At 32.2% G+C, this 72,089-nt stretch overlaps 4 protein-coding genes and 2 long non-coding RNA genes across 7 annotated transcripts in view; 4 read left to right on the forward strand and 2 right to left on the reverse strand.

Moving 5' to 3' along the window:
• The first annotated feature begins 4,215 nt into the window (after window positions 1–4,215).
• Window positions 4,216–30,101, forward strand: LOC132743801 (uncharacterized). Of its 2 annotated transcripts, none has more exons than XM_060732368.1 (3): window positions 4,216–4,374; window positions 6,569–6,688; window positions 7,826–8,269. In XM_060732368.1, exons 1-3 carry the CDS (start codon window positions 4,323–4,325, stop codon window positions 7,993–7,995), a joined length of 342 nt encoding a protein of 113 aa, XP_060588351.1. In that variant the 5' UTR covers window positions 4,216–4,322; the 3' UTR covers window positions 7,996–8,269. The 2 variants fall into 2 exon arrangements, with proteins under 2 accessions (XP_060588351.1, XP_060588350.1); XM_060732367.1 differs by lacking the exon at window positions 7,826–8,269 and adding an exon at window positions 29,654–30,101 and having other exon boundaries at window positions 4,219–4,374.
• Window positions 30,102–37,135: 7,034 nt separating this feature from the next.
• LOC132743802 (uncharacterized) lies at window positions 37,136–38,451 on the forward strand. The gene is made up of 2 exons (XR_009627620.1): window positions 37,136–37,415; window positions 38,292–38,451. It is a non-coding gene; the product is annotated as an uncharacterized LOC132743802 (long non-coding RNA).
• A 4,152-nt stretch (window positions 38,452–42,603) lies between these two features.
• Window positions 42,604–45,765, forward strand: LOC132743803 (uncharacterized). The gene is made up of 3 exons (XR_009627621.1): window positions 42,604–42,741; window positions 43,903–44,022; window positions 44,919–45,765. It is a non-coding gene; the product is annotated as an uncharacterized LOC132743803 (long non-coding RNA).
• Window positions 45,766–49,637: 3,872 nt separating this feature from the next.
• LOC132743809 (uncharacterized) lies at window positions 49,638–52,777 on the forward strand. The gene is made up of 3 exons (XM_060732375.1): window positions 49,638–49,795; window positions 50,741–50,866; window positions 52,367–52,777. Exons 1-3 carry the CDS (start codon window positions 49,744–49,746, stop codon window positions 52,534–52,536), a joined length of 348 nt encoding a protein of 115 aa, XP_060588358.1. The 5' UTR covers window positions 49,638–49,743; the 3' UTR covers window positions 52,537–52,777.
• Window positions 52,778–57,170: 4,393 nt separating this feature from the next.
• LOC132743804 (uncharacterized) lies at window positions 57,171–60,983 on the reverse strand. The gene is made up of 3 exons (XM_060732369.1): window positions 60,877–60,983; window positions 59,343–59,519; window positions 57,171–57,788 (listed from the first exon to the last, which is right to left on the reverse strand). Exons 1-3 carry the CDS (start codon window positions 60,926–60,928, stop codon window positions 57,583–57,585), a joined length of 435 nt encoding a protein of 144 aa, XP_060588352.1. The 5' UTR covers window positions 60,929–60,983; the 3' UTR covers window positions 57,171–57,582.
• Window positions 60,984–69,808: 8,825 nt separating this feature from the next.
• LOC132743811 (uncharacterized) overlaps window positions 69,809–72,089 on the reverse strand; it is a 7,386-nt gene continuing 5,105 nt past the window's right edge. Inside the window, exon 3 of the mRNA XM_060732377.1 lies at window positions 69,809–70,356. Within this exon, the coding sequence (XP_060588360.1) occupies window positions 70,181–70,356 (176 nt within the window). The 3' untranslated portion in view covers window positions 69,809–70,180. The remainder of the gene's footprint in view (window positions 70,357–72,089) is intronic.

A 72,089-nucleotide genomic window follows, 5' to 3' on the forward strand; every position in this document is an offset into this window, starting at 1 on the left:
TTAGAAGAAAACAATGGTTTATAATTGAATCATATCATATTAATAAACAGATATTTTTGAGATTTTCTTTACTTTCATTTATTTACAATAAACTATCTTTCTTTTTTTCTCATCCTGTCATCCAAACCTAAACCAGAAGGGTATACGAAAAACAGATTAGGTATTATATGAATTTCAAAGTATTATGTTATGTGTAGTTCATATATATGGTAGGTAGACTTATTAACACCATGGAGAAGGATTATCTGTATTAAAATAGACCGTTGATCGATCACAGGATCTTTACATGTATTATTGCAGTAGCTTAAATTTGTGTATAAATGCAAAAGAAAGAAAATGATAAAATTTCGCGAAAGTAAGCTATGCTTCTAAAAAGTCGTGTCTTATAATGTAGGATAACCACCATAATTTATATAACATATGTAAACGTAAACTCATTTACTTCCCTTTATTAGAAGAACTTCAAATTTTCTTCTTGAATTAAGGTAGTTTTTCAAAGTACCCAATCACATTATATACTTAAGGACAATGAAAACGCACGGTCGGAATAATTGCATTTTAACAAGGAAAATATATTTCTCTTAAGTATTTTTTCACAGTTTCATAAAACCGAATGCATTCCGGTCATTTAGATACCAAAGTAATGAGAAATGATTGCATTTTAATGAAGTTATTGCATGATAAAGACAGTACCCGAAAAATCAAAAGTAACACTTTTAGCTAATTGTGATCAGTTCACAACAGAAAACAGATTTAATCAATTCATGGTTACTTTATGAAATGAAATTTTTTATTTTTTTTAAACTGTTAATTATTAACTTGTTTTCACACCTTTCTAGAAATGTTAGACACAAATGAGCAATTAGAATTTTTATGAAAATGAATATTAAACTATGCCAATGGTCAGTTTTAGAAATCGTAAAAGCTCACATTGAAATTACATATACATACTTTTCCTCTATAAAAGGTGCTTAATTTCAAACACTACTGAAGACTTGCTAGCAAATTGTATGCAATGATTCTACAAAGAATTAACCGCTGGGTAGATTTAGGACTGATTCAGTCTGGTCTATCTTACAATCAAATTTTGTATTATCAAAGCGCCAAGCGTTTTGGTGTCCATCGGTCAACAATTGCTCGGCTTCACCAGCGTTTTCGCACTTCACTACAGGCTGAATGGCATCAGTTTCCACAGGCGTCTATCCGCACACTAAGGTCTATGAGGCAACGATGTCAACTGTAAGAGACGCTGATGGAGGATATTGTCGTTTCTAAAGATCCCGACGGTGACATTACGAATAGACATTTATTATGAGTGACTTTGTTTTGGGTTTTTCATTTTGGTTTTTGCCTTTGTTAAGTTTGCATTACTGTGACGAAAATGTGTGATTTTGGAATTTTCACCTAAGGTTCTTCGATTTATTGTTGTACATTTGATTTTAAACTTTTTGAATTATTTTCAGTTGTTAAGTTTGCGTTTTGTATTAAAGTTATGATATATATCTAATGGAGTTGTTAGAGTTTTGTTTTCATGTAATAAAATGCATATAGTGCGGGCGTGCGTTTTCATTGTCCTTAAGTATAAGATTCAAATAATATTAAAATAAGCCGGAACTGATAGTCTCTGCTCATTCTATCATGGACCTGAACTCAACCAGAGCACGACCTGTGGCCTACAGTCTCCAAAACGGTCTTACTGCGACAACACGCGCCCTAGGCCGTGTCATTTGCACTCCCGACTCTCGATGAGTGATGGTCGGGAGTACCCCCGACTTCACGATGAGCCAACATACAGGTTGCACATGCCACAGTTCCAGCAATCTTAATACAATTATCTATTTTTATGGTATCAGCATTAGAAATGTAAAATATGTATGTATGATATACTGGTGGCCCGAAGCTTTTTTGTGGTGTGTCACCAAAAATATATTTATTATATTATACTTGAAATAAGACTACGAAAATATGTATCATAGTTTTGGGACCTTTCTGTTGAAAATGTGTCAGAGTTTAATCGTATACATATACATGCACAGTGCGTAAACTGGAGTGCATGTTTTAGTCACCCGCATTCCAGAGCATGCCAATTGATTAGCTCATTTTGGTTTACATATTGTGACGACAAAGAAAGTGATAGCGATAGAAATATCATATTCAAGTGCTCGTTTATTGGTTACTTTTATCTGGGGTTTCATATTTTGACAACAGAGAACGTGTTTTTATTTTTGCCAAAGAGAAAGAAAATCAAAACACTCGTCAATCTAAATAACACTTGGGGGGGGGGGGTACCCTCTCCCTTCGTAGAAATCAGATAGCCTCTTGTTTTGATGCCTTTCTTCTTATGACTCTTAGATCATGCAGTATCTTACGATATATACCAGTATCTCTTATCCAATTCGTCAAATTAAATGTTACGTTCATCAAGGATGTGCTAACAATATCTCCAAGTGAATTAAAAAATGAAATACAAAACATAAAATTATAAGCTTTATTAGCCGAGATAAAGTCGAAATGCTGAGTGGACATTAAGCTTAAATATTAATCGGTAATGTAAAATATAGCGTTCAATTACTACTCATTTGCCGAATATTATATGATATATATTTCACAAGACAAAATATATCGTCTTTCAATCAATCTACAATATTATTTGATTTTATGATTCAACACATCTTTAAATTTTAAGTGTTATCAATCTGTATATATCTACGTCCTCTAGCAGCAGGTGTCTTACTCCAAAAGTATAAATTTAAGGTAGATTAAAAATGATTTTATGAAAATGTCACAGATTTCTTGTATTCACCGCTATCATATCCCATGATAAAACTGTAGATATGTTCTGTACGTTGTGTTACGGCTAGAGGTACGTTGGCGTTACTCATCCTTGTTGATCTTTAACCTAATATTGTATCAACTCTCATGTGATTGACGAAATAGGTAAGGTCAGGTGAACGGACTGTTGATAATCAAGATACATGGGAATGTGTAATCAAGGTCTGTATATATTAAGGTATTAAATGCCTAATGCTGTATCTCCTGCAAAACGAAACAGAAATAAATTAAAATTGTCAATATTTTTCAAACAAGATGTAAACTTTAATATATAATGTTTTGTATTCATGTCCAGAATATAGTAAAGTTTAATACTAAAATGTTTTAAATGCCTTTTGAAAAAGTGTGAATTATACATACAATACCTTAAACGGACGCTTTTTCTGTGTGTACATCGACTTTGCTTTTTCCAATTATTATATTTGTTTAATTTTTAGGGATCGCCCATTTACTTTTTTCAGATCTGCTGGGAGCAGAAAACCATAACAGTATTAACCATACTTGAAATAAACAAAAATGGCTTCCCTTTATACTCTCAAAACGACAAACTTTTAACAAAAAATGATGAAAAACATTGGAATCACCCAAAAACTAGTTTTTTCCAAGTTAAAATGTGGTCTTTCACCTAATTTTGATGAAACATTGTTGTTTGTAACATTTATAATTTTTTTAGTTAACCCTTTCCCTCATGAGCATATTGTAAATGGCCGTTTTCACTGAAAAGCCTCCTGTTACAAGTTCAAACCGCTATGAAACAATATTTATACAGTTGACGATGCTGTCAATTTATTAATAAAAAGAAGAGTTAAGCATCATGAACTTAACTGAAACTCCTCTGTTCTAAATAAACATGAAAATAAAAACACTTCAACTTTACTATTAAGTACAGCTTAAAGATTATTAGTACGTATTTACAAAATTAAATTGGTCAGGTGATTTAATTTGGTAAATACGTACTAATAAACTTCAACCTACTAAGTGTTTTAAATTATTTTGATAAACAATTGGTTTACTAGACTGATTAACAGTTTCCCGATTTACCAAAGTAAATGTGTTACGATTCATTTGAAAAACGGCAATCCTATTGAACAAAAATAATTTTAAACAGGAAAGTATTATGTATCTTACTATCATGATATAAATTACACTTCTATAATAATTATCAAGACTGATTGATTGATTGATTGATTGATTGATTGATTGATTGTAATCATGGTATAGGCCTATTTACAACGGACAAGTCGTCTTCATGATCATGTATGATTTATAAATTGGTTTATAAAATGGATAAAGAAAACAGTTTAATCTGTTTCAAAAAATCACATATAATATCCGCGAAGAAGTTTAAAGGTTAAAGAAAAGGGTTGGACTACCGCCCACTTGAATAAAAGTAGTTCGGTGAGGTTGAGCACAAAGTTCAGTTCAGGTCTGGACAGCGTTTAAGAAAGTTTATTCTTCGATTTATTTATAATAACTTATTTTCTTTTACAATGAACACTACAAACACATTTCTGTTTGGTCTTTTGATATTATTTGTGACTGGTGAGTAAAAATGTTTATATTACAAAAAAATCTTTTTTTTTTAAAAAAAATATGAAAAGACATTGTATTATAACAAGATAATCATACATTACAGTTTATTCGTTGAAAATGAATTTACATTATTGTTAGTGGGAACATTTTTCTGGTCGATCAGAATCGTTGAGTCCAGCACTTTTAAGTGTTCAAAATTGAGTACCGCTCAAGCCGGTGATACGGTCCATGAGGGATGTTGTTCTTTTTCATTGTCCCTCATGTACAAACTGAAACCGAGTTTGCAATTTTAATGTAATTTTGTCGTGATAAATGCTTCCGAAGGATCACAGTTTCTCAAGATTTTTTGTTAAATCCAATACTCAATATATATTTATTTTTTTGCTGAAGCATCTGTTTGTTTCATTTATTAAAGCAACTGATTAAAACATTATAATTTGATTGAAATTTGAAACACTTATTTTATTACCCAGAAACTTTGATCATGATAGCCATCGTCCTCACCGTTTATTTCAGTTTCTGTTTTTTGAATAACCTATTAAATCGGTGCAAATAAAAAAAACCCTTATCTAATTATCTTTATCTAAAATTTTGGCAAATGTTTGACAATTTCTTTTTTTTTTTCGTTAAAGGAAACAATCAAACAGCATTATTTTGCGAATCACGTTCTGATAATGAATACAGAGTTTTGCAAGTTACTTTTTGTTAATTTGATCTTATTCATCTTATTCATTATTCTTTTTATTAATTTTCTAGAAAGTTTTGTTTCAGAATTTATCACCTAAATTTTAATTTGCAATCATTGTCTATTCATAGAAAAATGGCCATGTGGGATTAAATTGCTTTATGTAAATTGTATAAACCTTTTTCGAACGAAGTCCGTCTAAGATCGGTTTGACTTCATATAAAATTAAAAGGGAAGGACTGAATATTAGAATGATTTTCATTTAAAGATTAAAAACAGAAATCCAGGAATCTCTTTGCTATTTTAAAATTAGTATGATAATCTACCTGAAACATATGCACGTCCGAGTAATAAAATAATCGAAACTTGTATTTAAAACAAACTTTCTAGTAAAATTGCACGGATATTTGAAATCTGTGAACTTCCCCCAATAAATATTTTACATCAGTCTCTTTTTAAATTTTTCATTAATTCTCTTATGAATATCCTATTCAACACAAGAAGTATCCGAGATTTAAATGACACTCTAAAATGACGAGACTACCAATAACGGCCTACGATTCCGGATAAACATGTGCATACCAAAGACACCATGCAAGTAAAAGAAGTTTTTCTTCGTCCGAGTATCTATTTAAAGATAATTCTTGTTTATTTATACTCGTATAACAGACTCGTGCATTGTCCCAATACAATAGCTTTTACGGCGTGGTCAGCAACAGTCTAGATTTTCAGCGTGTGCGTGTAAATTGAATAATTGGTTTGACGGAAGAGTACTGTAACTTGATATCTATTTATATGACGATATGACGAATATTAAAATGAAGTAAGTTTTGTTTGTATTTTAGTGAAAACACAAAGAAAGTGATAGATACGACTTTATATGCTGATTTTATAAATTGCATACTTTTTAAGGTGGAAATATATCTTATCTCTCTGTATAAGTTTATTGAACATAAAATAGAGATTGTGGTAGGAACGAAAACTTGCCTTTATGACATCAGTTCATAATTCCTTATAGCTAGCTATATTTGAGGTCAATCATTTATTTGAGTTGAAACGTTTTCAGGAACAAGTCAATGTTTTGACATTTCTTATTATTGCTAATATTCCTGATTCGAATTTTATTTATATTGAACTAAGAAAATATTCAGTGACGTTTAAACAAGGTTAAAGCAGTTGTCGTTTTCGTGGTGTTCCCTCCGGAGCGCGACCACACTGAATTATCCAGAGCGTAGTTCAGAGTAGTTCAGCCACTGCATCGCTCCATTGCAGGTGGTCAAGCAGTAAACTAGTACTAGTTGGCTTAACTTTCGCATGGAGCAGACAACTTTTGTACATGCCAGAGCAGAGGTACAGTGTAAATAACCGTATAAAGGATTTCACAACAATCACAACGAAAGGGACCTGCACCGACCGGGAAACGAATCCGGGTCGCCGGATTCACAGTCAAACGCTCTACCTATCATGCTCTAAATCAACAAGGTAACTTTCATAAAGAATTTTCTTGTTTATTTTCAGTGACAAGCGAACAGTCAATAAAATGTTACGATTGTCTTGCTTGCAACGACCCTTTCAACAATAATGGAATTGCAACAAAAACATGCACAGGGTCGTGTAAAAAGGCCAAAGTTAACGGTGGTAAGTGTTGACTGAAATATGTATAATTCTAAAATAAATATTTGAATATTTATAAATACATGTAAAAATATATGCATGAATGTGACAGTAAACATCATTAGACAACGGGCTCCACTGAGATCAAAACAAAGTTTGAAAATTAATATAGATCAATTTGTGCCAACCGGGGCGCTTAAAAATAATAAAGAAATATACTTATATTGAAAAGGAAATTAGTCCAATTCTTAGCACGATTTATGCTAACAACGTTAATACGCTTTTCATTTCTGATCATTTTGTTCATTAAAAATTATTCTTCTGGAAAATCGGAATGAGCGAATGATCTGATTTTTTGCACAAAAGTTAATGTTCAAACGTAAATAAAATTTATGACTTTGTCGAAAACATATAATAAGTCCCTAAAGAATCCCTTTTTTGCAATGAGCAATAATACCAAAATGTACCAAAAGTAAGATTATTTTATAAAAGCATATTACAAAGGTTGGATATTATCGATAGTTCTTTCCGTTCTTTAATTTTAGTTGTTAGTTTAGAATTATAATAAAGAGGACGACAGAAAAACATCACACTTGTTGTATTTATAGAAAATGTTGTTGCCCATGTGGCGCAAACATACTCATTTAAAATTCAGAAAAAACATAATCCCACCTATAGAAGGCACAAAAACATAAAATGATGCAGGCTCTGATTGTTTAACCCTGGTCATGGTCGGATCTGGAAAGTGCAAGCTACCGTCAAATCCCACTACAAGTTTAATCTTGCCTAAGCAAATGTCATTCCTAGGGTTGATTTAGACATTAAGTGACAGTTTTACTTTTAGTTATGTTTTAAGTAGGTTTAAGTAGGTTTTCTACCGTGCCAGAGCAGTACCTTAGACGTTTGCAGAAATAATGATCACAAAGTAAAAATATCTATCTTTCGCCGATTTTTACATTTTTCATTAATGATTGTATATGAATCGGTGTGAACCGATAAATTAGACACCTTAAAATGCATTTCGGCAGATGAAAAGGCGAGATTTTAGCATGTATTCATTCAAGCGCTTCGTCCAATATAATACGGAATTCAGTATTAAGTTAGGTGCTCCAATACTATCGTTTAGTTTTACTCATATATGTAACCTTTTTAAATTAACAGTTGTGATCAGAAGCTGTTCAGATGTAAATGGAGGCGACAAGTGTGAAGAAAAAGACGATATTCATGCATGTTCTTGTACGTCTGACTTGTGTAACAGTGCGTCTGGATTCAGCGTCTCATTTCCTGTCGTCTGCATATCCGCTATAATCTTGTTTCTAGGGGTATTCTAAACAAACAAACGATTTAATATATGAAAAAATATGCCTTTAGTATTGTTGACGAAGTTTCCTATCACATGTGTGTTATTAATTTTTCTGTCATTTACAGGTATTTTCTAAGCATTACATCTTTAGTGTTACAACTAGGAATTTGTTGCATTTCGTGCTGAACTTCAAGTTTAATTTACCCAGTTCGAATATCAAAATTTAAAATCTTTCAAACAGTGTAAGTCAAAGACAGGCATAGTACCAATATTCAAATATATAAAAGATATACAATTTTTTTTTAAGTTCTAGTTGTTGGTTTTTTGGGTTTTTTTTGGGGGGTTGTTGTTGGTTTTTTTGTTACCTATAAAACTTCAATTTAATCAAATTTTAATTTCAAATGTTTGTTTCAATCATTAAAAGAGAGAAACGGAATTCATAAAGAATAGTTATAATGGCGAAATTTAAAATGTTGAAGAGCTTTAATCCCACATGAGTTTAAATAAAATTAAAAAAAAATTCCATTACCAACAAGACTTAGCGTGGTCAAACAAACCCGAGTTAAGCGTTGGTCTCACGAGTCTACACAATCATGTTCTTCAGCACTACTCCGAAGGAATATCCATTTACGCCATTGGTAAGTACGAAGTGACCTATGTGATCTATATCACTCCATTTGTGTTTTTAAGAGAACACAAAGCTGCTAATAATGTGAACTTTCGTCAAACGTTGTGAATAACATCTCTTGACAAAAAAGCTATATCAGTGATACATTTATTTTATTGGCTCTAGCTGAAAATACATGACTGACACCCTACCCTATACAAACATACGAAGGATATATTGTCGCAAAAGTTAAAATATGATAAAGTAGATCAACAAGGAAAGGCGGCGTTCAGTGAACTTTAAGTTTATAATAAAGGGTTTTTGTCACTTGATCAATTTTAATGATATTTACTCTGATTTTAAGTGCAAATCAATAGCTGAATCTTTATAACTTAGTAGCGAACTTTAGGCGTTAGATAAGTATAATCAAAACGAAATGACGCAGACAAGTGTGATGTTTTAGTAAATGCTATGAATCTGTGCATGTGTGAGCATGATGACGCCGTATGTAATCAAGACACTTTATCATTTACAATTTCATATTTTAGTGTGCGGATGAATTTTAAGTCAGTCGTTGGCATCATCAACCACCTTTGAAAAACATATCATGTCCCCTTCATAAATTGTGGAGGAATAACAAAATTTAATGAACGATGCACCAGAAAAACACCAATAGATGTGAGTACGAGGTCAACAAGGACATACAACGTTCAATGAACGCAGCTACAAGCATCAAGCCTCACAGAAACATCCCGACCATATCCAGGAGGGCACCGAACAAAAAGAGAAAATGGACATTTAGCATCAATTTTTTGTTCAAAACGACATTTTGGTGTTATTACAAAAACGTCTTTGAAAATGTCCACGTCATGCAGCGTTCTTTAGTTCAATGTCATGTTATCTTTGAACCGCAAATGAATCAACTTTATTTTGTTCAGATGCTTTCGATTTGAACTTGAATGTATATATAGGTTACTTTGCGTACAATCTCGACTGATAGTAACAGATAACAGTGTTTTTGGGGCAGATATTTTCGAATATACGTGTACATGTATTTATTTCGATACCCGTTCACGTTGTTAAAGTTGGTTCAATTGAAAAAAATACATTCACTTAATATGTGAGTCTGTTACTAAAGCGATACTCATGAAACTATTCTCAATTCCGTAAAAGGCGGAATACATTTGCTCAAGTGCAAAATACCTTTCCTGAAACGAACAAAACAATGACTGAGCTAATAAACTTCGACTTCAAACTTACTTCCTGTAACCAATATCAGTGAATAAATGAGGGTACCATGTGTTAGCAATGTAGATTTAGATGTTCTCTATAGAAATCATCAAGTTGTCTGCTACTGGAGATTCTCACATCTTTTCTTCATATATGATTTAGGTAAAGTATAATAAAGAAGACACGGTCAAAAGCCTCGACAACATACAATGATAAAGCGCTTAGTATGGACCTACATTTACATATCAAATACTGCTTCTTCGACTTTCGACTAGCCACTTGAAGGCATCGGCCGGGAAAATAATTTTTGCAGCCCTTCCTTAATAAAGCATAGACATATTTAATGGACGTGGCTAAATGGCCGACCACACGGTCAAAGACCACTAACACCGGTCAAAAGATATTCGCCCAATAACACAAATGTTGAGATATCCGCCGAAAAAGGTAATCTAGAATTAGTGAGCAGAAAGATACCGCTGCGGTATCGTTATCTATTTTTGTTAAACAAGAGTAGGTCAAAATGATGTTTCACAATCTTTTATTCACAATATTTTGCTCATGATCCAGGGCCTTAAATGTTATGTAATCGAGTTGAAACTCACATACTTGTCCCGCTTTTCCTTCAATACAGATCTACATTTTAAAACGTGATAAAGTCACGACTGTTCAGTGAATTTGCATACGATTTAAAGTTACATGTACAATCGAATCTAATAAAGGATGTTTTATTCATTTACATTAAACAGTTTTTGTGTTTGACAATATGCGAAAAAGCAAAATATAAATAAATAAAAAGAACACATCAACTAAAACATATAAATAACAAGAAAAGCATTGATGCAAAGCATCAAAGGCGACGCCAAAAAAAAGTTTGATCAAGTTTTGTACCTTAATACTTAACAACAGATGTGATGATGTGACCTGAAGGCTAGGCCCAATTTAATTTGAAACTTAAACCAAAAAAAATAGACTGTCTTGCCAAGATGCAAAGACAATTTATAGTCAATTAACTAATCTTATAAGACTCATGCCATAAGAGAGAATTTCTTCAGATTTATTTTACCAGATACAGGGATACCTGAGTCATCAGCAAATAATAAAAGCTTATTGCTTAGGGTTGCAGACATGTCATTGACATATTTTAAACATAAAAGAGGACATAAAATGAACCTCAGGGGGACACCACAGGTACTCGGAGCAGTAGTAGAATGAGTTCCCGCCACATCCACCAGCTGCTGTCTATCAGAGATAAGACTTGAACCCTGTAAAATGTCATTATCTATGGCAAATGCTTGAAGTTTCATGAAGAGGAAGAAGAACTTCTTCATGTGCAGTATAGTGTGATCAACTGTATCAAATGCCTTTTGTAGATCTAAAGTATCATGCAATACTGCCTTTGTCAATTTTAAATTTAATACAATCTGTTAAATGAATCAAACATGTGTCAGTTGAAAAACCACTTCTAAGCCCTGACTGAAACTGCCTGTCCATGACTCGAACACATGATGTCAGAAGACCAACTGAGCTATCCGGCCAGCTACACATTTTCTCTTTAATAATGAAACAGTTCTAAACCACAACATATTTACCCACTATATTGATTTGTGTCCTTGAATTTCTGATGTTTACAGAGCATAGTGAATTAAACTCAGGGTTTTATGCAGTCACAGGATGAGAAAAACTTTCAGCTTGTCCAGAACTCGAACCTGTGATCCACATAATAATGTATCGTGGCTGTAGCGATTAAGCTATCTGGCCGCTTACACATTTTCTCCCATAAATAGTGAACAGTTCTAAACCGTGACAGATACTTTTAGATTTTTAAATTAACAGGTAGATTAATTCTTAATTTAACAAGTAAGAAAAAAAACCTTTCATACATAGTCTTAATCAAATTTACAATTTATATATTGTATAATTATTTAGTTCATCAGTAAAATCTCATGTTATCTTTGAACCGCAAATGAATCAACGTATTTTGTTCAAGTGCTTTCAATTTGAACTTTTCCCTGCAAGAAATGTTTAAATGAACTACTTTCGGTATGATCTCGACTGATAACATCAGATAAAAGCGTGTTAAGGGTAGTTATTTTCGAATATACATGTATGTATTATGATACCCTTTTACGTTTTGAAAAACTATTCAATTGAATGATTAATAGTTTTGAATTAAAATATGTTACCGTGTTAATAAAGCGATGCTCGTGTAACTTTGTTTCACAATTTCCTAAAAGACGGGCTGTATTTGGTCAAGCACAATACATTTTCTGCAAACGAAAAAAACAGTGACAGAGCTAACAAACTTAAGAATTTGCTTGAACTGACAATGTAGTTGGCATAACTCGCCAATGTCATTTTAGGAATGAGAGAATCTAATCAATGAAACATAGATTTAGATAAATTATTATCTCTAGAAATCATCACAATTTCACCAACCAGGTGTTTTCTTTGTATAAAATAGGTAAAGTTTGTTAACAAATGTCAACAATAAACTTTAAGATCTTTTTTTCAAGGACCAAAGCCTCCATAACATGCGGATAAAATACGATAAGTATAGACATACAAATACAAATCAAGTACTGCTTCTTCAACTTTCGACGGGCGGCTAGTTGTTTTTTGCAACCCTGTCTTAATAAGACAAAATCAATTTTAATTGTTACCGGTTAAATAACGTTAGCTTAATAACACGTATATAACAACGCAAACCGCTGGTATTGGCAGCACAGCTGACACTGCCGGATGAAATTACTTGTTGATCAACTGATTGGTGTTATAAATGCGCTGTACTATTTAAAAAGATAAGCTAATTGAATTTTTAAAAAGATATTGAATAAAAAAATTCTAAAACCAGGTGTAGTATAAGATTTCAAATAAATTAATGCTAGTGAATTAAAAGATGTTATCATGTGGTATTAAATGTAACATTTTGATTGGCTGAGGGAGAGGCGGCGGTGCACGGATAGAAATAGTCATATTGCGACAACAAAAGACAAATGGCATGACAATTGGAAAAGATCGGCAAAGAAGGAACCACGTCGTGGTAGGTAACATGTGAATGTCTTAGTAACGCTGAAAATATAAATTATAGGCGACAATTATCTGTACCAAAATGGGAGGGAGGGAGCGTTAATGTGTTCATCACGGATGTTAGCTAACAAATAGACCAAGTTATGCCTTGAGCGCTTAGTTAAGACCTACATTTCTAAATTAAGATTAATACATTTGAAAGACCAACTTTGTCCTCGTATTGTTGTCTGCTAAAAAAACGTAAAAACAATAAGAATCCCTAAAGAAAGTCCAAAACAACAAAATTGGAAATGTTGCAGGCTTAGTTTGACTGAGCCTGTTCATGGACGGTACTGTCAAATTCCTTAAGACTCATAGGGCATGCAATATCATAGATAAATATCTATTGTCCAATTAGTAAAATTAAATGTTTCTTTCTTTAAGGTTGAGCTAAAATAAATTAACAAACGTTTTAGATAAAAATAAATTACAACATACACAAAACGTTATAAGCTAAGATAAAGTCGAAGTGGTGAGTGACCTTTAAATTAAGTTTAAGCATTAATCAGTGATGTTATATATAGCAAATGAAACCTTTAAGTTCTACACGTTCGCAAGAAATTAATTTGTATGTATTTCACACAAACAAACTAGAATAAAGATCAACAAGGTAATGGCATTGTTCACAGGACGCAGCCCCCGACACACCTAAGCAGGGCACCCAGAAGACACCCAACAAAAACCTGGAGTGAACATAAGGGCAGCGAATGGAAAGGGACATGTATTGTGTGCAAGACAGGATTTATCTACATACTTTTATTAAAATGATTCTAGATAATCAATCTGCATTGTTGTTTTCATATAAAGATTCAGCATTACATACGATTTTAAAGATTTTAAGTGTTATCAATTGTTATCCCCCGACAGGTGCTTCACTCCAAAGGTAGGGTAGATAGGTAGGTAGATTAAAAGTGATTTTAGGAAAACATTATCATCGGATTTATCGCCCTTGTCTGTTCACCACAAATATATAAGACTATAAGACTGTAGATGAGCCCTTAACATAGTAATACATCTTGAGATTCGTGGACAATGCACAACCTTGTTGAACTTACGCCTCATTAACTTTACTGGAGTGATTAACGAGAAATGTAAGGTTCGATGAAATGACTGTTGATAATCAAGATACATGTATATGTATTATAAGCTAGGTCTATATACTTTCAACACACGCAATGCAATTTTTGTGTGCAAAAGTATACACATTTCCACAGGAGACAAGAAACTAGGAATCTTCAAAATGCAATTAATTCAACATCATACAGGAAGTTCAGGACCACCTCAAAATATCGAAATGAAAATCGTTGAAGCTCGCCAAACAAGTCTCACATGTTAATGATGCAGATTCGTTTTCATGAGCGATAGAGGCAATGCAAGCGAGTGTCAACGACACTCAGCAGCCTTGTGCAGAACTCAACATTTTAATATAGGAAATCATGCACTAATTTCTCGAAAGAATTATAGGAGTTCATTTAGCTTGACACTTGCACAGACAAACTTGGAACATAAATCAGTTTCAAATTGTCTCTCTTATATCAATGCATGTAGATTTGTTAAAAAAATCCATTACATTACGATATCCTTAATATATTTTCTATTGAAATTGCGAGCAAACTAATGGGCCTTAGGCTGTTTGAATGACTCTCTTTCAAATTGAATTACAATCAAACTCGAACTTCGAACTCAATCACACCTACTTTGCTATTTCCAATTATTATGTATCTTTACTGCTTTTGAGGGATTGCCCGTTACCTTTTTTCAAATAATACAAATTTGAAAAATATTGCTTCTCCAGCATAATTTGTCAAATAGACTGCTTTATTTATACTTCACACGAAGCCTATCCCACGTCTAAGTGGAGCAATATAAACCGTACCGTAGAGAAAATAAAACGGAATCCCTAAATAACGCCCAAAACTCTAATATTGTGACACTGATGATCCAGTCACTATCTATTTCAACTATTCAAGAAACCATTTACATGCCATTTATTAACAATGACTGATTTTTCAGTATTAATCACCATATTTCTACTGCGTGAATATCGCAGTAAGGGCTATTTTTGCATATTTTAACATTTATTAATACAATTGGGGCAAAGGTTTTAAAAATGGTTAGATTTTTTGTTTTGATACACCAAATATAAGAAATATAATATTTTACTACGCGTCTAAAAATTGAGCAGATATAAAGTAATCATACTTATGAGATAATACAATGGTGTTATCAGTTCTTAAGGAGATGCTCCGAGATTTGTTTATATAGTTAAGCTGTATGTAAAAATAAATCCCTCTGTTCTAATAAATATGACAAAAAAGGGCCATTTGACTTAACTTATGGGTACTTATTCTTTAAAAAAATGTACAATCTTGTCATAATTTTGTTTGATTGATTGACTGACTGACTGACGGACCGACCGACCGACCGATTAATTTAGTGATTATCATATTATAAGCCTATGTATAATGACACGTCGTGTTCATGGTCATATAGGAATTATAAATTGTTTAAAATAACGAAAACCAGTTTAATCTTTTTTATTATATTACATGTAACGTGAAGAAGTTTAAAGGTAAATCTTTCAAAAAGAAAACGGTCGGGCTATCGCACACTTCAATAAAAGTAGTTCGATGAGCTTGCGCACGACGGTTTGTACAGCTGAGGTCTGGACAGCGTTTAAGAAGGTTTAATCAACGAGTGATTTATAATAACCTATTTTCTTTCAAACTATACAGCACAAACAAATTGTTATTCGGCCTTTTGATATACTTGTGACTGGTGAGTAATAATGTGTATATTAAAAAGTTTGTTTAAAAATATGATACAACATTGCATGTTAATACAATATACAATATAATTATTCATTATGTTTATTCATTATTAATTGATTTACATATTTATCTAGTGGGAACATTGTTCACAAAGGCATGTTTTCCTTGTACAATAAATTTAACAATTGAGTCTAATGTCACTTTTAATACTACAAATGTCATTCTTTGCTGAAGCATTTGGTTAGTTTATTTGTTGAAAGCAATTGATAAAAACAGTGTTATTGTATTGAATTTTGAAACACTTTTTTACTATAAGAAGTTTCAATCACTATAACCATCGTCGACATCGTTTAATTGACTAGCTAGCGGAGCAAATGAAATCATACCAGAAACATTTGAAATTATTTTTCTAAATTTTGTCATGTTTTGCCATCTTATATTTCGTTAAGAGAAGTATTAAACAGACCAAGTTATGCCATTAAATGCCATCATTTTTCAAAATAATTTTTGCTAATTAAAATCTTATTTATTTATTATTATCATTTGTAAATTAGATATACTATGCTCAAATTTGATTTTTAAAAATATTAAGAATTGCTACACCGTCTCTTTGTATGTATAAAATAAACATATTTCGACTTCATTTAAAGTAGGTATGTTATATTTTGAACTCTTCACACTATAGGTGGTCACAATATGAATATATAGTGTCATTAAAAAACTGGCAGTTTGTGTTAAGAAAAGACCAACTTTACTTGACCAGTAATAGGGAATGCAGCTTCCCCATACATAGTTTATTCATTATTTTATTCAAATAAAATATATTCAGTAAGAATTTCATGGATTTCAATACCTTTCTAAGATAAAAAATAGTTTCCTCAAAGATGAGCATAGTATATCTTTATTTTATTTTTTGTTTGGGGTATTTTTTCCTGAATGCAATAATAACTCTACTCGTAAAAAAACTATGTGGGATTAAATTGCTTTATTTAAACTGCAGCCTTTTTTATATATAACTGACACGTGCATTTTCCTACAAAAAAAACTTTTACTGTATGTCCAGCAACAGTTCTTTAGATTTTCAGCGTGTCTGTGTTAATCGAGAATTGGTTTGAGGGACGGGAAATTTAATTTGATATTGATAAATATGACGGATATTAAATATGAAATTAGTTTGTTTCTTTGTTTTGTTTTCTGTTTGTTTTCTTGCGTTTTTGTGGTGGTGGGGTTAAGAACATAATTTATAAAGGAAAAGATATATACTGCTTGATACGCTAGTTTTATAAAGTGCATACTTCTTTAAATTAAGGTGGACGTTTATATTTATATCCCATTGTTTAAAAGTCTGGACATCGTGTGATCCCTTGGAAGCATTAATCACATCAAAACTATCATGAACACTACAGACCTTGTTTGATTTAGCTTGTACATAAAGGATAATGACAAGTGCAACATCCCCCATGGCCCCTATCACCAGCTTTAAGAGCGGTACTCAAGAGCGGTACTCGATTTTTAACACATAAAGGTGCTGAAATCAATGATTCCCTAGGACCAGAAAAATATAATAACACTGAAATATGGTAAACAAGATCAACAGGAGAAGGTAGCGTTCAACGAACGCAACCCAACACGACCCAGCAACAAGAGCCAGCGGCAAGGAGCCCAGGGGGACCCCAAACAACAACAAAACAGGGCGCAAGGTAGAGCACGGACAGGCTATTCACTTAAATACTTGTTATACTTAAAAAGAAATAATAGCAACCGACAAGAAAATAAAAGAAAACAATTAATTGGTTGATAACAGACCCACAAAGTAAAGGGGTATGAGGCAACATTTTACAGCTGCACAGCAGTTGACACCAGCTGTTGTTAAGTATAAAAATCTGGACAAAGTCTGATACCTCGGAAGCATCGATCACAACAAAATTACATGACAATTTACTTGTTTGTTAAATATAATATAGGGATATATTTTGCAATTAAGTATGAATGACATTTCAGGTAATGCATGACAATGTCTTACACTACAGTTTAGCTGTGCCTTTTTATTATTATGAAAACAGAACCTGGGCAGGTTGTCAAGCAGTTTACTGAGACTAGTTGCTTTCACTTTCTCGAGGACTTGATAACTTCTGAAAAAGCCAAAGCAGATGTACAGTGCGAACAACAGTAGAAAGGATTTCATGATCAATCACAACAAGAGTGATCTGCGTCGTCCAAAAATGAATCCGGGCCTCCCTATTTACAGTCCAACGCTCTACCTGTTGAGCTAACCGGACTGTTTTCAAACCATGTTTTGTTGATGGGTCATATGGGGATTGCGTTCATTGAACGCCGCCTTTCCTTGTTGGTCTTGTTTATCTTTTTCTATTTCAACTAGGTACATTTCATGTTTACTTTCAGTGATAAGTTGCAGTGTATGGGTTGCAACGACCCTTCCAACGATGATGGACTTTCCCCAAAAACATGAAATGTTGAATTTAAACACATCCGCAGATATGCTCATATGGCGGTAATCATTGAACCTTATCATTATCGCTATAATTGGCTGTAACTTGGTAATTAATCAATGGAATATTTTCATACCCGCACAAAATAACCTTTGGAAGAGACCTTCTACAAGTTGAATCTGACCTTATCCTTGAGCTTTAAATGACCTTGACCATCAAGGTCAAAGTACTGAATTTTGGTTAAGTTATCATAATTTTGTTGTTAGTGTTTGGATTTTTTTATTCATACGTGGACAAAACAACACTTAACAGACATGTGGACTTATTTGGACATGACCTTGACCAGTAAATGACTTTGACAGTCAAATGATTGAATTTTGATTATATATCCCTAACTTTGTCATTTATTCATGGAAATGATTCATACTTGGCCAAAAAACAAGTGTGACTTGACAGACGGAAAAACCTTTTTTCTTTAATTTTCTTTTTAAAGATTTGTTTAAACCGTTTATTTGTTTTAGAAAAAAGTAAAACGTCGATCAGATGTTTATTTAGAATTGCAACAAAAACCAATGATAGAAAAACTTCTTGCATAAATAGAATATGTTTTTTGTGACGGAAACATACTCATGAACTTGAGAAAAACAGACTGAATCACTATTGAACGCCCTAAAGTTAGAATTTAAATTGTTTCAGGCTCTCTTCGTTTGAGCTTGTTCATGGACGGTACAGGAAAAGGGAAGCTACCATCAACGCCCCCTATAAATATATCTTGGCTAAGTTAATTTCATCCCTAGGGCGATCGTAAAATTTTTGACCGTTTTAACTCACTATCCTGCTGGAGTAGCACCTGTAGACGCTGCAGATATCAAAGAATAAAATGTCTCTTTTTTCGCCGATTATTACATTTTTCATTCATGAGTGTACATAGATAAATAAGACATCTTTAAGTGCATTTCGGAGGAAGAAATAGCGAGATATTAGCATTTAATAATTCAAGCACGTTGTCCAGTACATGTACATGCCGAAATACGGTATTGAATGTGGTGCTCCAACACTATTTTTAGTCTTACTCATATATTATATCGTTGTGGTCAGAAGCTGTTCAGCTATCAATGCAGGCGACCAGTGTGACGATGATAACGATAATCATGCCTGTTCATGTACGTCTGATTTGTGTAACAGTGCGTCTGGATTCAACGTCTCATTTCCTGTCTTCTGCATATCCGCTCTCATCTTGTTCCTAGGGTTGTTCTAAACGTAAGGAAAAGAATATGCCTTTAGTATTTTTGACGGAATTTATTCCTATCACACGTGTGTCTTCTGTTCAGTATCTTCTGAGCATTAAATCTTTAGTGTTTCAAGGAAGAAAGTGTTGCTATGTAAAATACCTATGCTGTTATATTTCATTTCATAAATGTTCAAGCCAGACCGTTTTAGACATAATAGTATACATTAACACAAAAATGATTTTGTACTTTGTATTTTGTTTGTTACTCCGCTTGTTGCCTATGGATGGATGTTGATTGGTCTGTGTAATTCTTTCCTTCCATTAATTTAGTGTGCACGATTTTCATAATCATAATTTGCAGGCAGTAGAAATATAGCTTTATAAAGCTTTATGATACATTGTGAATATTTTCACATTGAATTTAAAGTATAAATTTTAGAATTGATGTGGTAGTATGAAAATACGTAAGAAGAAAACAATTGTTTATAATTGCATTGAATCATATTAATAAACAGATATTTTTGAGATGTTCATGCAAAGAAAATCTTGTAAAAGAAAGAAAATGAAAATAAATTCCCCAAAGGTGGTCCGGAGTACCCCGACTTCACGATTAGCCAACATACAGGTGACACAGGCTAGCAATTTTAATATAATTATGTTTATTGATCATAAAAGCATTTGGAAGTGTAAAATATGTATGTATAATTAGCACATTTTTGCTGAGGTTAACTTGTGACGACAGAGAATGGGAAAGCGACAGAAATTTTATATTCAGGTGCTCGTTCATTGGTAACTTTTTCTAGAGTTTCGTATTATGACAACAGGGAATGTTTTTTTTATGTTAGACTGTGATACAAAGAGAAAGAACATCAAAACACTCGGCAATCTGAATAATACACGGGGGGGGGGGGGGCTACGCCCCCTCGTACAAATCAGATAGCCTAGTGGTTCGATGCTCTTTCTATTACATGGCATCTCTCCGACTTTGGATGCTAATATAGGTTTTCCTTGTGCTTTAATGCGAGGTGAAAGTATGTTCAGATACTTTTCCATTAGGAACTTTTATGTCGACAAGAGTTTCATAGGGAGACCATATATAATTATTATTCAATTTAAAGAATATTGGATATACTTTTCTACATTATAATGAAAAACTAACATAATTATCATAAGTTTGTATATTAAAATTTTGATTATTATACCTTCACGTGTAAATATATCTTTTTGCAACAATAAAAATAAAATTCAATGTCTCATCCGTTTTCTTAGGATCAGTTATCCCAAAATGAACTTCTTTTGAGAATTCATAATCTGTAATATTAGGGCTTTAAGTCAGCACACCGACATTCATAAAACAAATGTAAAAGTGTTTCCTTATTTTCCCTACAAAAAGTGCATGTATTGTCATCTTTTGTTAAAGATCCTGTATGTTGTAATTGAGGTTGCATACCACACTTAAATGAAATTATATAAATATGTATATAATTATGCTTATGAAGCAATTTTTGAAACATCGAAGAATATGTAAAATATGTACTGCAAATATTTGTACACATTATATGTAATCATTAAAATATATGAATTCATTTCTTATTGAAAACTTTGACTTAGTCTTGATAAAAAAAAATTTATTACCTCCCTTTTTTACATGAAATGTTAAATTCGGTAATATCTTTATTAATAATGGTTTTTGGAACTTACAAAATTGATAAATCTTCATTTGAGCATCATAATTATGATATAAAACCAAAATAAATTGTGTTATAGGATCTTTAAAAAGTTTTTGTTGCTATGATTCTTTTTAACAATTTGTATTAATTTCAAGTTTAACACTTAAAAGTCCTTCATATTGTAAGAAATTTATGTTAATGTGTTAAATATTTTTTAAAGATTGTTAAGTATAGAATTGACCATTATTGTCAATCAGCGACAAAACTGATACCATCTTGAATAGGTTATTGTAAAAAAATGGTTGTACCTCCGACCGTCAGTAATTGGTTGCCTGAGATATGAATTCCGATTTATTATTTGCACTTTTGAATACAACGTTAGCCATGATGCAAAGACTTCGTTCCAGAATGGGTTGTCGATCCTTGATAACTGTTTTTTTTTTTATAAAATCTGGTCCGAAATAGGAAAAAATACATTAAAGAAAAAGACTTTTGAAACATATTTTTAATTTTTTAGTTTTCATGATCCAACATAAGGATGAATACAAACTTGTTCTTTCGTATTCAATCCTCTTTATACTTAAACACTTTAAAGCGGAATTTTGAATGAGCCTGATCGTAGTATTCAAATTTTACACCAGTTGAATTTTGCACTTAAGTTGAATTTCCAGACAGACGAAACATCAATAATTAAAATATTTTAAAATATCTTAAATCAAAATTGACATATGTTGCTATTCGTGCTGAAGTTAAATTTTGCCACCTCAAATATCGAAATTTAAAATCTTTCAAAAAGTTTTAGTCACATATAAATTACCAATGTACAAAATAAAAAAGACCTACATTTTCTTAAGTTCTGCTTGTTATTGTTGAGTTATAATTATTAAGTTTTGTTTATAAGCTGAAAATCCATGACTGGCACCCTACCCGATTAATGCAAACAAAGTCATATTTTTCAGTTAAAAACTATAAGATAGGTAAGGAGTTTAACTCTCATTCTATTTGTGAATAAATATCTGATTAACAAAATTTGCGAACTTCATCCATTAGATAAGTTAAATAAAAACAAACGAATTGACGCAGATAAATATGATATTTTTTGCTTTCGATTTAATCTTTTTTCTGAAAGGAATGTTTATATGGCCAACTTTCGGTACGAACTCAACTGATAGTATCGGATGAAAGCGTGTTTAGGGAGGTTTATATCAAATAAACATGTACATGTTAAATGATTTTATACCCTTTTACGTTGTAAAAATAGATTTAATTGAATGAATAAAATTTTTAATTCATTAAATTATGTTAACGTGTAAATAAAGCGATTATCATGCAACTTTGTTTCGCAGTTCCGTAAAAGGCGGAATATATTTGCTCAAGTGAAAATACCTTTTTTCCTTTAACGAACAAAACAATGAGTGAGCTAATAAATGTCAACTTAAAACTAAGTTGTTATAACTTTAGAAATGAGGGAAATGAAACATAGATTTAGGTGTTCTATCTAGAAATCATCAGGTTTTCCCCAACTGGAGATTACCCTAATCATTTCTCTATATACGGTATAGGTTAAGTCTTAAGTATTGGAGCAAATGTCAACAAAAAAATAGCTAGTTCATGGACCACAGCTCCTACAACATGCAGCTATACAGCGATAAGTATGGACCTACACGTACATATCAAATTAGTTTTAGCAACCCTGTCTAAATAAGACAAAGACAAATTAAATGAACGTCGTTAAACAATTAAAAAGTATACAACAACTAAAACGTTAAATAAAATAACTATAACGCAATAACGAATGAAATAATTGTCAAACAATCTTACTAGTCTAGAGTAAACACAAATACTTTGCGATATTGGTCACTGAAAGAACGTTGTCATAATATATGGAATATCTAGCAGTAGTTAGTCTCTTAAGAGCAAGGGATGCCGTCTCGTAGCTCAAATAGAAAGTCATGGTACATATCCAAAAATGTTAGAAATCGCCGCTCGGCCGGGTATTTAAAAAAAATCGTAAATAGATACTTCCTGAATAATAGATATAATGTTTTGTTTTTTTAAGACGTAGTCCATGTATTGTTTACCCTGAAGGAGCCTACACACTGATTGCATAAGTTCTATAAGTAGGTTCGCCCGACAACAAACAAAGCTGTCGTCCATTTTGTTAACATGTGGTATTTAAGTTTCCATTCGGATTGGATGAGGAACAGACTGTGTAAAACCGGAATAAAAATGTAACAACAATAGGCGATTATCATAATAATGCGTTGAGCGCCCAATAAAAACGTGCATTTCTATATTAAAAATCGTACATTTCAAAGTAACACTTAAACCCCTCATTGTATCATAGTTTGAGAACCTTTCTGTTGATACTGTTTGATACATATTCATTCAGTGTGTTAACTGGAGTTCATGTATTAGTTACCTGCTCCAAAGAATGCCCCTTTGTTGGCTCATTTTGGTTTACTTATTGTGACGACAAAGAAAGAAATAACGATAGAAATATCATATTCAGATGCTCGTTTATTGGTTACTTTAATCTGGGGTTTTCATATTGTGATAACAGGGAAGGAACGTGTTTTTATTTTTGCCTATGATACAAAAGAAAAAGAAAATCAAAACACTCAGAAATCTTATTAACACTTGGGGGCTACCCTCCCCCAGCCCCTGTACCAATCAGATAGCTCCGTGTTTTGATACCTTTCTAATACTAATAGTATGCTAATAACACTTAGGTCATGCAATATCTTAGGATAAGTATCAGTATCTGTTATACAATTAGTCAAATTAAATGCTACTTTCATCAAGGATGTGCTAACAATATATCCAAGTGAATTAAAAAAAATTAAATACAAAACATGTTATAAAATTTAAAACTTTATTAGCTGAGATAAAGTCAAAACGCTGAGTGGACATTAAGCTTAAATATTAATCGATGATGTAAAATATAGCGTTCAATTACTACTCATTTGCCGAATATTATATGGTATGTATTTCACAAGACAAAATATATCGTGTTTTCCTTTAAACAGTCAATCTTGAATATTATCTGATTTTATGATTTTGCATTACTTTAAATTTCAAGTGTTATCAATCTGTCACAATTTACGTCCTCTAGCAGCAGGTGTCTTACTCCAAAAGGATAAAAGTAGATTAAAAATGATTTTATGAAAATGTCACAGATTCCTTGTACTGCTCTTGTCAGTTCACCGCTGATAAAACTGTAGATATGTCCTGTACGTAATGTTACGGCTAGAGGTGCGTTGACATTTATCATCCTTGTTGATCCTTAGCCTCATATTGTATCATCACTCATGTGATTGACGAAATAGGTAAGGTCAGGTGAACGGACTGTTGGTAATCAACATACATGGGAATGTATAATCTATGTCTTTATAATTATATAAAATATCCTGTATGTTGTGACCAAAGCGGTTAACCACACTAAGTGAAATTATTTGTATGTGCACAATTATGCAAATAAAACAAATTTCAAACATCGAAGAAAATTCAAATATGTGTTCATACTAAATATATGTAATCATTACATTTCTTACTGTAAAATCTGACTTAAACTTTATAGAAAATATTTTTTAATTACCTCCCTTTATTTACATGAAATGTTAAATTCTGATTGAGTCAGGTGAACGGACTGTTGATAATCAAGATACATGGGAATGTATAATAATTATATGTCTTTATATAAAAAAAACCTGTATGTTGTGATCAAAGTAGTTAACCACACTAGCTGAAATTATTTGTATGTACAAAGTTATGCAAATTTAACAATTTTCAAACATCGAAGAAAATTCAAATATTTGTTCATATTAAACATGAAATGTTGAATTCCGTGATATCTTTATAAATAATGCTTTTTTGGAACTTACAATATTGATAAATCTTAATTTGAGCATCAAATTTATGATAACAAACCATAAAAAATTGTATTACAGGATATCTAAGGTATTAAATGTCTAATACAGTATCTCCTTTCTGAAAAATTTTCGTTTTCAGTAAGGAGACACAGTTTTGATAGGGCGCGGGTTCAAACCCAAAAATATGCAATTTTTTTTCCTCAATTTTTGTCTGTTTTCTTCCTTTTTTGTTTTGTCATTTGTGTTTTTCTTTCTAAATTCATATTTGAAATTTGTATTTAAAAATTGAAGTTTTATGTATATATTTTACTGTGAAATTGGATATCATCACAAAACTTTATTGTTATTTTGCATAAATGTGAATAATAGTTTTTAGATACATCATCAATATTTCGATGCCCTGATGACATTGAAAAATATCTGACGGGTTTTCTTACCCCACCCTCTTATTATTTGATGTAAGATGAAAGGTACATGTTTAAATAAACAAAAAAAAATCTTTTCATAAACATTTTACATTGATTAATTTGTAGTTATTCAAAATCTATAGTTCTTTATTATCAATTTTTAAGTAAGGAAAATATTAATCAAGTGAAACTTTTCTCCAGATAATGAAAACAATCATAATTATTGTTGTTGTATAAAACCGAAAATGAGAAATGAATTAGAATTGTCAATATTTTTCAAACAAGAATGTAAACTTTTGTAAGTTTTTGTATTTATGTTCAGAATATAGTAAAGTTAAATACTATAAAGTTTTAAATGCCTTTTATAAAAGTGTCAATTATATATACAATACCTGCAATAGACACTTTTTCTGTGTGCACATCGTCTTTGCTATTCCCAGTTATTATTGTTTTAATTTAGGGATCGTCCCTTTGCTTATTTCAGATCTGCTGGGAGCAGAAAATAATAGCAGTATAAACCTTACTTGAAATAGATAAAAATGTGTTCACTTTATACTCTCAAAACGACAAACTTTTAAATGTTGCAGGCTTAGTTTGACAAATTTGTTAATGCATCGTTTTTTTGTGCTTTGCCCTACGTAGATCACAAAAAGGCACCGCATAATAATAAACTATTTCCAAAAACATCTGAAGTGGAAGATTAAAAAGAGATCGGTTGTGATTTCAAGAAAATAGAGATAATATGATCAAACTTGAGAAAAGTCTTCGGAAATGTTTTTAAATAATTTTTAGGGCAATATTCATATAGTTGACGATGATGTCAATTTAAAAAAAGGAGTTAAGCATTATGAACTAAACTGAAATTCCTCTGTTCTAAATTAACATGAAGTAGGTATTTACAAAATTAAATTGGTCAGGCGACCAATTTAATTTTTTAAATACGTCCTAATAAACTTTAACCTACTTAGTGTTTTTAATTATTTTTATAAATTGTCGGTTTACTAGACTGATTAACAGTTTCCCGATTTACCAGTAAATGTGTTACGATTCATTTGAAGAACGGCATCCTATTGGACAAAAAATAATTTCAAACAGTAAAGTATTATATATTTTACTATGATATAAATAACACTTCTGTTATAATTATTTAGATAGATTGATTGATTGAATTGATTGATTGATTGATTGATTGATTATAATCATGTGATAGGCCTATTTATAATGGACAAGTTGTCTTCATGGTCATGTAGGATGTATAAATTGATAAAGAAAACAGTTTAATCTGTTTCAAATAATCACATGTCACGTAGCTGAAAATAGGTAATGGGTGGACTACCGCCCACTTAAATAAAAGTAGTTTGATTAGGTTGAGGACAAAGTTTTGTTCAGTTGCGTTCAGGACAGCGTTTAAGAAGGTTTATTCATCGAGTTATTTAATCGAGATATTCATAATAACTTATTTTCTATCAAAATGAGCAGCACAAACGCATTACTGTTTGGTCTTTTGATATTACTTGTGGCTGGTGAGTAAAACTGTTCATATCAAAACTTTTTTAATATGAAAAGACATTGTATTATATAACAATATAATCATTCATTACAGTTTATTCATTTAATATTAATTTGTTGAAAATTAGGGGGCATGAGGAATGTTGCTTTTCATTTTCCCCCATGTACAGACTCAAACCGAGTATGCAATGTTTAAGTAATTTTGTCGTGATTTATGATTCCGAAGGATCACAGTTTCTCAAGATTTTTTGTTAAATTCAATACTCAATATACGCGTATCATTTTTATTATTTGCTGAAGCATCTAGTTGTTTCATTTATGAATACAACTGATTTAAACATTATAATTTGATTGAAATTTGAAAGACTAATTTTTTTACCAGAAGCTTTGGTCATGATAGCTATCGTCCTCACCGTTTATTTCAGTTTTTGCTCTTTGAATAACCTATTGACTATTAAAGCGGTGCAAATAAAAGCACATTGTCAAAAACGTTTTTATCTTTATTTACAATTTTGGAAATTTTTTGACAATTTCTTATTTTTTCGTTAAGGGAAACAATTAAACAGCATTTTTTGCGAATCAATTTCTACTAAGGAATACCAAGTTTTTTTTTCTATTTTTTTTTTGTTTTTTATTAGATCTTATTCATTATTCTTTTTGTTTATTTTCTATGTTGTTTTGTTCCAGAATTTATCAACTTAGTTTAAATTTGCAATACTTGTCTATTCATAAAAAATGGCCATGTGGGATTAAAATGCTTAATGTAAACTGCATGAACCTTTTTCGAACGAAGTCCGTCTTAGATCGGTTTGACTTTCTGGAATTCTCCTACGCAGTGATCTCCCCTTATCAGTACAGAGATCTCTGCCATCACAACATAAGAAATATCAATATTTTGATATTTTATTTTTTTTTTAGCTTTTTAATTTATTTTTCATTATTTTGTATATTTTTGATAATATTTTGATAAAATATAACGAACGTAGGTACCAAAAGAAAAAAATAAAACAGAAAGAGAAAAATGACGTTGGATTTTCTATGTAACGGTCGATATTTACATTTAAATTTCGACGTTACGTCATGTGACTTCCATCATCATGTGACGTCTGTGAAGGCAGTGATTACAATTCTGCCAAGGGAGGTAATCACTGTGAGGAGTTTGGACTTTCTGTAACATAAACAGGGAAGAACTGAATATTAGATGGATTTTCATTGGACATTTAAAGATTAAAAATTGAAATCCAGGATCTTATTGGCTATTCTAAAACAAGTATGATAATCTTCCTGAAAGTTATGCACGTCCAAGTTACAAAATAATCTTAACGAGTATTTAAAACAAAATGTATAGTTAAATTGCACGGATATTTGAGATGTGTGAAATTCCCCCAATAAATATTTTACATCGCTTTTAAACTTTTCATTAATTCTCTCGTGAATATCTTATTCAACATAAGAAATTACCGAGTTATAAATGACACCAATAACGGCCACGATTCCGGATTAACATGTGCATACCAAAGACACCATACAAGTAAAAGCAGTTTTACTTCGTCCGAGTATCTATTTAAAGATAATTCTTTTTTATTTATATAACAGACTCGTGCATTGGCCCCAGACAATAAATTTTACGGTGTGTCCAGAAAAAGTTAAAGTGTAAATCGAACAATTGGTTTGACGGAAGGGTTCAGTATACTGCAACTTGATATATATTAATATGACGAATGTTAAAATGAAATAAGTTTTGTTTGTATTTGTGTGAAAAGAAAGTGAGAGATAAGGCTTTATATGCTGATTTTATAAATTACATACTTGTAATGGTGGAAGTATATCTTATCTCTTTGTGCAAGTTTATTGAATGTAAAATAGGGATTGTGCAGGGAACGAACATTGCCTTCATGACGTCAGTTCATAATCCTTATAGCTAGTTATATCCGAGGTCAATCGTCTATTTAAGAATAAAAACGTTTTCAAGAACACTATTTGAGCAATTCGATGTTTTGACATTTATTATTATTGCTAATATGCCTGATTTGAATAATTATATTTATATTGAACTAAGAAAATATCCAGTGACGTTTAAACAACGTAAAGCCGATTGTCGTTTTCGTGGTGTAACCTACGGAGTCTGACCACACTGAATTAACCAGAGCATATTTCACCCACTGCATCGTCCCAGTGCAGGTTGTCAAGCAGTTAACTAGTACTTGTTGTCTTAACTTTCGCAAGGAACTGACAACTTTTGTACTAGCCAGAGCAGAGGTACAGTGTAAACAACCGTTATCAATCATAACGAAAGAGAAACGAGTTCGGGTCCCCAACGCTCTACCTACGGGACGGTTTTTAAACCAGGTCTACATCGACAAGGTAACTTTCATAAAGAATTTTCTTGTCTATTTTCAGTGACAAGCGTGCAGTCAATAAAATGTTACGATTGTCTTGCTTGCAACGACCCTTTCAACAGTGACGGAATTTCAACAAAAACATGCGCAGGGTCGTGTATAAAGGGCAAAGTTAACGGTGTTCCTAGGGTTGCTTTAGACATAAAGTGACAGTTTTACTTTTAGTTATGTTTTAACTAGGATTTAACTTACTATCGTGTCAAAGCAGTACCTCTAGACGTTTGCAGAAATCATGATCACAAAAATCTTTTTTTTTTCGCCGATTCTTCCATTTTTCACTAATGATTGTATATGAATCGGTGTGAACCGAAAAATTAGACATCTTAAAATGCATTTCGGCAGATGAAAAGGCGAGATTTTTGCATGTAATCATTCAAGCACTTCGTCCAGTATATACGAATACAGTATTTAGTGTGGTGCTCAAATACTATTGTTTAGTTTAACTCATATATGATACCTTTTTTAAATTAACAGTTGTGGTCAGAAGCTGTACAGATGTAAATGGAGGCGACACGTGTCAAGAAAAAGACGGTGCCAATGCATGTTCATGTACGTCAGATTTGTGTAACAGTGCGTCTGCATTCAGCGTCTCATTTCCTGTCGTCTGCATATCCGCTCTCATCTTGTTCAAAAGGTTGTTCTAAACGAACAAACGATTAATATGAAAAAATTATATGAAAAAAATATGCCTTTAGTATTGTTGACGAAGTTTCCTATCACATGTGTGTTATTTTTTCTGTCATTCACAGGTATTTTCTAAGCATTAAATCTTTAGTATTACAACTAGGAAATTCAGGAAGAAAGTGTTTGCAATGTAAAATAGCTATGCTATCATAATTCAAATCGGAAATGCTTCAATTTTGGAACATAGCGAGATCGTTCTGGACATAATATTATACTTTAATAAAAGAATGTTTATGAACCCTTCTTTTTTATTTGTTATCCTAACGGGTGCCTTACCGAATTTATTCCTTCTTTTTTCTTTCTTTTTATTTATTTATTCATTTGTTTTTATTTCTTCATTTTATTTTAAAATGGGCAATGCTTGCTTTTCAAAGCGATAAAGTTTTATACACTTAAAGATTATTTTTTGATTATAGTTGAATGTTGAGCCTGCTGCTAGATCGAAATTCAGAACTATTTATAAAAATTAAATTTAAACATCTTGGAATTTAAAATGATCTGTTTCAATCATAAAAAAGAGAGAAACGGAATTCTTAAAAACGACGAAATGTAACATTTTGAGGAGCTTTTATCCCACATGATGTTAAAAAAATAGAAAAATTCCATGACCAACAAGACTAAGCGTGGTCAAACGCACCCGGGATAAGCGTTGGTCTCATCCGTCCACACAATCATGTACTTCAGCACTACGCCAAAGGACTATCCATGTATGTCATTGGTAAGTACGATGTGACCTATGTGATCTATATCACACCATTTGTGTTTTCATAAGAAAACAAAGCTGCTAATAATGTGAACTTTTGTCCAATGTTGTGAATTATATAGCCTGAAAAGTCTATACCAGTGATATATTTATGTAATTGGCTTTAGTTGTGTTTATTTGCTGAAAAATACATGACTGGCACCCCACCCTATACAAACATACGAAGGACATATTGTCGCAAAAAGTAAAATATGATGAACAAGATGAACAAGGAAAGGCGGCGTTCAATGAACTTTAAGTTTAAAATAAAGGGTTTTTGTCACATGATCAATTTTAAGGATGTTCACTCTAATTTTAAGTACCAATCAATAGCTGAATCTTAATAGCTAAGTTGCGAACTTTAGACGTTAGAAAAGTATAACTAAAACGAAATGACGCAGGCAAAAGTGATATTTAAGTTACTGTTATTCATCTTTGCATGATTATGCATTATGTTTTCAAGACACTATATCATTTACAATTTTATCCTTTTTTGTGCGGATGAATTGTTTAAGTCAGTCGTTGACATCATACGCCACCTTTAACAACATATTAATGATATGTCCTCTTCAAAAATTGTGAAGGGATAACAAATTTCAATGAACGATGCATCAGAAAAAGACAAAGGATGTGAGTACGACAATCCACAAGGACATACAACGTTCAATGAACGAAGCTACAAGCTTCACAGCAACATCCCAACCATACCCATGAGGGCACCGAACAAAAGGTGGAACAGGCATTGAGCATCCATTTTTTATTCAAAACGACATTTTGGTGTTACAATGAGAACGTGTTTGAAATTTCGACGTCCTGCAGCGTCATTAATTAAATCTCATGTTATCTTTGAACCGCATATGAATCAACTTTATTTTGTTAAGATGATTTTGATTTGAACTTGAATGTATATATAGACTACTTTCGGTACAATCTAGACTGATAGCTTTAGATAAAAGAGTGTTTTGGGGGTCAGTTATTTTCGAATATACATGTACATGTTTGATACCCTTTCACGTTGTAAAAGGTGATTCAATTGAAGAAAGAATAATTAAAAATACATTGTTTTAATATGTGAGTCTGTTGCTAAAGCGATAATCATGTAACTGTTTGGCAATTCCGTAACAGGCGGGATACATACGGGTGCAATTTTTTTAAAAATACCTTTCCCTTTAATGATTAAAACAATGAGTGAGCTAAAAACCTTCGACTTAAAACTTACTTGCTATTACTTGCCAATATCAGTGTAAATATGTGGAAGCCATATGTTAGCAATGAAACATGCATTTAGGTGTTCTATCTAGTAATCATCAAGTTTTCTCTAATCGGAGATTACCCTGATTTTTTCTCCATATACTATATAGGTAAAGTATGTGAGTAAATGTACAAAAAGAAGAGCTACGTTCACGGACACCAGCGCCTCGACAGCATGCAGGTATAAAGAGATAAGTATGACCTACACGTACATTTTCTTCTTCATCTTACGACTAGCCACGTAAAAGCGTCGGCAATCAAATAAGTACTTGCAATCCTGCCTAAATAAAACAAAGAGAAATAAATGGACGTCGTTAAACAATTAAAAAAGATACAACAACTAAAACGTTAAATGAAATAACCATTTACAATTACAATTGAAATAATTGTCAAACAGTCTTTCTAGATTAAACACACTATGGCAATGTCTGTCTTTCAAATATCTAGCTCAAGAGCTAGGGGTGACGTGTCGTAGCTCATCTAGAAAGTCATGGTACATATCCAAAAATCCTAGGAATCGCCGTTCGGCCGGGTATTTAAAAACTTTTCGTAGAGATAATGTTTTGTTTTCTTTTATAGACGTATTACATGTACTGTTTACCCCATAGGAGCCTTCAGACTGGTTACATGACTTCTATATATAGGTACACCGACAAAAAACTAAGCTGTTGTCCATTTTGTTATCACGTGGTATTAAATTCTCCATTCTGATTGACTGAAAGTAGACGCTCGTTCATTAGTTTTTTTCCTGATATTTCACATTGTGACAACAGGGAACATGCTTTTATTTATTGCCTATGTTACTAAAGAGAAAGAAAATCAAAACACTCAGCGGTCTGCTTTATACTCGGGAGCTACGTCCCCTCGTGCAAGTCAGCTAGCATCGTGCTTCGATGCTCTTTCTTTAACTTGTTATATGCTTATGACTCTTAGGTCAATATCATACGACAAGTATCAGTATCTGTAATACAATAAATCAAATTAAATGATGTTTCTTTCATCAAGGGTGTGTTTACTCAAAGTGAATTAACCGAAGGTTAAACATAATAAAATTTATAAAAATAAAAAATTTACTAGCTGAGATAATGTCGAATTGCTAATTGGAATTAAAGCTAAAATAGTATTCGGTGATATTAAATATAGAAAATGAAGCCTTAGAATTTCTACAAGTTCGCCAATAATTAAATGGTATGTATTTCACAAGACAAGATACATGTATATCTTTCTATAGTTTTTAAACTTATTTTCCTGTAATCAATCTGCAATATTATTGTATTTATGATTAATCATTACTTAAAATTAGAAGTGTTATCAATTTCGTCGCCCTAATTCCAGAGTGTCGTGACTCCAATTTTGAAAAAAATGAGTGTTTGGTATCAAAATGTTCGTAATTTTTTGCTCTATCTAATGGTAAGAACAACATCACTCTGGTTCTTGCCTGTAACAATATATTGAATGGGTCAGAGTGCTGTAAGTCCAAAAATTGTGATAAAAATACAGTCCATAATATCGTAACTTCTGAACCAATAGTTTGTTAAGATTCTAGTCACGTGATGCTGTTTTGACAAAATGGCAGATTTTTCAAGGTATCAGGAATGACATTTTACGTTTTATATTTCTTGATAACATGTAAGTGTTTTGCTTTAGAATAAAAGAAGTCATTTACACAACAAATACTTATGAAACAGAATGCCACCCTGTTGACCTACTCAGCTATTTTGTCTCAACATAATCATTTTCAATCTTATGCTAAAATTTATTATGTAATTGGAACATGCAAAGCAAAATAATCTAAGTTTCTAAGTTAAAAATAATTCTTGTACATCTACTTTTAACTCGTAAGGTTATACTTAGTCTACCTGTAATTATCAAGTGCTTTGAACCTTTGAACTGAAAATTATCCATTTCAAAAACTATTTTTCAAAAAGAAAAAAATATGCATGGTTAAAAATTTTCATTCGATTGAAACGTAGAAAAAAATGATTTTGTGAAGAAATGTTACAAAGTCTTAAGACCATATAAAAACATTCAGGAATCATTTGTTTCATCAAACGTTTGTTGAAGTAAAATAGAATTAATATTTGACTGAAACTCTTAAATATTGAGCATTGCTTTTATACGAATGAGTTATTGATGTAAACAGTTCAGTTAAAAACATTAAAAACAAACGTTTACTTAATTGTTATTGTATGTAAAGAAGTTGTATGACACTTTATATATAAATACATGTAGTAATTGAAGTACAGTAGTTCATTGAAACACCATATCCAGATCTGTAGCATCTTTGAAAATTTGTGAGCTTTGAGTTGTGTTTCATATTTTTCATTTTTTTTTAAAACAAAACATTAAGTAATGCTGTTCTTAGAAAAGTAAAATACAAAGGTTTATTCTTTTTTATGTTACAGAGAAAGGAACTCATTGTTGATGTTGTTTTTCAAAGTTTAAGCAGTTACATCTTTCAAACATTTGTGTGTGTTTTGTAAGTCAAATTGTGTTCAACATGCTGTTTGTCTGCAAGCTACAGGTATTCAAAATTGAATTTGGAATGAATTAATGATATAATAAACGAAACCAAAAGTATATCTGAATTCCAAATATTTTATAGTGTACAGTCTTAATGTGAAAATAGCATATCATATGATAAAAGTTTTGCTATTTAATGTGGTAAATATCAATACAATGACGGTGTTTCTAAATTTTGTTTACGTTTTGTTTAACTCAATGTGATACATTTACAAAATCAGTAATATTTTATTTTTTTGTTCATTTGCAAGGCTCACTATTTCATGTAAATGGTCATAAGATAAATTAATGAAGCTCGAGTTCAATTTCAACCTTAAAATGCATGTTCGTGGCTATTCACACTTCACCGCATTGTCTGGATTTCTATTATTGACTTTTAAGACTAAATTTTCTGTTTTGATCCTGATCACATTCTATGCTCTGTGGTGCCTAAATAAATGTCCAGACTATTCGTTAAAGCATTCAATTTCTAGTTACGTCTAAATTTAATATAATTTCAGTATAAAACAGTAAAATAGTCATTATTTCACACTGTTGTAACTCCTAAATGTAATGATATTTTAGGGTCACATTGCTGTAACTTATTACAGCATTCTGGTTCTTGTATTTTTGTCAATAAAATATATTTTTCAGTGATTTTTTTTATTTTGATTTTTAAAAAAATATCTACAGGAACTTCTTCGTAATTAAAAGTGTAAAAGTTAAAATAATTCTGCACACTATGATATATTTTATATTAAAATTGGTTGAGTAAGTGTGAAGATATAGCCTGTTAAAACTTTGAAGTCGATTTTCTCAAAATGGTAAAAATACGACTTACATCATTATGGAATTAGGGCGACGATCTGTCGTCATCTATGTCCTTCATCAGCAGGTGCTCAACTCCAAAAGGAGAGAAAGACAGGTAGATAGATCAAAAATGATTTTATGAAAAAATCACCAATCCCTTGTATTGCTGTTATCCTAGTTATCCTATACCATGATAAACCTGTAGATGTGCCCCATACACGTAGTGTTACGCTCGTAAACCTTCATCTTCATATTGCAACATCACTGGAGTGATTAACGAGAAATGTTAGGTTAGAAAAACAGACTGTTGATAATTATGATTCATGGAAATGTATAATCTTGGTCAACAGACGCCATTTCTGCGTGCAAAAAGTATACACATTTAAGAGGAGACAATAAACTAGGAACTTCAAACTCCAATTAATCACAAGTCACATCAGCTCTTTTTTGATGTACTGTTCACGGAGGTGATATTTTACTGCGCGACAAAAAATAAATTAAATCAGTTCGAATTGAATAAAAACAACATAATAATGAATAAAAAACAACAACAAAAAATGCCTAGCAGTAAATTCTAAAAGAGATGTTCTCCAATGTTCTGATACAAATAATTACAATTTTATCATGATTTTGATTGATAAATTGATTGATTGATTGATTGATTGATTGATTGATTGATTGATTGATTAAAAGTCTATATATATAATAACATGCCGTTTTCATGGTCGTGTTCGCATTATAAAATGGTATAAGAATGGAAACAGTTATTCTGTACAATACAATGATATCTATATCATACAATATAATAAAACATCCGCGTAGAAGATTAAAGCTAAATTTCGAAGAAAAACGGGCGGTTTTCCGCCAATTTTAATAATAGTATTTCGATGAGCCTAAGCACGAAATTTTGCTCAGTTGAGGTCTGGACAGCGTTATTGAAGGTTTACCTGTAATAAATATCAGTAATTTATAATATCATATTTTCTTTCAAAATGAACACCTCAAATAGATTGTTGTTTGGTATTTTGATATTACTTGTGACAGGTGAGTAATATTTGTATGATACAACATTATTATTATTATTAGTAGTAGTAGTAGTAGTAGAAGTAGTAGTAGTAGTAGTAGTAGTAGTAGTAGTAGTAGTAGTAATTATATTATTATTATTATTATTATTATTATTATTACTATTATTATTATAAATACTACTATTATTATTATAATTATTATTATTATTATTATTATTATTATTATTATTATTATTATTATTATTATACAATGTAATTTTACATACCATTTATTCATTGTTAATTTATATACTGGGAACATTGTTTTCAATGCCATTGTTTTCGTTTACAATAAATTTAGAGTAGAGTGTTTTGCTAATTTCAAACAAAAATAACATTCTTTCCTTTAGCATTTGTCTGGTTCATTTATGAAAATGATTGATTGAAACCACAGGTGAATGTCGCGGCATGACCATGACTTACACAATACCCCCGTTCCCCCTCTTCAACCCAAAACCCTTAAACATCATCCAAACATCATATTAAGTATTGACAAAAATAAATTTTATGAAAAAAAAAGTTATGACTCATAATTAGAGTCATAATTTTTTTTCCATAAAATTTATTTTTGTCAATTAGGTCAGTCATTTATTTTAGAATGAAAACGTTTTAAAGAACAATATTTGAGCAAGTCAACGCGAAGCCATTTCTTATTATTACTTGTATTGCAGAATTGAATCATTACATTGAACAAAGAAAGATCAGTGACGTTTAAACCATTATAAGGTGATTGTCGTGTTGGTATATTACCTTCCGGATCACGGCAGTAAAGCCACAATGAGAGCACATTTTTACCACCAAATTGATTCTAGGCAGCCTGTCAAGCAGTTTAACAGTACTTTGTTACCTCCACTTTGACAAGGAACTGATAACTTCTGTACATGCCAGATGTACAGTGTAGAGTGAGTTACAACGATAGTCACCTACACTGTCCGGGAATCGAATCCGGGTCGCCCGGTTTAAAGTCCAGGACTCTACCTATTGAGCTTAGCGAACAGTTTTTAAACCAGGTGGTTTACCTCGACTAGATACTTTTCATAAAGTTTTTTTATGTTTATTTCAGTATTAAGCGTACAATCCCTGGAATGTTACGTGTGTACGGGTTGCAACGATCCTTTCAACGATAACGGAGTTTCTACAAGAACATGTTTTGGGTCGTGTTTAAAGGCCAAAGGTTACGGTAGTAAGTGATGACTGAAATATTTATAATTTTAAAATAGATGCCTAAATATCGATAGATACATGAATAAATATTTCATGACTATGTTTGTAAACATAATTATTAGACAACGGTCACTGAGGTCAAAACATTTGAATATTTGCATAGGGTAAAGTGGGGGACTTAAAAAATAAAGAAATATAATCGGAATTAAATTAAAAGTCGACATTTAGTTCAATTCTTAGCATGATTTCAGCTTACAGCTTTTCATTTCTATGTCATTTTGCTCATTCCATATTATTCTTCTACAAAAATAGATTGATCGAATAATTTGAAAATTATTGGCACACAAGTTATTGGTACATACCTATATAAAGCTGTATAAATATGTCGAGAACAAATTATAAGTCCCGTAAAAAACTGAGCTGGAGCCCTTTTAAGATCTCTTACTTGCAGTGAGCAATAATGCAAAATTAATGTACAAAAAAGACGATTATTGTAAAAAAGCATGTTAAAAAAGACTGGATATTCTTGATACTAGTAGTTTTTCTTTCCTTTCTTTTATTTTTATATTTTTTTGTATCAGTTGTTAATTCAGAATTATAATATAAATAATAATGAAATAGAAATACAGGGATTATAGCTGAATATATTTTGCCCATGTGACGCAAACATATTCGTATAAAATTGAGAAAGTTAGAATCAGTAAAAAACGACCAAAACAGCAACATTTAAAATGTTGCAGGCTCGGTTTGTTTGACCCTGTTAATGGTTGGTACTGGAAAACCATCCACGCCGCTTGGGTGATCTTAAATTTTGATTCAGAGATAAAGTTACAGTTTTGCTTTTAGAATTTACAACTTTCAATCATGTTTATATATATCCTTCTTATATTAACAGCTGTAGTCAGAACCTGTTCAGAATTCGATGCAGGCGACCAGTGTGCAGAAACTGACGATCTTCATTCATGTTCTTGTACGACTGATTTGTGTAACAGTGCGTCTGGATTAAGCATCACATTACCTGTCGTATGCATAACCGCTGTCATCTTCTTCCTAGGGATGTTCTAAACGAACAAACGATCTATATGAGAAAATAATATGACTTAAGTATTGTTGACGAACTTTTCCTATCACACGTATGTCTTCTGGTCTGTAATTTTCAGGTATTTTCTTAGCATTAAATCGAGACATTCATGAAGAAAATGTTGCTATGTTAAATACTTATATGTTGTTATATTTCATTTCAAAAATGTTTTAAATCTTTGAACACGACATAATTTTATGCATTAAAACATGTTTTTGTACCTCCTTTTTTGTTTGTTACTCTACTTGGTGCCTTACTGATGGGCATGTATGTTGATTGCACTGTGTTTAAAGATTGTCGCTATCCCTTGCTGAATTCTTTCGTTCCATTATTGTAAGGTTATTAAGGGGAATGCTCGGTTTTCGTTAATGATCTGCAGGCTGTAGAGATGTAGCTTTATACACTTTCAAGCCGAGTCTTGAATTGAGGCTAAATGTTGCGCCTGCTCGTAGATAGAAATTCAAAATTTACATCTGTTGAATTTTGCAATCAGATCGGAAGTAAAAATGTTTTCAAAGATCTAAATTCAAAATTTACATTGTTGCATTTCGTGCTGACCTTGAACTTTGGCAGTTCGAAGATCGAAATTCAAAATCTTTCAAATAGTTTTCGTCAGGTATAGACATTGCACCAGTGTACAAATGTAAAAAAAGATCGAAAGTTTTCTTAAGTTCTGTTGTTTTTTTTGGCTAATTTTGGCTACAAATAATTGTTTTTAAGAATAAGAAAAGAGAGAAAATAAATCCCTAAAGAACACTTAAAACCGCGGAGTTGAAAATGTTGAAGAGATTTATCCTACATCACTACATGGCTTTAAATTATAAAGAATAAAAATTCCACCAACCAACAAGACCGACTTAGTATATGTAGCTTGATCAAACTCGTCCAGAATAAGCGTTGGCGTCATGAATCCACATATGTGGGCAAGTCTTGGTGTTTGTTTGTTTGTTTGTTTCATTTTACACCTTTTCGCAACAGTATTTCAGTCATATAGGCGGGTAGTTCCCTAACCATCGTTCCTGGAGAGTTACACCAGTACTATACTACCTGCCTCCGTGCTAAACTACCAAAGCATCTCCCGGGGATCGAACCCACGCCAGAGAGGTAACTGGATTCTTCGACCACGGAGGCGGTCAAGTATTGGTGTACTTCAGCATTTGGTCTATAGAAAACGAATTGACGCAGATAAAAACGAAATTTTAGTAACTGTTAAGCTTCTTTGCATGTATGAACAGGACAATATGCTATGGTCTAATATTATTAAGACACTTTTTCATGTACTTCAATTTTTTATTGTGCAAACGATTCTTATGTCAGTCTTGTCATCATCGACCACCTTTAAAAAACATATCGTTTCCTCTTCGAAAATTGTGAATACAAAGATAAACAAGGGAGTACAAAGTTCAGTGAACGATGTACCAGACAACACTAAAGGATGTGAAAACAAAGGTCATGATCAATGAACGCATCTACAAGCATCAAGCCACACAGAACCACCTGAGAAATACCCAGGAGAGCACCGAACAAAAACAGGGAACGGATATTGAGCATCCAATTTTATTTAAATAGACATTAGGTGTTTTAATAAAAACATACTTGATAGTGACCAAATTTCCACGTTTTGTAGCGTTAATTAGTTAAATTTCATGTTATCTTTGACCCGGACATGAATCAACGTGTTTTGTTCAAGTGCTTTCGATTTGAACTTTTCCCTGAAAGAAATGTTTATAGTAACTACTTTCGGTACAATCTCGAATGATAGTATCCGATAAAAGCGGGTTTAGGGCAGTTATTTTCAAATATACATGTGTGTATTTTCGATACCTTTTTTACTTTTCGGAAATAGATTCAATTGAAGGATTAATAGTGTTAATAAAGCGATTCTCGAGTAACTTTGTTTCACAATTCCGTAAGAAACGGGCTGTATTTGCTCAAGCACAATACGTTTATTGCAAACGAACAAAACAATGAGTGAGCTAACAAACTTTAGAAGTGGCTTGAACTGACAGCGTAGTTGGCATAACTCGCCAATATCATTTTAGGAATGAGGGAACCATATCTTATAAATGAAACATAGATTTAAATACTCTCTCTAGAAATCATCAAGCTTTCTCAAAACAGATGTTTTCTTTATATACGATAGGTAAAATATATGTGCAAATGTGAACAAGAAAGAGCTACTTTCACGACCCAAAGCCTTCGTTACATGCGGATAAAAAGCGATAAGTAAGCCCATACAAGTACAAATCAAGAACTGCTTCGTCAACATTCGACGAGCCACTAAAATGTGTCGGACGGCTAATTGGTTTTTGCAACCCTATCTTAGTAAGACAAAGCCAAATTCAATTGTCACAGGTCACCTTAACCGGTTTAATGACGTTAGCCAAATAACGCTAAATATATAAAAGATAACCGCCAAACGCAAAGTGTTGAAACAAAAGGTTGATCACCAAATTACTGCTGCGGTAGTGTTATCTATTTTTGTTAAGAAGAGATAATTATGCCAAAATGATTTTTCACATATTCACGACCTGGCCCTTAAATGCTATGTAATCGAATTTAATTCGATTACTTTTCTCGATTTTTCTACGTAACATATCAACAATTTGAAACTAGTAGAAAGGAGTTATTTTTCTTCTTTGTTTTTCAAAATGTTCACGATCGAAACTTTTATGTTTAACAATATGCAATAAAGCAAATTCACAACAACTTAAACATTAAAGTAAATAACCATTACACAATAACAGATGAAATAATTGTCAAAGAGTCTTACCAGATAAAACACATGTAATTCGTGATATTGATCACGAAAAGGACGTTGTCAAAATAAACACAAATGTGTCACTACCAATATAATCTTTGGAATTTTTGGCATCAGTATAGTAGATAGTGATATTGCCCTATATACAATCAGCAAAAATTAAGTGTTCTCAATCTACGTCCTATATCAGCTAGGATTCCACTCCAAAAGGAGATAAATAAAAGTTAGAAGATTAAAAATAATTTATCAAAATATCACCGGGTCCTTGTATTGATTTTGTCAATTCACCTATCCTATACCATGATAAAACTGTAGATGTGCTCTGTTAGTAGTGTTACGGGTAGAGTTTCGTGGACATTGCACATCCTTGTTGATCTTTAGCCTGATATTGTATCATCACTGGAGTGATTAACGAGAAATGTTAGGTCATATGAACGAATTGCTGATAATGAAGATACAAGGAAATGTATAATCTAGGTCTATATACTTTCAGCAGACGTCATTTCTGTGTGCAAAAGTAAACACAGTTAACAAGAGACATGAAACTAGGAATCTTCAAACTGCAATTAATCCTAAATTATACCAGATGATTTCAGGACCACCTTAAAATATCAAAATAGAAACGTTAAAGGTCGCATAACACGGCACACTTGTAAATGATGCAAATTCGTTTTGATATAGCTTGTTCATGGACAACAGTGGCAAATGCAAGCGACCGTTTTAACCAAATTTGTACAGAACTCGAAATTTAAATATGGAAAATAAACCTGCATCATGCATTCATTTCTCAAAAGAATTATAGGAGTTTATCAAGCTTGACACTCGCACAAAAATTGTTTTTGGACGAACTTGGAACATAAATCAGTATAAAATTGTCTGTCTTACATCAATGTATGTAGATTGTTTAAATCTTAATTTGTTACATAGATCAGATGGGTCCCTTACATCAAAAATATGTGCAAAAGATAATTAAGCAATATACTCAATAATTAAGGAATCGTATTTTTGTGCTATTTTTCGTCAGGTTTGACTCAAGAGTGTTGTAACGTCTTTTTCAATTTAGAACCATTTTTCACATTAAGAATGACTGTTCTGGAAAACGGAGTGAGCGAATGATCTGTTATTTTGCACACAAGTTATTAGTCTATACCTACATCAAATAGAATATAAATCTCGAAAATTATTTCCAGTCCACTCATGTCAAATACATCAGTGGAGAGTAACTTTAAGATGAAGAAAACAGTTTAATCTATTTCATAACATCATATGTAAAATCTACGAAGAAGATTAAATCTTCATTCAGAATAAAGAAAACGGGCGATTTACCGCCAATTGTTTTTATAAAAGTAGTTCGACAAGCTTGCGCACAAAGTTCTGTTCAGTTGAGGTCCCGACAGCGTTTAAGAAGGTTTATTCAACTAGTGACATATAATAACTTATTTTCTTTCAAAATGTACAGCACAAATACATTATTGTTTGGCCTTTTGATATTACTTGTGACTGGTGAGTATTAATTTAATCAATATTAAAATGTTTGTTTTAAGATATGATGCGACATTGTATTTTATTACAATATAATTATACATCAGGCTCAAAACTTTATTCATTGTTAATTAGTTTACATTTTGTCTACTGGGAGTATTGTTCACAAAGCTATGTTTTCCGTGTACAATAAATTTACTGTTGTGTCTTAGGTTAATTGAATACTAAAATGTCGTTTATGAAAGCAATTGATTAAATTAATTTAATTGAAATTTGAAACACTTTTTTTATTACTAGTATTTATAACAACCATGATTGTCACCGTTTATTTCAGTCTTGCTTATTGACCATTCAAGCGGAGCAAATGAAATCACGCCATTAAAAACATTTTGATTTTTTTTAAATTTTGCCCATATTTAGAAAGGGCTTGAACGATTTCTTACCTTTCGTTAACGGAAAAAATATAACAGCAGTTTTTTGCGGATAAAATTTTGCTAATAAAAACCAAAATTTTGCTAATTAAGTTTTGCTAATTTATTATCATTAAAAAATATTGCTGTTAATTTTCTTAAAATTGTTTTATATATTTCGTTTCAGAATTTATCACATGAATTTAAATTTGCCATCACTAATTTATTCAAAGAAAAATGACCATGTGAGATTAAATTACTACAAGTAAACTGCAAAAACTTGTTTATATATATAACAGACTCGTGTATCGTCCTACGAAAATAACTTTTACGGTGTATCCAGCAATAATTTCGATTTTCAGGGTGTGCTTGTAAATCGGATAACAGGTTTGACGGAAGGGTACTTTAATTTAAAATCTGAAAATATGACGAATATTAAAAATGAAATTAGGGTTTTTTGTTGTTGGTTTATTTTTGGTGACGCGGGATACAGAACAAATAAAGAAAGAGAGATATATACATGTATATACTGCTTTATATGTTAATTCTTTTAATTGCAAACTTCTTAAGGTGAAAATATGTCTTATCTTATTGTTTAAGTTTAATAAATATCTCTTATGGGATTTTGGAAGGAAATAAAAATGTCTTTGTCACTATGTCTTCCTAATTCTCTATAGCTAGTAATATCTGTAACTTTCCCGGAAGGTTTTAAAAATCAGGTTTACCTCGAACAGGTGTAACCTTTCATAAGATTCTTTTGACCTATTTTCAGTGATAAGCGTGCAGTCCATAAAATGTTACGAGTGTACGGGATGCAACGACCCTTTCAACGATAACATAGGTTCTACAAGTGAATGCTTAGGGTCATGTATAAAGGCCAAAGCTTACGGGAGTAAGTGATGATTGAAATATTTATAATTTTAAAATAAATGCCTAAATATTTATAGATTCATGGGAAATATATTTGCATGACTGTGTGAGTAAACATAATTATTACACAACGGGGTCCACTGAGGTCGAAACGTAGAATCAAACATTAATATTAACATACTGGGTCCTACTAGGGCACTTAAAAATAATAAATATATATATTCAGCATTAAATTAAACCTCGACATTTAGTCTAATTCTAAGCATGAATTCAGCTTTTCATTCTTATGTCATCATTACAAATTATTCTTCTGGAAAAACGGATTGGACGTATGATCTGAAATTCTTTGAAATAAGTTAAAGGTACAGACCTAGATGAAATGTATAAACATGTCGAAAACACCTTTCTATTTACCGTAAAATCTCAGCTGCAATCCTTATAAGAATTCTTACATGCAGCGAGAAATAATGCAAAGTTAAAGTACAGAGTAGAAGAAAAATTGTATAAAAGCATAATAAAGGGCCTGAATATTCTCGATACTAGTAGTTTTCCTTACCTTTCTTTTATTTTTATAATCTTTTATATCAGTTGTTAATTTGGAAATATAACAATGATAAAATAGAAAAACAGGGGAGTAGTTGTATTTATAGAATATGTTTTTGCCCATATGACGCAAACATACTCATATAAAATTGAATAAACAGAATTGCGATAGATCACCCAAAATGGCAAAGATTTAAATTATGCAGGCTCAGTTTATTTGAGTCTCTTCGTGGACGGTACTGGAAAATGCAAGCTACAATCAACGTCTCTAGGCTGATCTTTAATTTTTTTTATTTAGAGATAAAATGAAAGTTTTTTATTTAGAACTTACAACATTTAGTTATGTTTGTAAATGTACCCTTCTTAAATTAACAGTTATGGTCAGAAGCTGTTCAGATGACAATCAAGGCGACAAGTGTACGGAAAATGGCGATACGTTTTTATGTTCGTGTACGTCTGATTTGTGTAACAGTGCGTCTGGATTTAAAGTTTCATTTTCTGTCGTCTGCATATCCGCTCTCATATTGTTCCTAAGGCTGTTCTAAACGAACAAACGATTCATATGGAAACATAATATGTTTTAAGTAGTGTTGACAGACTTTCTTCTATCGCACGTGTGTCTTTTTTCCTGTCATTTTTCAGGTATTTTCTGAGCATTGAATCAGGACATTCAAAGTGTTGGCAATGTAAAATACCAATGCCATCAAATTTTAATTCAGAAATTGTTTTTAATTATGGAACACACCAATACGGTCAAGACAAAATATTATGCATTAATAAAAGAATGTTTTAGTACCCTCGTTTTTGTTTGTTTTCCTACTGGATAACTAACCGATGATCCTTTTATTTTCATATGTAGAAAGAAAGAAGCTTTATACACGTTAAATCTGAATATTGAATTAAAGTTGAATGTTGAGCCTGGTCGTAGTTAAAAATGCAAAATTAACATAAGTTAAAGTTTTTGCTGGGATTGAATTTCGAACCATCGAAAATAATTTCTTTCTAAAGATCGAAATTTAAATTTACATCTGTACTTATGTACATATACATGCAATAAAAGATCGACAGTTTGTCATATAATAAATATCTGTAAATTTATTAAAGAAGCATTTACTGTTAGAAATGATGTCTTATATATGTACACTTGTTCTGATCACTATGAATATATATGTATATTTGTTGATAAATATAGTTTCATGCTAAATTGTTTGATATGTTTGTATATATGATCAATATTTTAAGTATTTTTTTTAGTTTATTAGCCAAAGTCAAGCTTTTGTCGATATTTGCTAATAAATGTTGTTGTTTTTGTTGTTTATAATTAAAGATTGACAGTCCTGTTAAATACTTTTTTGTTTTCTTATTAAATTTAAACACATTCCTTTATGAATCTTAAGCATGCAATATATCTGAATCTCCCACGATTGTTGAAAACTCCCAAAAAGATTTATGCAAGATCAATGTATCGATAACAAAATATTCCCAACAGAGAGATTGACTTTCACACTAATGACTCAAATACATGTGTATTTTGTGGATATATTTTTTTTTATTTTACTAATATTGACAAAACATCAATCATCACTTTCTTAACTGATATTTTATCTCGTTTCAAAACCCTGCAATCGTCATATAAGAGAAAATCAGTGATTTACATAACTGTAGAAAATATAAATAGATAATGTGGCATATGTTTCAATTATACAAAATAGAGAAGAGGAATCTCCAAAGAACACTTAAAAATGATGCAATTGAAAATGTTGCAGCGCTTTTATTCCACATGACTTTACACAAAGACAGAAAAATCTTTTTACCGAATAAGTACGTTAAGCGCGATCAAATGCGTTGGCGCCACGAGTCTACAAATGTGGGCAAGTGTTTGAGTTATCCAGCACTAGGTCTATCGACTTCAGACATTCGGATAAAGAAAATCATTTGATTTCTTTGGTAAGCACAAAGCACACAATAGTACACCACATGTTTCTAATAACACTAAACAACTAATTGTAAGAAATTTTGTCAAATGTGAATAACATCGAAGGAAACACAACCACACAGAACAAAGTGAGAAAATAAAAAGGAGGGAACGTAAAATGTGCATCCATTTTTCGTTTAAAAAGATATTTTGGTGTTTTGATAAAAAATTGTTAGATAGTTACCACATTTCAACGTCCTGGGGCGTTCATCAATTAAATATCGTTGTTATCTTTAAACCGCACATGAATCAAGGTGTATTGTTCAAGTGTTTCGGTTTGAACTTTTCCCTGAAAGTAGTGTTTATTTCGGGACAATCCCGAGTGATAGTATCCGATAAAAGTGTGTTTAGAGCAGTGATTTTCAAATAGACATGTATGTGTTTTGATACCTTTTTACGTTTCAAAAATATACTTAATTGAAGGATTAATAGATCTGAATACATCAAAATATGTTACTGTGTTAATAAAGCGATGCAAGTATAACTCTGTTTCACAATTCCGTAAAAGACAGGCTGTATTTTTTCTCATTGACAAGCACAATACGTTTTCAGCAAAACGAACAAAAGAATGAGTGAGCTAACAAACTTTAGAAGTGGCTTGAACTGACAACGTAGTTGGCATACCTCGCCTAAATCATTTTTGGAATGAGGGAACCATACTTTGGCAATGAACATAGATTGAGATACTTTCTCCAATCAGATGTTTTATTTATATACGATTTTGTGATCAAATGTCAACAAGAAAGAGCTTCTTTCAAGGTCCAAAGCCATTCGTAACATGCGGATAAAAAGCGATAAGTAGGAACATACAAGTACAAAGCAAGTACTGCTTCTTCAACATTCGACGTGCCACTAAAATGTTTCGGACGGCTAATTGGTTTTTGCAACCCTGTCTTAATAAGACAAAACCAAATTTAATACATACAGGTCACCTGTGCCGGTTAATTGACGTTTTTTTTTTTTTTTTTTTTTTTTTTTTTTTTTTTTTTTTTTTTTTTTTTTTTCATTTTTACGCCTTTTCCCAACAGTATTTCAGTCATATAGGCGAGTAGTTTCCTAACCATTGTTCCTGGAGAGTTACACCAGTACTAAACTACCTTCCTCCGCGCTAAACTACCAAAGCATCTCCCGGGGATCGAACCGACGCCAGAAAGGTAACTGGATTAGAAGTCATCGACTCTAACCCCTCGGCCACGGATTAAATGACGTTAACCCAATAACACTTAATATATACGTAAAAGATAACCACCAAACACAAAGTGCCGAAACAAAAGGTCGATCAGCAAATTACTGCTGCGATAGTGTATTCTATTTTTTAAAGAAGAGATATGCCAAAATTATGTTTCAAACATTTTTGTTTTGCTCATGACTTGGCCCTTATATGCTAGTCCAATTCCTTTTCTCAGTTTTTCTACGAAATATATCAACAGTTTGAAAGTAGTTAAAAGTTATTATCCTTCTTTTCTTTTCAAAATGTTCATGATTGAACGTTTTGTGTTTAACAATATGCGAAACATCACAACAACTTAAACATTAAAGGAAATAACCATTACACAATCAAAAATGAAATAATTGTGAGGAAATAACCATTACACAATCAAAAATGAAATAATTGTGAGGAAATAACCATTACACAATCAAAAATGAAATAATTGTGAGGAAATAACCATTACACAATCAAAAATGAAATAATTGTGAGGAAATAACCATTACACAATCAAAAATGAAATAATTGTGAGGAAATAACCATTACACAATCAAAAATGAAATAATTGTGAAAAAGTTTTACTAGATTAAAACATGTAATTCGCGTTATTAATCATGAAAAAAACGTTGTCAAAACAAACACGAATTTGTCACTGCCTATATAGTTTTTAGAATGTTTAGCAGCAGTATATCTACTTGCTTTTCATAATATTGCCCTATATAAAAATCAGCAATATCATTTGATATTATGATTCTGCATCACTTAAATTTTCAAGTGTTATCAATCTACGTCCTTCATCAGCAGGATTTCCACTTCAAAGTGGAGATAAATAAAAGTAAGTAGATTAAACATAATTTTATGAAAAATATCATCGGGTCCTTGTATTCACCGCTGTCCTATACCATGATAAAACTGTAGATGTGCCATGTTAGTAGTGTTACGGCTGGAGTGTCGTGGACATTGCTCACCCTTGAAGATCCTTAGCCTCATATTATAACACAGGAGTGATTAACGAGAAATGTAACGTCCGATTAACGGACTGTTGATAAACAAGATACCTGGAAATGTATAATCTAGGTCTTTATACATTAAATATTAGGATTTATGTGTGCAAAAGTATACACATTTCAAAAGGAGTCAAGAAACTATGAATCTTCAAATTGTTATTAATCCTAAATCTAACGAGATGATTTTAGGATAACATCAAAAAGGAAACTTTAAATGTTGCAAAAATCGGTAAAATGTAATGTTGCAGGCTCTTTTTTTATATAAAGCAAGTTCAATGTGTTCGATTTGATTAAAAAATCATATAACTATGAATAAAAACCTAAAATGCTGTGCAGTAAATTCTAAAAAAAGATGGTCTTCAATTTTCTGATATATTGTTAAGCATTATACATGTATACTAAACAATCATTATTATGTTCTTATTAAATACTTCAAACTGTTTCATAAAATAGAGAAAATAAGAATCCCTAAAGAAAGTCCAACACAGCAAAATTGAAAATGTTGCAGGCTCGATATGATTGAGCCGGTTCATAAGTCATTGATGATAACTTTCTTCTGTGATAAAAAAGGACATGCCTTTACTTTGATATTAAATACAATTTTATTATGAGTCTGATTGATTGATCATGATTGACTGATTGATTGATCATGACTGACTGATTGATTTAATTAATATAAGCCTATATGTAATAACATGTCGTTTTAATGGTCGTGTAAGTTTGATAAAATGGTATCAGATAAAGAAAACAGTTTATTCTGTTTCATACAATATCACCTGTAAGATGCAATCGCATAAAACAACCGCGTAGAAGATAAAAGCTTAATTTCGACGAAATGAGGTCGGTTTACAGCTTATCTTAATAAAAGTAGTCCGATGAGCCTGGGCACGAAAAAGTAGTCCGATGAGCCTGGGAACAAAATTTTGCTCATTTAAGGCCTGGGCAGCGTTAAAGAAGGATTATTCAATATAATAAATATCAGTTATTTATAATAGCTTAATTTCTTTCAAAATGAACAGTTCAAATATATTGATGTTTGGCATTTTGATATTTCTTATGACTGGTGAGTAATAAAACAATAATTATTTGTTTTAAATATGATACGTGTATGAATAAACATATAATTATACATTACAGTTCATGCATGAAATAAAACAAAGCATTGAGGGCCTCATAGAATTATAATAGAGTTATAATAGTAAAAGTTCAACTTGGAAGTCAGTTTGTGTAACAAACTTTTTAGTAAATTATACTGAAAACTGTTGGTATTGCTTGTTTTGTAAAATATCCCTCGCAAATACACACACTTAATTTTTGTAAGGTGTGGTATTTTATATTGTTTCAGTAAGAACGATTTTTACAGAGTTACGTTTTTTCTGTGTACAATAATTTTACAGTAATGTTACTTTGATTTCAATACTTAAATATCATCCTTTTGAAGCATTTGCTTGGTGTATATATGTAAGCGATTGAGAAACAATGTAATTTTATTGAAACTCACTGTTGTTTTTGTTGTTGTTTTTTCTGTTGTTGTTTAACCTTCTTTATTATTAACATACCCTATTAAAAATATATACATATATAATTATATCGTGATATAATGCATATGGCAAAATCATAAAATGTTGCGGACGGTACTGAAAAGTCCAGGTTACGGTCAGCGAATCTTAGCAATGGCTTACGCAACATTTAATATGTGGACATTTTAAGCATCCGCAAATGTGTTCATACGCCGGTTTTCATGAAGCCTTAAATTCATAAGTCAGTGCCATTCCATGAAAAGTGATTCGTCCCCAAGTAAAGAAGTTCAGTTTCTGTCCGATACATGGTCAATCCCAAGTTTTGTGATAAATTGCTTTTAAAAAGAATATCTGAGCATGTCAATTAGGTGTTATTTCTTAAAATTTGAATTGAAAACTTAATTTGAACTCAGAAAATACCCAATGACGTTAACAGCAGGTTTACCATGACCATGTATTTTTTATAATGTGTCTTCATTATTTTTCAGTAATAAGCGTACAGTCTTTAAAATGTTACGTGTGTTCGAGCTGCAACGAGCCTTTCGATAAAAAAGACAGCGATGTCTCAATAGAATCGTGTGCGGGATCATGTCTGAAGGGCGATTATGGGGGTGGTAAGTAATATAAAGATAATAAGACCTATCCTTGGAAACAGACACAATGCACCCAATACAGGCAGTCAGGTAACCATGACCTTTGACTTGCAATAAAGGCATGGTTACTATAAAAAGAGTGTAACAAAACTTTTTTAATATTCTCAGTGTGTCCATTAATTTGAAAACTCATCTATGAAATAATATAAACAAGATCAACAAGGAAAGGCCGCGTTCAATGAACGCAACCCCCACACAACCCAGCAACAAGAACCAGTGGCAAGGATCCCAGGTGGACCCCAAACAAAAGCAGGACAGGGCACAAGACAGAGCACGGACAGGCAAATCACTAAAGTAATAAATAATTTGTAACTGATAAGGAATTCAAAGAAAACAAATAAATGATTAATTTGTAACTGATAAGGAATTAAAATAAACAACAAATAAATGATATTTCCAGACAGAACCATCAGTATATGTACTATCTTCACATTCAAGTATAACCTTTACCTTTCTGTCAACTTTTTCCGTGTCTGTGTTACAGACAAGTTTTCTTATTGAACCCAAGGTAAGCTTGTTAGTTCATAATCCAATAATAAATGACATAGATGACGACTGGAAATGACTGTCAATTTACGTTCATGAAACTATAAATCTTAAATCTAATGTGACCTTGTCCTTTAAGCTACAAATTTGTTCTCACTTATCATAAATTGTGTTCAAGTACCATATGCAACATAAGCAACATTATTACAAAATCCGCCACTAAATGGCAAAAAGATATGGACTGGACCTTAATCTTGCGCATGGAACATTGCCCCAATATGCTTAACAGTCTACACAAAGATCAACTAGGACACTCAGAATTGAAAACTATGAATAAGATGATAAAAACATATACTCAACATTCTATTGGAAATCGATATTTTGTCCAATCTTCAGCCTTCTTTGGTCTGTGTCATTTTGCAAAATCCAAGAAGATGGATTAAGCGAATTATCTGAAATTTCTGAAAAAAGTCATTGGTACAGATCTTAATCAAGCTGTATAAATATATCGAAATCTATTTCCAGTAACGTCGTGTCAAAAGGACCAAAAATTCAAAAATAAGTGTACCAAAAACAAAACATAATGTCGAAGAAGCACAATAGAAACAACCATCAAGAATGTTGAAAAGTCTAGATATTCTCAAAAGCTTAACTGCATAATTTTTATATTTGAAACTTTCATGGATGTCTTGTTAGTTATAATCATACATTCCAAACACAATCACGTTTCATGTATCTGTTGTTAGTGGAGCATAATGATAAATATAATGAAAAAGAAGGAAATTCGTTTTGTTAATAGAATATGTTTTTCCCAATCATGTGATTCAAATACACTCACTTAAGTTATACTTTGGTTAAGATAATTTCATTTCTTAGATTACCTTTAAATTCTAGTGGGCGGTTTTCTTTTTTTTTTTTACTCCCGGCTTTTATTTATATCTATATCTTTTAAGACTTTGTTTTATCATTTTACAGTTGTTGCCAGAGCCTGTTCAGATTACAATTTAGGCGACGTGTGTGCAGATGTGAGCGGAACTCATTCATGTTCGTGTACGTCTGATTTGTGTAACAGTGCGTCTGGAGTCAGTGTCTCATTTCCTGTCGTCTGCATATCAGCTATCATCTTGTTTCTACGGGTGTTCTAAACGAACAGGCGATTTACATACAAAATAATATCCTGTTAGTATTGTTGAAGGATTTTGTCCTATCAGGTGTGTCTTCTTTTCATGTACTTTTAATCTTTTATGATACAACTAGGACATTCGAGAAGAAAGTGTTTGTCATATATGTTACCTATAGCAACATATTTCAAAGCATGACTGTTTTTACTGTCGAAACAAATCGTTTTTGACATAATATATATCATTAATAAAACTTATAAATGTGTTTGTACCCTCCTTCTTTTTATTACCCTCCTGGTTAATATTATTATTATTATATACCACATTTCTATAGCACTATTTTCAGAAATAATAAATGTTCAAGAGTGCTTTACATAAATCTGATAAAACATAATCATATATATATGACACAAGGTACAATATTAATTAAGTAAACCTATTAAACAATAATGATAATCTAAAACCAGTAACGGATGGAAAGAAATACAGACACATTTAGTTTAAAATCAAGGCTCAATTCTAAAAAAAATCCTATAAAAGATTTGAACGAAATAAGATTGTTAAACAAAGTAACAAACAAAAGTAAAAAAGAAACGAATTATAAAGTAAAACCCTAAGACATAAATCAAACACACAATTTACAATGATAATATAGCAAAAGTAGTACATGTATGTTGTTTTATGAAACTAACGTCCATAGAACTTTATGAAATAATGTGTTTTGAGAGTTCTCTTAAAACTTGGCAAGGTATTACAGTCTCTAAAGCCAGGTGGTAACGCATTCCATAATTTCGCTGCGGCTGTCTGGAAGCACCTATCACCATATCGTACTGTCCGAGTTTTAGGCACAACTAATGTCATTGAGTTATTCTGGGACCTCAGATTCCTGACTAGGATGTACAGGTGTATCATGTCTTTTATATAGGCTGGTGATTGATCGATGAGGGATTTATATGTATAAGTCAAAATTTTATATTCGACCCGATACTCTACCGGAAGCCAGTGAAGTTCACGTAAGACAGGTGTCTGGTTGTCTCACGGATGGTTCTGTAGGGCTTGGTGTTGTTTGGGACTTAGTTTCGTGAATGGTGCTCTCCTTTCATTATTTTTTTTATTCACTTAATCATTTTTGTATAAAACGGCAATGTCCATTTTCATAATTATGATCACCATATGTAAGTAAATTTTAATCGGTTTAAGGCATAGCAACAATGTGCATATATTAAAAGGCCCGGCAGTTTTGTTTAGTTTTGGTTGTTTTTGTTTTTGCTTCAAACCAAGTTTAAGCCTGTTCTGTAATGAAACTTAAGCAAGAAAATAGACCTGGATCCTCCAAAATTACAGCAGATGCTTGGGGACCAGATCCAATCCCATCCTTGTTCCGTTCTCATTTTGGACATATTTTGTCTTACATAAATGCCATCAAGATTACCTTTAATGTTATGTTAATAGAAATAGAACCATACAGAAGTAACAAAACAGGCTAAGTGAATTATGCCATACAGAAATAAGTCATGGCAACCGAGGCGTTTGCCGAGCAACTCTCAGCAATTTTCAACTTATGAATCTATTTCAATCATAACATAGAGAAAAAAGGAATATCCTAAAACGGCAAAAATTGAAAATGTTGCAGGCTTGGTTTGATCTCATCCAACCGCAATTTTCACCCAAAACAAGCGATGTCAACCGACGCGTTTTCCGAGTTACCTGCTTAGGGTGCTTTGTGGAATATTAGATTAGATTATATTATTCAAAATCAAGGCATATAATATGCATAGGGGTATAAAATGGTCAGCATCATTTGATGAATAACATTTTTTTTAAAAAATAGATTCAACACTTATTCAAAAATTGATTTACAAAACATTTTCAAATAAAATTATATAAAGAAGAAGAACATTCTTCACAAACAGGTATTTGATTTATCTGTACTTTGTATATAATTTGTCTTCAAAAATACCATCTAGATTTTTATTTATGTTAACAGAACCCTACAAAAGTAACAAAAAAAAGAGAAAATCATGCCATACAGGAGAATAAATTATTTGAAACAATAACTTTGCAGAATAATGCTAGTTTATAAAATTAACATGATTAAGTGGTCAGAGCTTTTTAATGATTTGAGAAATTTGAAACAATAAACTTCTCACGAATAAAAGTTTAAAAAAGATACATTCAAACAAGAAATGAAATTCATCCCCAAGAGATTGTTGCGGACATAAATGACATGTTCTTTCAATATATAAATGTCAACCTTTTATATTGGTAATAAATGGTACATAGTTCTGAACTTAACAAAGTATTTTCCAAAAATTGAAAGGTAATATATCTTAATATTCCTCAAAACAAAAATCTTTCTTATACACGCAATAAATCGAACATTTAGAAGATTAATATATGGTACGTTTTCAATTCTGTAAGAACTGGTCTTTTAATCTGTTTCTTTTTCTCACAATAGCTTTACAATTATTTAAATAACAAATACATTGACTATCAAAATATAGACTGATAAACCTAGCTCATCAAGAGTGTTTTTAACAAATGATATCCAAGGAGAGATCATAACACTATTTACATGTAAAGAGAGAACTGTATTATACAATATATTTCATATTTTATCTTATTTTAAGTTACTAACTTATTCAGTAAGACACTATTCTTGTTTAAACCTGCAGTTCTTATATAAAGGACAAAGTCCTGTTCCACCAGATAGACATTTTCTGAATGAGTAAGAGTTTACAAACACGTAATTGCAGTAGTTCAGAAATTTGCTATACCTCAAACCTCACAATTATATATAATACAATGTACATACAAAAGGTACTTAAGTATTAAAGCCATACACCTGCAATGAAAAATAAAACGTTAAAAAAACAAGGGCCTGTTGAACCGGGTGATGATCCCCGAACAGGTTTCGGAGTTGTGGTGTTGTTGGTAGTTTTCACTCCGGATCAGCCAGAGCACAGTTCAATCACCGCATCGTTCCTGGGCGGGCTGTCAAGCAGTTTACCACTGTTTGCACATTAATTTGTTGATTATGTAGCAGAGAAACAATATAACAAACATTTGTTTTATCTAATTTTAATTGTTTTTATTAAATGGATAATATATTACATGAATAAAAAGATTAGAAATCAATGCGACTATCACTATTGGAGAAAACATCACACAACAATTTCTATTTACTCGCCTGCACGTCTCTTTAGTTAAACAAGACTCGTTTTTTTTATATTTTGATGTTGAAGTTTAAGTGACATTATGCTCATATTTTCATTGTCAAGTTGAGCTGAATTGACTTAATATTTTAAAAGATTGACTGTTTAAATGATGTTTGACCAACAGATTATATTGGGAAATGTTTAGGATAAAATTTTTAATCTGCCTAAAATATAAAAAGACTGCCCCACTTTTTTTATAAATTGAACGTTACAGGTAAATTCAAAATGGTATTTACTGAAATTTCGCTTGAATCCGGTGGTAATTTATTGTTTATGCAAAGTAAATCATTAAAGAAAAAGGAATTATGGCAAAATGAAAATTTACTTTGACTCTCACCTCTTCACTCACTCTCTACCTTTTGATGGGCATAATGTCACCAGGTCACTATCACAAAACATTATTTTGCTGAATGGACTGTTCCAAATTTAAAGCAGAATAAAGTCACGAGGTAAGGGTAAAATGTGACGGTCGACATTGAAATTAAAACAACATGGCTACAATCGATAGCACAGGATATCTATTCCATGTTGAAAGAATACATAATTCAAAACATTTCAGCTAGGCTAGTGTTTCTAGGTGAGGATTATAAAGCAAACGGCCATGAACACACGGTCATCAAATACTATACCAAAGGCCTTCATATTATGTTGAAAATGTTGTAAAATTAAATACTTTAAACTTCGATAAATATGGATACAGGCCGCTTTCTGGAAAAACTGGGTAAAATCAGAGATCGAAAATTTCATTGTCCTCTCGTAAGATTACGAGTAGAATTTAAGAGAACCCGATGCAGGATGAGTAGAGAAATGTTGCACGGACATTGGATTTACAAACTGCTCGTCCTGCAGGACGAGTGACTCTCTGAAAATATTTTATCGATGCCTGAGTTTCTGTTTCAGCCCTGGGAACTGGTCATGTTCCAAAGATAACAGTGAAATTGATGGTTCGTGGATTGAATGACAAAATCACTGACCATTAGGCCACCGCTATCGTCTTTGATAAGCACTTGTGTTAAACATAAACATAAATGTTGTGTATTGGCTGAATTTTTAAGGAAGAAGTCAAACAAGATACCAATGAAAATACGGAAAATATTTTCACTGCAGTGAAAATACGAAAAATGAAAAATACACATATTATTTCATCAATATTTCTCAATATTCCATTTAGATTATGTACAGAGAATTGTTTGTCTCGTTTCGATGTCTCGTCAATACAACAAATCCTTTGTACGGCATTAATATATAAATGGTTACCGAGAAGGAGTACAGAGAAAAAAGATAAATAACACAGAAATATGAATAAACTATGATTAGGAAAATACCTATGAATTGTCCACTGCAAATATTATACAAATATTGACTTTTTAGCTGGTGAATATGATGTGATATGTACTGGAAAAAAACAATATTGACTGAGACGAAAGCCAAGGTCAATGATTTTTTTTCAGTACATATCACATCATATTTACTATCTAGAAAGTACAAATCTGTTTTATTGTATAATCTATATAAGATATCAATTCTCCCATAAATCGGTTTTAATCGGTGCCCAACGTTTGTTGTTGTTGTTGTTTTTTTAGTGTCTGTGTTTTTTTTCAGAATAATAGAAACAAACTTGGCTTGACGTCACGTCATAGCACTCATCTTTTGTGGGCTTTCCATAAAATCTATTTTAGAAGAAGAATAAACTGTTGTGAATATACTTTTATATTGACCTGTTATTTTTTACAAAAACTTGCTTGTAAGCGTATCAGGGAATGGCATTCAAAGCTTTTTATAGATTATATAGAAGTAAAATGCCCCTTTATCGTTGTATTTTTGTGGAGAGTGCACTTTTTATCATCGTTCATTACTTCAACAAAACTAATGCGAGGAAAGACATTATACATGTTATAACACTAATAAGTGAAATGTTTCTTTTGCCGGATCCGTTACATAAATCCGTGGAGCAAAAACAGGTTTCTTTGCCTTCTACCTTGTTACAATTGTCGTCAAGTGAGACACCAGATGGCAAACCAATACAATGCCTCTGTACATCTGTTGAAAAATGTACATCTGTTGAAAAAAAGAATAAAATTTAATTAATTTTTTGTTAAGGTTAACCCTTACAATGTATAAACCGGAAATGATAAATCTTTTGTTATCAGTATAAGAACCATATCACGCAGCCATCCGTGTAGTCTAATAAGGTTCTATTTATAGCTCAATTATTGTAAATCCTTTAAAGGGACTTCACTCAAGTCCAAACGCTTAAAAACATAAAATCTGAAATTCTTACATAGACGAACTTGGACACTACCAAGAGGATGATAGGGAAAGATAATTTACAAAATTTGATAGACTGAGAAATAAATTGAAAATCGCATTTGTGCTGTTATTGATATCCCGATTGGATTTAGTGCATAAAATGGTAGACTTATCACGAAATCTATTTATGACGAATAACTTCAGTGGAGTCCCTTCGACTGCTCCGAAGTAAAAGCAGAGCAAATACGAGTACATTTCATAAATTCAACATGATGAGTTACAAATATTTATTTCCTTGCCGTAACGAATTTCAATACCATTGACAATACTAAAGCTGTGGCTACTTTTATTTACTATGACGTAGTGAAAGGGGAAGTAACTCCAGTCTAGTTCGTGTGTGCCTAAAAAAAAGATTGGAGCACAACACTTAATTCCGTATTTCGGTACATACCGGACAAGACGCTTGAATAATTAAATGCTAAAATATCGCCTTTTCACCTTACGGAATGAACTTTAAAAGGTCTAATTCATCTTTTCACATCGATTTATGTTTGGTAATGAATGAAAAATGTCATACCAGCGAAAAAAAGATATGTGTCTATTTTGATCTCAAAATATTAGGTGTTATAGACTGGTCATATGTGTCCGGTAGGACATATAGGTCTTGGACAAAGGTCTATCGTTTTAGAAACGAATCAGTATGTTAATATGGCTATTCCTTTTTGGAAAAGTGTCTTTAAATGTAAGAAACGGGTCTGTCTTGTTACAAATCGATCTTAAGGCTACTACTTAAAACGGGGTTTAACCAGTACAACCGTACCCTTCCAGTTACAAACAGTTAATCAATATTAAAAACAGGTTATTACAAAGATTTCTTTGACATTGGGGTTGGAAGGAGGGGATTCCCCTGTTGGAGAAACATGTCCTCCTATTGACATTTCATGTACGGAGTGAAATTCCCCAAGGTACATGTATGACTAGTCGGACTGTGGGTGAGCCACGTTTTAAGCTATATAAGAGCAACAACATATTACAAAATAACATATTTCATAAATACAACATATGGCACCGTCTTACAATTATGTTGTCAACGTAGCATTTTGTTGCCGACATTACACACTGGTATATAACAATGACGGTATATTTGAAAACAAGACTGTTAAGAGAAAAAGTTATTTTACAATAATCAATCTTATTCTAAAGTTTTCTGTTTTGCTGTACGCATGTTCAGTACCCTCTAGGGGTTTAACACTATTGGAAGGTAGAGAGGGAGGGAGAACGGATGGTTGGATGCCCACGTATCCAGGGTTTATTACTGTTTGAAGGGAGGGAGGGAGGACGGATGGATGGGTGTATACTTACCAGCGACGGTTTGGACATAATAAGGATTGACGGATGGATTGATCAATGAATCTTTTCTTTTCCTTTCCTTCAGACAACTTCCGTTACAGGATATTTGTACAGCTTGGCTTTCGTCAAACGGATCCCCACACCCATCTCCATTGCAGGTGTAACACGTAACGGCCAGTACATATGTAACTGTATTACAAAAAAAAAATATATATATATATATAAGTATATATAAAAAGAATAATTATTTGCCTAAATTTGATCTAAATCGTGCAAACCTATTATATCACCTACACAAAGTTTTCGCATTTTGTTACACAATTAAGCATGTTTGTAACGTCGATATTAACTATGACGTTTATACTGACGTGTAAAGGCATGGTTGTAACAAATTTATGAAATAATTCTCAACCATTATCAAAGAAATTAATTCTTAAATACCCATGTTTTATAGAAAAAATTGTTTGAATTATATAGCCTTGTGCAAAAGTGTGTTTAATATAAAACCCTTGCCCGGTGTCTCTGGTTATATAACCTTACATACGTTTTTACTACGTCATATTTCCCAGGCAAATGTCTTTATTACCATTTTATTACTGACGATATTATAGAATTTATATCATGCGTTTTATTTGGGTATCAAAAGCTATGTCAAGCATATTGTTGTATAAACTATTGTTTGTACCAAGGGAATTTAAAAAAAATAAGGAAAATTATGCGTTATAAACTTAAATACTTATTATTATCTAAATTTCAAATTATAGATAAAGCTCTAGTCGGTTTATATGTATGAACACAATTAAGGTCCTCAAATGTCGAGTGAATATAAGGTCATTAACTTCAAACCACTTGTCCCCGATCGCTATGGATTCGAGCTCCATCAGGCCCATAGTCTCTTTCGTGTGACTTAACTATTCAGGTCTGCTCGTGTCGAAAATTGTGCATAAAAGGACACCCGGTGTATGACCCCAAGGGTAAAAACTACCACGAAGAGTCGCCAATATACATTCTTTATATAAAATACTGGCTGGAGAACCCGTGCATTTTTTTCTTTGGCACGGCGGAATATATTCGGGTTGATATATCGTCAATATTGTTTTAAATATTAAATGGATTTTTCACAAATTAAATGACAAAATCAGGAAAAGAAAGTATATAAGTTCTCTTTAGTTCTTATCCCCTTTCAATTATAGGTAAAAATTAAATACATATAAATGTAATAAGTGATGAAATATTAAAATAAATGTGCACTTAAATGAATAAATCGCATTTATAAAACCAACGAATCAAGTATTTTGCGGCTAATGACAACTTTGTATACTGCCTCTCGAAGTTTTCATCATTTTTTTCCAAAACGATTTAGTTAAACAGTCCATTCTTACGGAACCACGGCGGTTCTACTCAGGTGCCTGTTTGTGCCCGAAATAATGCACGGAAGAGCACATGTAAAGCTGAAACGTCGCCATATGACAAAACAAACAAAATAATATATATGCATACTCGCTAAAATATTCCTAAAATTGAAATTCTATATTTTTTTTCTTACCGGTTGCAGCTATAACCAAAAGCCTGAAATACCAAAGAGATACGTGATGCATTTTTTTTTGTATTATGAACACCGTGAAAGTTAAGTTACAACTGAGTACGAAAACAATGTTTTCTGTTTAAACTACTTTGATTGGCCCACTTCATGCACTTATCCACCCTCTTCACAAGCGGATTTGTCTACAGTGGGCACATTTCCAATATTTTTATTTTTTTTTTAAAAATTGATAAAAACAGTAGAAATGTATCATTTGGATATTGTTATAAAAGAAGTATTTGAAACAAAAATGTTGATATACTATTAAGTGAATTAGAATGAACATTTCTATATGATGAATTATAATGTTTTTTTCTATTGCGACATCGAGTGATGTTTTGTTTGTTTGTTTGTTTCATTTACGCCTTTTCCCTACAGTATTTCAGTCATATAGGCGGGTAGTTTCCTAACCATCGTTCCTGGAGAGTTACACCAGTACAATACTACCTTCCTCCGCGCTAAACTACCAAAGCATCTCCCAGGGGTCGAACCCACGTCAGAGAGGTGACTGGATTAGAAGTCATCGACTCTAACCCCTCGACCACGGAAACGTTTGTCCTAAAAAATGTCGAGGCCGTAAGACAAGGAATAATATCATACTCCTTATAACCCAGTGACTAACGAGTTTCATACTATCACAATTTCATAACGATTTTTTTTTTGTAACACAAATCAGTAAAATGTTTATATGTCCAGTGATTTTCCTCTCTTGTGCCCTTTTACTTTTGTGTAAAATGTAAACGATAGAAAATATTAACCAATATCTGCTAATTAATCTATGTTTTTTTGTTACTGGTGATGATGATGATGCTGCTGATGATAATGCTGATGATAATGAAGAAGAAAATGATGATGATGATGAAGAAGAAGAAGCAGAAGACTAAGAAGATGATGATGATTATGATGATGATGAAAAATAAGATGAAGGATAAGGATGATAAGGTGATAAGGTGATCCTTAGGTGATAAGGATGATGAGATATTGTTATTGTTTTTTTATCGTTTTTCTGATGATCATCATCAGAAAAATCACCATCATATTCATCATTATTTAAAAAATCACCAGGTCCTTCATCATCAGAACATCATCACCCCCATAATCATCATCAAAAAATTATCATCACCCTCACCTTTAATGGAAAGTCATCTGCATCAGTATAATTGAAATCAATACAATCGGCGCATGTATCATCATCATGATCATCAACGCATGTATCATGATGATGATGATGATTATGATGATGATGATGATGCTGAATGATGATTATGATGATGATGATGAAAAAACTCATGAAAATACTCATTAAAATACTCATGAAAATACTGAAGAAAGTGACGATAATTATAAATTTTTGATGATAATGATGAAAGATGAATATTTTTTTAATTAATGAAGATTTGATGACGGTGATAGATTTGATAGTAATAATAAATATAGTTACGATGATGATGATTGTGATGATGATGATTATGATGATCTAAACGATTTTGATGCTGATGGATGTCAGGATAATGATAATTTTGATCATTGATGATGATGATTATGATGATGGAAGAGGTGATAATTTTGATGATGATTATTGAGGTAATAATGATTTGATGATGATGACGACGATGACGACGACGACGATGATAAAGATGATGATGATGATGGAAATGATATTGATACATGCGCCGATTGTATTGATTTCAATTATACTGATGCAGATGACTTTTCATTAAAGGTGAGGGTGATGATAATTTTTTGATGATGATTATGGGGGTGATGATGTTCTTATGATGAAGGACCTGGTGATGTTTTAAATAATGATGAATATGATGGTGATTTTTCTGATGATGATGTTGATGATTATGTTGATGAAAGTGATGATTGTCATGACTTTGCTGATGAGCTCTATGCAACTTGACAACTCTCCTTTGGCTGATAAGAACAGAAAAAACACAAAAATGACATCAATTATAGGCCTACATTAAATCTTTTTTAAAATTTTTAAATCTTTTTAACGTGTCATGTACGGCTAACATACACAGTATTTTTTTTTTACAATTACATACACTTTTAAACGGAAAAGCAATTGTGCCAGGTGTATGTTTTTTATTAACTCGAAATTTCGACTTACTTACGCGAAATTTTGACTTACTTACTCGAAATTTCGACTTACTTACTCGAAATTTCGACTTATCAACTCGAAATTTCGACTTACATTGCACGACTTTCATTGGTTGCCGATGAAAGCAAGGATTGAATTCAAGATACTTTCTTTCGTGTGTAGCTGTTGCACATTGACAGAGTACCTATGTATTTAACAGAACAATTTAATAGGGCCAAATTGTCCACACATACTGAACATATTCTTCGCTTTTTTGTGGAAGGGGGGGTGTAAAATCACACTTTCCACATTTCCGTGTTAAGCGGATGTTTCTTTTTCTAAAGCACACATACAACCATCATGTGGAGATACAAATCCCCAAAACCCATCCTATTGTTAACTGTGCAATATTCATGTGTTTAAAAAGATTTAAATGGCATGTATACGCCATTTAGTCTATCACGTTTCTATATACTAATAATGTTTATGTAACATTATTCATTATTTACTAAGACTTTGATTCATAGTGTGTTGATAAAAGTTGATAAAAGTGGAACTGGTTGTTATATACATGCTGGGAATAATATAAAAGCATCCGATTTTACAAGAAATATAGTCAGCCAAACAAATTTGACAAAGGCCACAGCACGCCCTATTTTGGCCACTCCGCGATACTTTCCTCAGATGTCCCACACGTGAAGTATATGATCGTTTTATTCGCAGGGATGAGAAGAATATGATTAGTGAGGAGATATGTTCGAACAGGTTGGATACAATACAACGTCTGAAGAACGATAGAACGCACAAATTAAAGGAAGCCTTGTGTTTTTTAGGTCGGGCGTGTACATGCCATTACTAAAAATAGAGAAAAACAGAACCCCTGAAGAACGCCCAACACGACAAAATTGTAAAATGTTGCAGGCTCGGTTTGATTGAGCATGTTCATGGACGGTACTGGAAAGTGCAAGTTACCGTGCACGCCCCCAAGCACCGGCTTAAGCAGAATTCAACATTTAAACATGAAATAGTAAAATTTTGAATTTAGAAACATCTACAGATGTGCTCATACGGCAGTTATCATGGAACCTCCAATGTGACACATCCGTGCCATTCCATGAAAAGCGGCGTGTGGTCCCCAAGTAATAAAAAGCGTGTGCCCTTAACGAGAAAACAATGGGCGGAACTAATTAAAATGGAATTTTGAAAGGGGATCAGAGGTTATGAAGCCTGCATATCACAGATAAGACGTCAAAAAACACATTTAAAAAGCAGGCAACATATCCTAAGGGTGATTCAACATTATTCAAGTAGGAATATTGGAACCACCCAACTAGAAAATGCCGAAAAGTTGAAACTAAAAATACCACAAGCACAACAATTATGTCGTGCTGAACGATCATCAAGGATCAAAAATATAACATCATTGATTAAATGTACGGGGAGACTTTTTACAGCCGCCACACGGCTCAAATAACAAGGATGTGACAATGAAATAGAGAAAAACAGAATCCCTGAAGAACGCCCAACACGACAAAATTGTAAAATGTTGCAGGCTCGGTTTGATTGAGCCTGTTCATGGACGGTACTGGAAAGTGCAAGTTACCGTCCACGCCCCCTAGCACCGGCTTAAGCAGAATTCAACATTTAAACATGAAATAGTAAAATTTTGAATTTAGAAACATCCACAGATGTGTTCATACGGCAGTTATCATGGAACCTCCAATGTGACACATCCGTGCCATTCCATGAAAAGCGGCGTATGGTCCCCAAGTAATAAAAAGCGTGTGCCCTAAACGAGAAAACAATGGGCGGAACTAATTAAAATGGAATTTTGAAAGTTGATCAGAGGTTATGAAGCCTGCATATCACAGATTAGACGTCAAAAGACAAATTTAAAAAGCAGGCAACATATCCTAAGGGTGATTCAACATTATTCAAGTAGGAATATTGGAACCACCCAACTAGAAAATGCCGAAAAGTTGAAACTAAAAATACCACAAGCACAACAATTATGTCGTGCTGAACGATCATCAAGGATCGAAAATATAACATCATTGATTAAATGTACGGGGAGACCTTTTACAGCCGCCACACGGTACAACTAACACGGATGTGACAATGAAATAGAGAAAAACAGAATCAGTTTAAGTTTAACTTTAATAGTTTGTCCAGGCACCCGTTTCTCCATCTCACTTGTTCAACCACACACCCTGCTATATCTTATATTATCTAAACTCTTGGTAACTCATAACTTTGGCCATTCTAGAAATGTTAATCAGTCGAAATATCGAGTTACTAACTCGAAATTTCGACTTACTATGCGAAATTTTGAATAAGTAACTCGAAATTTCGAGTTAATAAAAAAACATACACCTGGCACTAATGCTCTTCCGGGCACTAATGCTCTTCCGTACTTTTATGATAAAATATCCTTCTGTATATTTAATATTCTCTTCAATTGTTTCTATTGTTCCAGTATATTTCGCTCTTACTATAAAATTACCGTGTACTTGAAACGAGAATAAGAATGCGGTTTTAACATTAGATGATCTGAGGAGACACAAGTATATACAAGTTGTTGAATATAAATAATATAATTTATCATAACCATTTTTTTCCCTGTAGCATCTGACTTTATATGACTGTTTAAAAAGCCACAATTTAATGACCTTGTTGTATGGTTGACTGTTGGCCAAAATAAAAAATATGTCTGGTTCCGACCGACCGACACTATTTTTTAACGCCGACCCTAAACTTTGTTTTTTTTATTTTGGGTACGAAAATTCTTGGGTACGAAAATTACAAATGTGAAAAATTTGTTTTACGATGCCTGTTGAAATAGCCGATGAATGACAATCTTAAAATAATCAAAAAATATTAAATCTTATATGATCAAAATCATCAACAAGTAGAATTGTGAATGTTTCTGCAGGAAACAGACACATTTTCAATTGTCACATATTTTCGCGATGCCGGCACAGTGTTGGGATAGTGTAAAAAAAAAGTAATTCCAGAAAAAAAAAATATTTTATATATAATATATTATAAATACAGTATATATTTTTTTTAGAATTACTTTTTTACACTATCCCAACACTGTGCTGGGTCCCTGTGAGGGTGGGGGTGTAAGAAAACAGCATCATGGTCTGATGATGTATGTTTTTGAAATTATATTTCAAATCTTTTCAATCACTTTTAAGGTACAGTGTTTTCCATTTGGGGCATATTACCATTTTCCTGAATAAGCTAAAATCTGACTCCCCAACCCCTTACTCTGCTATACATCATATTTGTCAACTGCATATAAGTGCAGCAAAGGTGGCTTAACATATTCAATGTGATCTGGAACTCCTATACTTTTTTGTGCTTGGGAGTCCCAAGACTCCTTCTTTGTGAGAACCCTGCAACTGTTGGCACCAGTTGCACATATATATATATATCTATAGACTTGCGCCCCCTGAAGACCATTTGAATATGTTTAATATTAAAATTATATATAGCTGTGTTATTTTGGTCCCCGGAATAGTGCATGTCAGATGCTCTAAGCTTATAATACAGCATTATTATTAACTTGTTACAGAGGTGACCCTTGATCTTTTAATTGTCAGACCTGTCAGATGCAGGTTAGCATATAGTACAGCGGGTGATTCAAAGGGAAAGGGTACATAATAAGCAGAATAGAAAGCAAATTAGTATGAATACAGGTCACCTACATGGTTAAATGACTACATACAAGAAATAAACAACACAATATCACATGCTGATAGTTTATTACAAAATGGTGTTTGCATTGATTGATTACAATCTTTGTTTAAGTATGTTAAGCAAGCAACACATCTATATACTGATAAGACATTCTCCCAACCAAAAAAAAATCCTACCCTCCTAATTTTTTGGACCAATGTTTCCTGAACCAGACATATTTTTTTTGGCCTTGTGCAGTTGGATCAGGAAAATGTAAAATATATATTAAAGATTTATAAGTGCCCGGTAATAGATCTAACTTTGTATCATTTATCATATATCAGATAGAAAATCGTACCTTGACTTTCTTTTGAGGTCATATCATATTATAAGAGCATAAAGTGGCCTTCAGCTTTTATTTTCTGTTGGAATAAAACAATTCTGTATTGTTTCAAAATAAATATTTAAGTAACTTTATCTTGGAAAAGGGCATCATATCACCGAAAGCCTGCTTTGAGAGCTTTTATTACGCGACAGTGATGTTCATTTCTAAAAAAAGAAGAGCGTCCGCTTTACTTAATTAAATATAGAGAGCGGACCAGTAGATTAGAGATTTCGAGGGGGTTCCTTATCGTTTATATATTTTATCGTCGGCAGATTTCATATTCCTCCTTAATTCTTTTTTTATTTGACAACTATTTGGAACAAATAATCTAAAAATAACATATTGAACCTTAAGAAAAGCCGAAGGCCGCTTTAACAACGTACAAGGAGTCGGTATCATTTATTGTTCCTGTTGTGTTAAACAATGTATAAGTAAGAAACTAAATGAAAATTATTCATCAAGTGTTTATGGTTTCTGTTTAAGCTTTTAAATAGTAGGGATGCTAATAAAAATAATAAACGAGAGGCCAAGGGCAAGGGACAACTTATAATATACATGTAGCTGTTTACTAACATTTAATTTTCTCTTATTTATCTAAATAATATGTAGATTTTCTGAAGTTTCATCCTATCAAAGTTACAGTGTGGTTCAATAGTTGACAGTTCAACCTGGAAACTGATTTTATAAATGCTATAAACTCCTATCAACAAGCCTACGTTTGGCCTAAATCGTCAGTAGAAAGTCTCTATGCTGAAGCAGGAGAGCTATCCCATTATCAACCAGAACAGAATATTTGTTGTTACCATGCATCTGAATGTTTAATCAAACTAGGACAAAGCTGTATTAAAACAAACTTCATGATATCAACACGGTCTTGTTTAACCCTTCTACTTTGCAAAACCATGACTGACTATATTTTCTGTATGATGAACGGCCCTAAAATTTTGCCAAAATCCTCACAGTGATTTGATTTGCTTCGCTTAAATCACTGCTTTTCACAAGCTTCACGTGGTCATTGAAAACGTCATATGACATCAAAATAGAGGCTACTAAAACTACCCCACAGGAAACTGTTATAGTCATGATATTTCGTTTTTTTAATGAAAAACTGACTTTTTACTTCCCTTTACCGCGAGGTAAAATGATGGCAGACCTTAAATATTCCTTGATCTTGGGATGATCTGTAGGCTGACCTCATACTTTCTATAACCTTGGGATAAACTGACGACTGTATACTTTTCTTGGTCTAAGAATAGAATGACAGCTAACCATATATATTTTACTTGACCGAAAGATAAAATGATGACTGACCTTGGGATAAAAGGACGGCAGACTTTATATCTTCCTGGACCTTGGGATAAAATAAGGGGAGACCTTTATTATACTGGACCTTGGGATAAAATAAGCGGATACCTTTATCTTCCTGGACCTTGGGATAAAATAAGTGGAGACCTTTATCTTCCTGGACCTTGGGCTAAAATCAGGGGAAACCTTTATAATGGTATGAAAATAAATATTTCATGAATGGCGGTAGCCACGTGTGAGAGATGATAATTTTCATACCACAAGATGAAAATAAATCCTGTATACTAGTATTTATAGACAGAAAACTAGAATGTTCTGTTAAGTATATATACATTTTTCTCTTTTTGACATTTCAGCTCAAATGTTGTGTATTGGCTGAATTTATAAGAAAGAAGTCCAACAAGATACCAATGAAAATACGGAAAATATTTTCACTGCATGAAATATATTTTTTTTACAGTGAAAATTAAAAACTAAAAATACACATTTTATTTCATCAATATTTTTCAATATTTCATTTAGAAGTGTATAACAGATAGTATTTATTCACATATAAATTATGTACAGAGATTTTTTTGTCTCGTTTTGATGTCTCGTCAATACAACAAATCTTTTGCATGGCATAAATACATAAATGGTTACAGAGAAGGAGTATAGAGAAAAAAAGATAAATAACAAAGAAATATAAATAAACTATGATTAGGTAAAAACGAATTGTCCATTGCAAATATTATACAAATGTGAACTTTTTAGGTGGTGAATATTATACAAATATTGACTTTTTAGCTGGTGAATATGATGTGATATGTACTGGAACAAAATAATATTGACTGAGACGAAAGCCAAGGTCTATGATTTTTTTCGGTACATATCACATCATATTAACCAGCTAAAAAGTACAAATCTGTTTTATTATATAATTCATAAATCGTTTCTACATGGGATATGAAATCTCCCATAAATCGGTGTTTTTTCAGCTTGTCAATTTATTCCATAATTTGGCCCTGTATTTAAATGCGATTCTTGCATAGCAGACTGGCGTTTCCGTTAGTTTTACCCATGCCGGAAATTTCATCTGGCATGGGGGGTTCCAGATGAGTCGCGTGCTGTACAATGGCACGCTTAGGATGACGTCATTTTACCGTTATGAATGAAGTTGCAATTTCATACGCTGTTGTAAGAAAGTAGTAACGGTTGTCATGATATAAATTTCTATTGAAAATAAAGATAAAGAATTTAAAATATAATGGAATATGGTAGAATATGCAAGAAAAATATCTGACATATGTTTGCGGTTCGGATCGGAACATCCGTCCCTCGGTTACCCGCCCATGGGCGGTAACTCGGCAAGCCTCGTTACCGCCCAATGGGCGGGTCACCTCGGGACGGATATTCCGATCCGAACCGAAACATATGACAGATATTATTATTCTTAATAATTCATTTAATAATGTAAAGACGGTTCAATGTACCTAAAATAGACTAAATTGATATGTTTTGCAAGTTGCCCAACGTTTGTTGTTGTTGTTTGATTTTTTTGTGTGTGTTTTTTTTTCCAGAATAATAGAAACAAACTTGGCGTGACGTCACGTCAAAGCACGCGTCTTTTGTGGGCTTTCCAAACAAATCTATTTTTAGAAGAAAAAAACGGTAAATATACTTTAATATTGACCTGTTATTTTTACAAAAACTTGCTTGTAAGCCTATCAGGGAAAGGCATTTCGAAGCTATTTATAGATTATATAAAAGTAATATACACCTTTATCGTTGGATTTTGTGGGAAGTAAACTTTTTATCATCGTTCATTACTTCAACAAAACAAATGCGAGGAAAGACATTATAACACTAATTAGTGAAATGTTTCTTTTGTCGGATCCGTTACATAAATCCGTGGAGCAGAAACATGTTTCTGTGCCTTCTACATTTATACACTTGTCGTCAAGTGGGACACCAAAACTTTCCATACAATGTCTCTGTACATCTGTTCAAAAAAGAATAAAATTTATTTAATATCTTGTTAAGTTTAACCCTTACAATGCATAAACCGGAAGTGATAAATCTTTTGTTATCAGTATAAGAGCCATATCACGCAGCCAATCGTGCAGTCTGACAAGGTTCTATTTATAGCTCAATTTTTGGAACTTCTATAAAGGACTTTCACTCAAGTTCAAACGCTTAAAAACATAAAATATTGAAATCTTACATATTAGACGAACTTGGGCACTACCAAGATGATGATAGGGAAAGATATTTTACAAAATTTGATAGACTGAGAAATAAATTGAAAATCACATTTTTGTGCTATTATAGTAATAGCCCGATTGGATTGAAATGCATTGGAACGCCTTTCAATTTTCTGTCATGCTGCACAAATGGAAAATAAAGTAATTGGTGTAGACGTATATAAAATGGTTCACTTATTACGAAATCTATTTATGACGAATAACTTCAGTTGAGTCCCTTTAACCGCCGAAGTCAAAGCAGAGCAAATACGAGTACTTTTTTATAAATTCAATATTATTATGACTTACAAATATTTATTTCCTTGCCGTACCGAAATTACAATAATTACCTTACTATTGACAATACTAAAGCTATGTAACAAGTTAGTGGCTGCGTTTATTTACAATGATAACATGTCTTTCCTATTCATTCGTACCATAGGAACTTGAAATTCTATCAGTATTAATGATAATATCCAAAATATACCCCCTATACAGTATAAATAAACATAAGGAAAGAAACGCCTTTTCCCCACCCCAACATAATTTACGCCGAACAACTCAATAAAACAACGGATCAAAATAATCTATAGGGCCATTTCGATAAACAATACATAAATGTATCAAATACCACAGATAACTGTTTTAATCGTGTAGCTTTGTAGGAATAATTCAACGTTTTCTGATTATTTCCCACAATCTCAGTTTGTCGCCGACTCCACTCCATTCCTTGTGTTTATTTATACTGTACAGTATAGGGGGTATATTTGGGATATTATCATTAATATTGATAGAATTTCAAGTTCCTGTGTTCGTACCAAACTCCTTACAGTGATTACCTCCCTTGGCAGAATTGTAATCGCTGCCGTCACATGACGTAACGTCGAAATTCAAATATAATTAACCTTTAGCTCTTCAGCGCTTCTTATGTAAAATTCTTCCAAGTATAATTTCCAATAACCGTAAATTATACCATACCCAGACTATGGTATAATTTTCAGTTTTGAAGATAGAAGTAAGAGTAAGTGTTTCTGGGCGGAGCTATAGGTTAAAACAGATACACCATTGGTGCGTTGACGATTTCTGGGTTTGCTTAAATTATACCATAATCACGTGACCTTTCTTATGCAACCTCACGAGACGAAGTCGAGTGAGGTTGCATAAGAAAGGTCACGTGATTATGGTATAATTTACGCAAACCGAAGTCGAGTGAGGTTGCATAAGAAACAGTGTGGCAATACCACGTGACATTGACGTCATTTTCGGCATCATTTCCAAGACAAATGTTGCTCGATTCGGAAAAGAAAATAGCCGTAAATATTTTATTTTTATTTCTGTACCAATTTCTTTGGGATATGCACCAGTCTACGGGGGAAAATATAAGCTTTCCATAGAATATTGGATCTTCGTCAGTATATAAGCCGTTTTATCAAACACTTTGCCTAACCTTGGAAGTTGCTTGTTTTAGAGCGGGCTTCAGTTGCAAGCTATT

Source organism: Ruditapes philippinarum, unplaced genomic scaffold, assembly GCF_026571515.1.
Source record: "Ruditapes philippinarum isolate M1 unplaced genomic scaffold, ASM2657151v2 ctg1852_1_1_1_1, whole genome shotgun sequence".
Lineage (NCBI taxonomy): Eukaryota > Metazoa > Mollusca > Bivalvia > Venerida > Veneridae > Ruditapes > Ruditapes philippinarum.

Bases quoted from the DNA above. Each gene is read 5' to 3' on its own strand.
- LOC132743809 (XM_060732375.1), top strand. From the start codon at position 49,744: ATGAACAGTTCAAATATATTGATGTTTGGCATTTTGATATTTCTTATG. The intron at 49,796-50,740 runs GTGAGTAATAAA...ATTATTTTTCAG, and splicing joins TTTGATATTTCTTATGACTG to TAATAAGCGTACAGTCTTTA. The intron at 50,867-52,366 runs GTAAGTAATATA...ATCATTTTACAG, and splicing joins GAAGGGCGATTATGGGGGTG to TTGTTGCCAGAGCCTGTTCA.
- LOC132743804 (XM_060732369.1), bottom strand. From the start codon at position 60,928: ATGCATCACGTATCTCTTTGGTATTTCAGGCTTTTGGTTATAGCTGCA. The intron at 59,520-60,876 runs GTAAGAAAAAAA...TTTGTAATACAG, and splicing joins TTTGGTTATAGCTGCAACCG to TTACATATGTACTGGCCGTT. The intron at 57,789-59,342 runs GTAAGTATACAC...TTTTTTCAACAG, and splicing joins TTATGTCCAAACCGTCGCTG to ATGTACATTTTTCAACAGAT.
- LOC132743801 (XM_060732368.1), top strand. From the start codon at position 4,323: ATGAACACTACAAACACATTTCTGTTTGGTCTTTTGATATTATTTGTG. The intron at 4,375-6,568 runs GTGAGTAAAAAT...GTTTATTTTCAG, and splicing joins TTTGATATTATTTGTGACTG to TGACAAGCGAACAGTCAATA. The intron at 6,689-7,825 runs GTAAGTGTTGAC...TTAAATTAACAG, and splicing joins AAAGGCCAAAGTTAACGGTG to TTGTGATCAGAAGCTGTTCA.